The sequence below is a fragment of the Heterodontus francisci genome, unplaced genomic scaffold, assembly GCF_036365525.1.
Source record: "Heterodontus francisci isolate sHetFra1 unplaced genomic scaffold, sHetFra1.hap1 HAP1_SCAFFOLD_58, whole genome shotgun sequence".
NCBI lineage: Eukaryota > Metazoa > Chordata > Chondrichthyes > Heterodontiformes > Heterodontidae > Heterodontus > Heterodontus francisci.
The window spans coordinates 8755003-8827091 of record NW_027142006.1 but is presented as its reverse complement, the minus strand read 5'-3'; the positions used below and the strand labels follow the sequence as shown (position 1 = coordinate 8827091).

Below are 72089 nucleotides of genomic sequence, written 5' to 3'. Positions count from 1 at the left end.
CCCGAGCCCACTTCTGATTGGTCACCCTCTTCCCATTCGTATGTCTTAACCAATCGCAGAGCTTCGAATTGGAAAATGCAGCAAATCATTGGCTCAAATTGTCGACCTGACAAAGTTTGAATTCGAAAAAGCCGCCAATTTCAGTATCGGAAAGAAGCGATTACTGGAAAATCTATCCAAAGCTGATCGTTTTATATATATATATATATATATATACATGTATGACCATTAAAAAACATTTATATTCCGCTTTTATCAGCAAATTCCTGGCACCATTTTAAAGCTGTTCGTAAAATAGCGCCAGGAAATTGTGCTGATAAAAGCGGAATAAAAAACAAGATTTTGGATGGTTATGTCCATATTTTATGAACAGCTTTAATCTGTAATATTATTGGTTACTCATCTGTAACTGCCGGCAAAATGTAACGGGACAAATAACTCAAATTCGGTGTGGAAGTAATAAATTGGACAGGGTTTCGGGGGACAGTGAGAAGTCACTGAAATAGTTGCTTGAACATTGTAAATAAATCTGATTCGGTCCTGTTACTGACATTCTGGAATCAGACAGTAATCAGCCCTTTCACAGAGACTGTCGGTGGCTCTGAAAAGAGCCTTTGGTTTATTCGATGATATTTTGGCCGCTTTACTTTTTCTGGGAGCTCTGAGCGCCGGTTTTCTTGGGCAACAGCACGGCCTGGATATTAGGCAGCACCCCGCCCTGAGCGATGGTCACCCCTCCCAGCAGCATGTTGAGCTCCTCGTCGTTGCGGACGGCCAGCTGCAGGTGCCTGGGGATGATGCGGGTCTTCTTGTTGTCCCGGGCCGCGTTACCGGCGAGTTCGAGGATTTCAGCGGTCAGATACTCGAGCACAGCAGCCAGATAGACCGGGGCTCCAGCACCCACACGCTCAGCATAGTTGCCCTTTCTCAGGAGCCTGTGAACACGGCCCACCGGGAACTGCAGTCCAGCCCGGGAGGAGCGAGACTTGGCCTTGGCCCGAGCTTTGCCGCCGGTCTTTCCTCTTCCAGACATTTTCACAAATTCTTTCACGAAGAATGGATATTTTCCACTGCATTTACTGTACTTACAGACTGAAAACTCTCCTCATTGGTCGGTACTTAATTCACCTTATTTGCCTATATTCATCACCAATCAGGTCACTGACAACAGAAGAGGGCGGGATTTACCCACCACAACCTCAGAAACAGAATTTGTCAATTTCAAAAAGCCCGCCAATTTCATTTTCGGAAAGGAGCGGATTAAAATAAATGTCATCCTTCGTCAAAGATTTAAAATCCCTTCTCTTTATTTTCTTTCATTCAACTCCTTTCGTCACCAATCAGAGACGCGGGTTTTAAATGTTGTTTAAATTGTGGATCTTCCCACAATCGCTTTCAAACTGTCCCGGGAGGTACTAAATCCCTGTTCACAGCATTTCCCTGAAGCGAAACGTTCAGTTTATCTTCAATCAGAGCCCAGTGTCCTTCTCTGAAAAGAGGGAGCCGGATCGAATCCTCAAACTGCCCTTAATCTGCTCTCTAATGATCCCATTCCGGGCTGTTACACTGCGGAGAGTTACTGTTAATAAAATGATGAATCAGTTCACATTTCAGGAATAGAGTGAAGGAACGGAGGTCTGACTCTTCCCGCTGAAAGCAGCTGTTAAAGCGGTCATTCAGGGGCTGTGCAAAATAAATAACAGCTTAAAGCAAAAAAGGAAAGGCGAATGAGCGCATTATGGGTTCATGGGACAGGAGACACAAACACAGTATATTATACATTATCTTAAAGTGATTTAATAGAGATGTTCGGATGCAGCTTTTTCAGAGAGATTGTGGGTGGCTCTTCAAAGAGCCGTTGTGTTTGGGATGTTTTTCAGTCCATTGTGCAGTTTTACTTGGAGCTGGTGTACTTGGTCACCGCCTTTGTCCCTTCCGACACGGCGTGCTTGGCCAGCTCCCCGGGCAGCAGCAGGCGCACGGCGGTCTGGATCTCCCGGGAGCTGATGGTGCTGCGCTTGTTGTAATGGGCCAGGCGGGAAGCCTCACCCGCGATGCGCTCGAAAATATCGTTCACAAACGAGTTCATGATGCTCATGGCCTTGGAGGAGATGCCGGTGTCGGGGTGAACCTGCTTCATCACTTTGTAGATGTAGATGGAGTAACTCTCCTTCCTCGACTTTCTCCGCTTCTTGCCGCCCTTTGCTGACGGTTTATTTAAGGTTTTCTTGGCGCCCTTCTTAGGAGCTGCTTTCTTCTTCTCTTCAACCATCTTCAGATTCAATTTCAGACACAGAAATAAACCAAACCCCTTCCGAGTGCGGATTAAATAGACAATCCCACAGCTCTATGCAAATGAGGGATGGGGGAAAATAAAGATTGTGATTGGGTGACTGGCAGTGATGTCACAAAGGTTTCATATTGTAATTCTCTAATTGGTCTCTTTCGCCATCCAATCAGATTAAACATTTGCAACCAATCACAAACACCCTTCCTGCAATCAGGAAGTATATTTCCCAAAGACTGTCTCCAACCCCAGTTTCTGTTGAAAGAGCCGCTTCTTATGTAAAGCTCCCTGGAAATGTCCTGGCTGTTGTTGGGAAGACACATATTGGCTGATTCTGTGTCCTTGTGTCTCTGCTATTGCATGTGAGCGTGCAATTAATTTCATTTATTTTTTCTCTGATCCTGTGTTTGAGCGTGTTGTGTAATTCGGTAGCTCTCAGTCTCTGGTGCAGTAGGGATTCATTCTGTATATTACAGACTCTGGTACTGTGAGTGTGACATCCATTCTGTATCTGTCTGTCTCTGGTACTGTGTTTGAGTGTGAGGAGATGAGGTGGAATGTTGCAGGGAGGAAGATGGAAAAGAGCTTTGGTGCGATGACACAGCCTTGCTTGAGCCCAGTTTACATTGGGATTAGGTCAGTGCTAGGTCCGTTGCCAATGATTACATGTCATGCAGTCGGCAGACGATGGTGCCGAATTTCTCCGGGCAGCCAAATTTGAAGAAGATGTTCCATAATCCCTCCCAGTTTGGAGAGTTGAAGGCCTTTGTCAGGTCAGAGAAGGCCATGTAGAAAGGTTGCTGCTGCTCCCTACATTTTTCTTGGGAATGTCTTGCTGTGAATATTATGTTTACTGTGCCTCTTGATTGACAGAATCCACATTGTGATTCCAGTAGGAGCTCTTCAGCCATGGGGAGGAGGCGGTTGAGAAGGACTCTTGTGATGACCTTCCCTGTGACGGACAGCAGGGCTGCCCCTCTGTAGTTACTACAGTCGGGGTTGTCACCTTTTTTGAAGATGGTCACAATTACGGCATCTCGGAAATCCCTGACATGCTCTCTTCCTTCCACATGAGAGACGTGAGACGATGTATTTGTGTCAAGAGTGCTTCTCTGCTGTATTTTCGAATTTTGGTGGGAATTCCATCTATGCCGGTGGCCTTATTTTTTTTTTAGCTGTCAATCTCTGTCAGTCTGGGATTGTGCTGACGTCATGGTGGGTAGCATGCTGTGGAATGTAGTCAAGGGCACTCACATCAAAGACGGCATCGCAATTGAGGAGATATTCAAAGTGCTCCTTCCAATGAGTGCTGACTGCCTCTCTGTCCTTGATCAGTGTCACTCCATTTTTTGCTCTCAGTGGGGTAGGTCCTTTGATACTTGGGCCGTGAATGATCTTGACAGTGCCGAAGAAGCCACATATGTCGTGGCTTTCAGCAAGTTTTTGTAGTTCCAGCGTTCTTTCAGCCCACCAGCTGTTGTGTCAGTCGATCTACTCTATAGTACGAGTTGGAAACTATTGAACTGACTTTGCCTCCAGTCCAGAAGCAAGGCCATTCCAACATCTGTCATCTAGCTGCAATACGCTGACAACGCCTGCGGGTGCGCACACCCAGTGACCAAGCTTCAAACCCTGATCGATGCATTCATTGAGGCATATGAAAGAATTGGCCTTAAGCTAAATGTCTGGAAGACAAAGGTCCTCTGCCAGCCTGCTCCCCGACACTGCCCCTCTATATCAAGATCCATGGCGAACCACTGGACGATGTGATCACTGCTCATCCCTAGCGAGCATTGTCTCATCAAGGGCAGCCATCGACAACAGGGCAGCACAGTGGTGCAGTGGTTAGCACTGCAGCCTCACAGCTCCAGCGACCCGGGTTCAATTCTGGGTACTGCCTGTGTGGGGTTTGCAAGTTCTCCCTGTGTCTGCGTGGGTTTCCTCCGGGTGCTCCGGTTTCCTCCCACATGCCAAAGACTTGCAGGTTGATAGGTAAATTGGCCATTATAAAAATTGCCCCGAGTAGAGGTAGGTGGCAGGGAAATGTGGGGATGTGGTAGGAATGTGGAATTAGTGCAGGATTAGTATAAATGGGTGGTTGATGGTTGGCACAGACTCGGTGGGCCGAAGGGCCTGTTTTAGTGCTGTATCTCTAAACTAAAGACAATCCAACATCCCAGGAATCAGCCCAGTGAACTTTCTCTGAACTGATTCCAATGCATGTGTACCCCTCCTTAAATAAGGAGACCAAAACTGTGTGGAGTCCTTTAGTTGGGATGTCACTAATGCCCTGTACAGTTATAGCAAAACTTCCCTACTTTTATACTCCATTCCCCTTGCTAAAAATGCCAATATTCCATTTGCCTTCCGAATTACTTGCCTTAGCTGCATGCTAACGTTTTTGTAATTCATGTACTTGGACACCCAGATCCCTCGGTACAGCAGCATTATGCAGTCTCTCTGATGTAAGTAATATTCTGCTTTTCTATTCTTCCTGCCAAAGTAGACAATCTCACATTTTCCCGTATTATACCCCATCTGCCAAATTTTTGCCCACTGACTTAACCCATCTATATCTCTTTGCAGACACTTTGTGGCCTCCTCACAACTTGCTTTCCTACCTATCTTTGTACCGTCCATAAATTTGGCAACAAAACACTCAGTGCCTTCATGCAATTATTAATATAGGCCATAAATAGTTGAGGCACCAGCACTGATCCCTGTGACACTCCATTAGTTACAGTTTGCCCATCTGAAAATGCCCCATTTATCCCCACTCTCTGTTTCCTGTGAGTTAGCCAATTCTATATCCATGTGTGTGTAGTTTTCAGATTGTGTCTGTCAGTGTCTGGTACTCTGAGTTTTGGACTCTTTCACAATCTCTCAGTGCGACTATTTGTGTGTTAGGTTCCTTTAGATGACTCAGGCTGAGATACTGTGAGTGTAGTAATCAACCTATACAGTGGCGCAGTGGTTAGCACCGCAGCCTCACAGCTCCAGGGACCCGGGTTCGATTCCGGGTACTGCCTGTGTGGAGTTTGCAAGTTCTCCCTGTGTCTGCGTGGGTTTTCTCCAGGTGCTCTGGTTTCCTGCCAAAAGACTTGCAGGTTGGTAGGTAAATTGGCCATTAGAAATTGTCGCTAGTATAGGTAGGTGGTAGGGAAAGGTGGGGATGTTTGGTAGGAATATGGGATTAGTGTAGGATTAGTATAAATGGGTGGTTGATGTTCGGCACAGACTCGGTGGGCCGAAGGGCCTGTTTCAGTGCTGTATCTCTAATCTAAAAAAAAAACCTTTCAGCATCTGGCACTTAGCATGTGTTTCAGGCGATAGAGGTCGAGGTCAAGGAGGACCTCCATGAGGTGAAGATTCAGGAGGCCTCACTCTTTGCCACAGAGGCCTCCAAAATCATCTTCCGGTCCAGAGTCCACTCCATTGAACAGGATGAGATGTGTTTGCACTACCTCTTCCAAAAGCTTCACACAGCTTCATCAGAAGCCTGAAGGAAGAGGATGGCTCGGTAACGTCTTCGCAGTCCGACATACTAAGAATTAGCAAATCCTTTTATGCCGGGCTGTCTGACGCGAAGCACACAGACAGCAGAGCTTCCTGTGATCTATCACAGCTGTCTTAGATGATAGCATGAGGGAGAGACTGGACATGCCGCTAACTCTGGACAAGCTGACAAAGGCCGTCAAGTCCTTTGAGACGAGTAAAACTCCCGGAAGCGATGCCTTACTGGTTGAGTTGTATTCGGCCCTGTGGGACTGGATCGGCCCAGACCTGCTGGAAGTATACGAGAGTATGCTCCTGGCCGGCAGCATGTCAGAATCCATGAGGAAAGGCATCATCACCCTCATCTCCAAGCGGAAGGGGGAGAGGGCAGGAATCAGAAATTGGCAGCCCATCTCACTACTTAATTTTGACTACAAGATGCTGTCCAAAGTCATAGCCAGTCGAGTCAAGTCTGCTCTGGAGTTGGTGATTCACCCTGATCAGACCTGTACTGTACCCGGCAGGAAGATCTCTGATAGTCTCGCGTAACTCAGGGATACGATCGCCTATGTACGGGACAGGAGGGTGTACACCTGCCTCATCAGCCTGGACCAGGAGAAGGCTTGTGACAGGATATCGCACACCTTCATAATGGATGTGCTTTCCAAAATGGGGTTTGGGGAGGGAATCTGCAATTGGATCAAACTGCACTTCACAAATATCAGTAGCGCTGTCTCAATCAATGGGTGGGAATCAGAAAGTTTTCCGATCCAATCTGGAGTCAGACAGGGCTGTCCTCTCTCCCCGGTCTTGTTTGTTTGCTGTTTGAACCCTTTGCTAAGTATATTAGGAAGGATGTGAACATAAGAGGGGTGACAATCCCAGGCAGCAGAGCCACTCAGGTTAAAACCTCCCTGTACATGGATGACGTCGTCGTCTTCTGCTTGGACCCGCTGTCTGTGTGCATCTGCAACCAGTTCGAACTGGCCTCAGGGGCCAGAGTTAACCAGGGCAAGAGCGAGGCCATGTTCTTTGGGAACTGGGCTGACCAATTCTTTGTCCCCTTCACCATTAGGTCACAGTACCTGAAGATGCTGGGGATATGGTTCGGAAGGGCTGGGGCGTGCACCAAAACCTGGGAGGAGTGAGTAGCCAGGGTACAACATAAGCTGAGCATGTGGGAGCAGCGATCTCTCTCCAATATGGGTAAGAACCTGGTCATCAGATGCGAGGTGCTCACGTTGTTGCTGTATGTGGCGCAGGTCTAGCCCATACCCCACTCCTGCGCTCTGGTGGTCACCCAAGTCATTTTCCACTTCATCTGGGGATGCAAAATGGACCGGGTCCGGAGGGACACGATGTTCAAACCTCTGGATAAGGGCGGGAAAAATGTACCCAACGTTGCCCTCATCCTGATGACTACCATCGTGTGCGGCGGCATCGAGCTGTGTGTAGATCCCCAGTACGCAAACACCAAGTGTCACTATGTGCTGAGGTTCTATCTGTACCCGATGTTGAGAAGGATGGACTTCGTCACATTGCCGCGGAACGCTCCATCCTGTTGGGCCGTGCCGTACCACCTATCCTTCGTGGGAAAATTTCTGCAGAAAAACACCTTTGACCACCAACCCATCAGGCAGTGGTCTGCATGGAATGTCCACAAGGCCCTACGGGAAAAGGAGATGGTGGATCCTGTTGGATGGTTCCCCAAGCAGACTGCCAAAGTCATTAGACAGAATGCCTCATCACCAGAACTTTCAAACAAGCACCAAGGTGTAGCTTGGCTGGTGGTGAGAAGAGCCCTCCCCGTCAGATCCTTCCTGCACGCCCGAAGTCTCACACCCTTCGCACAATGCCCTTGAGGTGGCTGCGGTGGGGAAGAGACGGTTGCCCACCTCCTTCTGGAATGTGTCTTTGCAAAGCAGGTGCGAAAAGAGATGCAGTGGTTTTTGTCGAGGTTCATCCCAAGCAGCTCTGTAACACAGGAGTCTGTGCTGTATTGGCTGTTCCCAGGGACATACACAGAGATAAACATCAACTGCTGCTGGAGGACTATCAATTTGGTCTGCCCCACGAAACTTGCTGGTCTTCCAGCACAAAGAGTTGTCCACGACCGAATGTTGCAGACTGGCACATTCCAAGGTCCAAGACTACGTGCTGAGGGACGTACTAAAGCTTGGGGCAGCCGCAGCAAAGGCTCAATGGGGAAACACCACTGTGTAAGGTCCCCCCACCAAGCTGAACTGCAGGGCTGGATCCATAGAAAACCCCTCGAACTTTATCGGGAAAATATTTGTTTGCTGTAAAATGTACATGGTACGTAAAATGAAATGGAAGGGTTGTGAGGCAATTCACTCCTGTATTGAAGGAAACTGATCTCCTTTGCACTCTTTGTATTGTCTGACTCGATGATGTTTGGAACTGTTCTGTATTGTTTTTTCTTACAGACTTTTATGAATAAAGTATATTTTGGAAATAAAAAAAGTCAGGAAGAGGAAAGACCAGCGGGAAAGCTCAGTCCAAGGCCAAGTCTCACTCCTCCCGGGCTGGACTGGAGTTCCCAGTGGGCCGTGTACACAGGCTCCTGAGAAAGGGCAACTATGCTGAGCCTGTGGGTGCTGGCTGCTGTGCTCGAGTATCTAACCACTGAAATCCTCGAGCTGGCCGGTAACGCGGCCCGGGACAACAAGAAGATCCGCCTCATCCCCCGACACCTGCAACTGACCGTCCGCGACAACGCGGAGCTCAACAAGCTGCTGGGAGGGGTGACCATTGCACAGGGCGGGGTGCTGGCTAATATCCAGGCCGTGCTGCTGCCCAAAAAAACCAGCGCTCAGAGCTCCCAGAAAAAGTAAAGCGGCCAAAATGTCATCTAATAAGCCAAAGGCTCTTTTCTGAGCCACCCACAGTCTCTGTGAAAGGGCTGATTACTGTCTAATTCCAAAACATTTGTAACAGGAATGGCAACTATTTAAAATGTTTAAGCAACTATTTCAGTGACTTCTCACTGTCTCCCTGAAGCCTGTGTGAAGGGGAATTACCAATTGTCCATAATTTATTAATTCCAAAGGATGTAGGTGCTTTGGAGAGGGTGCAGAGGAGGTTCACCAGGATGTTGCCTGGTATGGAGGGCGCTAGCTATGAAGAGAGGTTGAGTAGATTAGGATTATTTTCATTCGAAAGACGGAGGTTGAGGGGGGACCTGATTGAGGTGTACAAAATCGTGACATGTATAGACAGGGTGGATAGCAAGAAGCTTTTTCCCAGAGTGGGGGATTCAATTACTCGGGGTCACGAGTTCAAAGTGAGAGGGGAAAGGTTTAGGGGGGATATGCGTGGAAAGTTCTTTACGCAGAGGGTGGTGGGTGCCTGGAACGCGTTGCCAGCGGAGGTGGTAGACGCGGGCACGATAGCGTTTTTTAAGATGTATCTAGACAGATACATGAATGGGCAGGAAGCAAAGAGATACAGACCCTTAGAAAATAGGCGACATGTTAAGAAAGAGGATCTGGATCGGCGCAGCCTTGGAGGGCCGAAGGGCCTGTTCCTGTTCTGTAATTTTCTTTGTTCTTCGTTCTTTGTTCCACACGGAGTTTGAGTTACTTGTCCCATTATAGATTGCTGAACAGAGTTGTTTCCCGCCAGTTCGAACAGTTGACAACAATTGACAAATTAAATCTGCTTGTGAAATAGCGCCCGGAATTTGTGACAGTAAAAGTGGAATATGGAAACAGGTTTTTAACTTGTTACTGGACTTTTTTTTATTATTTCCAAAATATGCATTATTCATAAAAATCTGTAAAAAGTACATGACTAAACAGTTCTAAACAGCACCAAGTCGAAAATTACAAACAGTGCAAAGGAGGTCAGTTTCCTTCATTGCAGGAGTGAGCTGCCTCACAACCCTTCCATTTCATTTTCCATGCCATATACATTTTACAGCAAACGAAAATTTTCCTGATACATTTCGAGGGGTTTTCCATCGACCCAGCCCATCCGTTCAACTTGGTGGGGGGACCTTACACAGTGGTCTTTTCCCATTGAACATTTGCTGCGGCTGCCCCAAGCTTTAGTGCGTCCCTCAGCACATCGTCCTGGACCTTGGAATGTGCCAGTCTGCAACATTCGGTCGTGGACAACTCTTTGTGCTGGAAGACCAGCATGTTTCGGGCAGAACAACGGGTGTCTTTCACCGAATTGATAGTCCTCCAGCAGCAGTTGATGTTTATCTCAGTGTGCGTCCCTGGGAACAGCCCGTAGAGCACAGACTCCTGTGTTACAGAGCTGCTTGAGATGAAGTTCGACAAAAACCACTGCATCTCTTTCCACACCTGCTTTGCAAAGACAAATTCCAGAAGGAGGTGGGCAACCATCTCTTCCCCACCACAGTCACCTCGAGGGTGTTGTGCAGAGGGGGTGAGACTTCGGGTGTGCAGGAAGGATCTGACTGGGAGGGCTCTTCTCACCACCAGCCAAGCTTCATCTTGGTGCTTGTTTGAAGGTTCTGGTGATGAGGCATTCCGCCAAATGACTTCGGTGGTCTGCTTGGGGAAGAGGATCCGCCATCTCCTTTTCCTGTAGGGCCTTGAGGACATTCTGTGCAGACCACTGGCTGATGGACCGGTGGTCAAAGGTGTTTTTCCGCAGAAACCGCTCGACGAAGGATAGGTGGAACGACACAGTCCAACTGGATGGAGCATTCCGCGGCAATGTGACAAGGCTTCGCAACACCGGGGACAGATAGAACCTCAGCACGTGGTGACACTTGGAGTTTGCGTCTACACACAGCTTGATGCAGCCACACACGAAGGTAGTCATCAGGATGAGGGTGATGTTGGGTACATTTTTCCCACCCTTATCCAGAGGTTTGAGCATCGTGTCCCTCCGGACCCGGTCCATTTTGGATCCCCAGATGAAGCGGAAAATGGCTCGGATGACCGCCACAGCGCCGGAGTGGGGTTTGGGCCAGACCTGCGCCATGAACAGCAACAACGTGAGCGCCTTGCACCTGATGACCAGGTTCTTACCCACATTGGAGAGAGATCGCTTCTCCCACATGCTCAGCTTGTGTTGTACCTTGGCTGCTCGCTCTTCCCAGATTTTGGTGCACACCCCGGCCCTTCTGAACCATATTCCCAGCACCTTCAGGTAGTCTGAGCTGACGGTGAAGGGGACAAAGGATCGGTAAGCCCTGTTCCCAAAGAACATGGCCTCTCTCTTGCCGTGGTTAACTTTGGCTCCCGAGGTCAGTTTCAACTGGTCGCAGATGCTCATCAGTCTGCACACAGACAGCGGGTCCGAGCAGAAGACCGCGACGTCATCCATGTAGAGGGAGGTTTTAACCCGAGTGCCTCCTCTGCCTGGAATTGTCACCCCTCTTCTGCTCACATTCTTCCTAATAGACTCAACAAATGGTTCAATACAGCAAACAAACAAGACAGGGGAGAGAGGATAGCCCTGTCTGACTCCAGATTGGATCGGGAAACTTTCCGATTCCCACCCATTGATTGAGACTGCGCCACTGATGTTTGTGTAGGGCAGTTTGATCCAATTGCAGATTCCCTCCGCAAACGCCATTTTGGAAACACGTCCATCATGTATGTGTGTGATATTCTGTCAAAAACCTTCTCCTGGTCCAGGCTGATGAGGCAGGTGTCCACCCTCCTGTCCCGTACATAGGCGATTGTATCCCTGAGTAGTGCGAGACTATCGGAGATCTTCCTGCCAGGCGCAGTACAGGTCTGATCAGGGTGGATCACCAACTCCAGAGCAGACTTGACTCGACTGGCTATGACTTTGGACAGAATCTTGTCGTCAACATTAAGCAGTGAGATGGGCTGCCAATTTCCAATTTCTGCCCTCTCCCCGTTCCGCTTGTCAATGAGGGTGATGATGCCTTTCCTCATGGATTCTGATATGCTGCCGGCCAGGAGCATACTCTCGTATACTTCCAGCTGGTCCAGGCAAACCCAGTCCCACAGGACACAATACAGCTCAACCGGTAAGCCATCACTTCCGGGAGTTTTATTCGTCTCGAAGGACTTGACGGCCTTTGTTAGCTCATCCCGAGTTAGCGGCTTGTCCAGTCTCTCCCTCCTGCTGTCATCTAAGACCTCTGTGATAGATGACAGGAAGGACTGGGAGGCTCTTCTGTCTGTGGGCTTCGCGTCATACAGCCCAGCATAAAAGGATTTGCTGATCCTTAGTATGTCGGACTGCGAAGATGTTACCGAGCCATCTTATTCCTTCTGGCTGCTGATAACAGAGCTCTCTCTGTGTACCTTTTGGAAGAAGTAATGCAAGCACATCTCATCCTGCTCAATCGGGTGGACTCTGGACCGGAAGATGATATTGGAGGTCTCCGTGGCAAAGAGCGAGGCCTGCTTTCTCTTCACCTCTTGGAGGTCCTCCTTGACCTCAACCCCCATCGACTGTAGCCGGAGCAGATTTTGCATACTTTTCTGGAGTCAGGACATTTCCCTCTGTCTCTCTCTCGCTCTCTGAACACCTTTTGAGGAGAAAGAACCTCTTGATGTTCTCCTTGATCGCGTCCCACCTGTGAACTGGAGACTCAGGAGGGGTTTCACGGTTCTCCAACCTTTGTAATCCCTTTTAAGTTCCTCAACGTTCTCTGGGTTTAGCAGTGTAGCATTGAGCTTCCACGTCCCTCTGCCAACCCGCTAGTCGTCCTGTAAGTGACAGTCGGCCATTACGAGGCAGTGGTTCGACAAGAACACCGGCTTGACGTCAATGGATCTGACCGTGACGGCATGGGCCACAAACAGGAAGTCAATCCTGGAATGGGCAGACCCGTCCAATCTTGAACATGTCTATCTACGCTGCACTCCGTCTGCAGGTTTGCTGAATACGTCGTGCAGTTTTGCATCTTTTACTGTTTCTATTAGGAATCTGGACATAGCGTCCAGTTTGCTGTCGTCTCTGCCAGATCGCCCAGCTGCATCGATGATGCAGTTGAAGTCACCGCCGAGGATGACTGGCCTGCACGTTGCCAGCAGCAATGGTTGATGGCAAATGTTCATCCTGGAGTTGAGTTACTAGTGGTGTACCGCAAGGTTCTGTTTTGGGGCCACTGCTGTTTGTCATTTTTATAAATGACCTGGATGAGGGTGTAGAAGGGTGGGTTAGTAAATTTGCGGATGACACGAAGTCGGTGGAGTTGTGGATATTGTCGAAGGGTGTTGTAGGGTACAGAGGGACATAGATAGGCTGCAGAGCTGGGCTGAGAGATGGCAAATGGAGTTTAATGCGGAGAAGTGTGAGGTGATTCACTTTGGAAGAAGTAACAGCAATGCAGAGTACTGGGCTAATGGGAAGATTCTTGGTAGTGTAGATGTACAGAGAGATCTTGGTGTCCAGGTACATAAATCCCTGAAGGTTGCTATCCAGGTTAATAGGGCTGTTAAGAAGGCATATGGTGTGTTCGCTTTTATTAGTAGGGGGATCGAGTTTCGGAGCCACGAGGTCATGATGCAGCTGTACAAAATTCTGGTGAGGCCGCACCTTGAGTATTGCGTGCAGTTCTGGTCACCGCATTATCGGAAGGATGTGGAAGCTTTGGAAAGGGTGCAGAGGAGATTTACTAGGATGTTGCCTGGTATGGAAGGAAGGTCTTACGAGGAAAGGCTGAGGGACTTGGGGTTGTTTTCGTTAGAGAGAAGGAGGAGGAGAGGTGACTTAATAGAGACATCCAAGATAATCAGAGGGTTAGATAGGGTGGATATTGAAAGTCTTTTTCCTCGGATGATGATGGCAAACACGAGGGGACATAGCTTTAAGTTGAGGGGTGAAAGATATAGGACAGATGTCAGAGGTAGTTTCTTTACGCAGAGAGTAGTAGGGGCGTGGAACGCCCTGTCTGCAACAATAGTAGACTCGCCAACTTTAAGGGCATTTAAGTGGTCATTGGATAGACATATGGATGAAAATGGAATAGTGTAGGTCAGATGGTCGGCGCAACATCGAGGGCCAAAGGGCCTGTACTGCGCTGTAATGTTCTAGTTCTAATTCTAATTCTAATTCTAAAGACGGTCAACCGTTCGCTGCATTGAAACGGGGCGTACATGCTGATCAACCAGAGCGAAGCATTGTTGTACATTACATCTGCGATGAGGAGGCGACTGCCCACCACCTCCTTAACTTCGGAGATGCTGAAGTTACCTCCCCGCAGCAGAAGACCCAGGCCGGAGGAATGGCAATCATTACCCCCTGACCAGATCGATGGCCCGTGGGACCACCATTGCGACCACTGCCTGTCGGTGCTGAGATGTGGTATTCCACACTCCTGCAGAAACAGGGGGTCGGCTTTGACCTTGGCGAGGTAATCCATCGCATAGTGGATTTAATGCTGCGCACATTAATTGAAGCAATCCTTATACCCATTTTTTTAAAGTTAGTTGCTGCTTCCCATACCATTTGTCCTTGCTAGTCCCAGTCCTTCAGGATGTTCCTGTATACCCATAGTGTACGCAAGCTGTTTCACACTCGTTGGGCTCAGAAACCCCTCCTGGTTTTTCATGCAGGGTTTCTTCCACTGAGGTGACATCGGTGGGGGGGCGGGGGTCTTGTTGGCAGCAGGGATTGGGCTGTTCTCTGCTGTTCCCCTCTGTTCCTCCTCGAAAACATCACTGCTGCCGGCTTCCCAGAGCTGAAGTGCGCCAGACGTGTCTTTGCTCTCAGTGTCCCAGAGCTGGGATGTGTTGCCCATGTCGCTAGGTGTGGCGCTTTGGGTTTGGGGCTTGACAGGCCCATCACAGCTTCCAGTGCCCGGGGGCTGGGGGGTTTTATCTTCCAGCTCCTTTTGAGTTCTGCCGCTTCTTTTGAAGGTGCTGTCGCTCCGGCACTTCCTCATCCAGTGAAGAGGAGCTGCTGTAGTCTGTCTCAGACGGTAGCCTCCTCTTGCCACTGGTTTGGGTGGTGGCCTGTTCCGCTTTTGGATGTCTTTTCTTTGTGGTTTTCCTTTGGACAAACTGCCACTGATCTGTTTGTCCATCTGCTGCCTCCTCCTCCATTGATTCTGTCTGTGGAGGAGGGGTTTCCGGGTGCAGGTTAGGTGCCGGGTTGCTGGTTTCAGTTGCCTTCCCTTTCTTCTCCTTCTCAGGTAGAAGTTCCTCACTGCAGAGAAGGTTGCTTGTCTCCTTTCCAACACCGGACGCCTTCGTCGAACCTTCTCCCGGCCTTTCCTTGGACCTTGCCGCCTGAGCATAACTGAGGCAGCGTTTGGGGCAGGTTTTGTAGAGATGGCCTGCCGCACCGCACAGGTTGCAACACTTACTCTGCTTACAGTCCTTGGTCTGATGGCCTTCCTTCTTGCAGTTCTTGCAGACAACCGTGCTGCAGTTAGCTGCCACGTGACCAGATTTGCCACAGGTGCTACAAACTTTGGGCTGCCCAGCGTAGACCAAGAAGCCTCGACTTCCCCTGATAGCGAAGCTGGAGGGAGGGTGGATGATGGCTCCATTGGCATCGACCGTCAAGGTCACCTTGACTTGCCGCTTATTGGTCCAAATCCCAAAGGGGTCTTTGACATCAGTGCTGGCCACCTCGATGTACCTGGCGAGAAAGGTGAGTACATCCACCACAGGAACATGGGGGTTGGAGAGGTGAATTGTCACCACCCGGTCATGTTGTGACGGAAGCGTGAAGAGCGACTCCACTGGGAGGATCGACAGCGGCGCCCGGTCCCCTTTCTCCTTGAACGCCTTCAGGAACTTGATGCACCCCGCCACATTCTTGAATGTCATGTCGATATACCCACTGCTGGGGAAATCCTGCAGGCAGAAGATGTGCCTAGCTTGAAATCCACAGCAATCGATGAGGATTTTCTTGATGAAGAAGGTGCGATCGACCAGTGCATCTCCTTCCTTGTCCTTCACCACCACCCGAATGGTGTTCCGCACTCCCTGGCCTGAAGCTCAAAGATTGGTTATAGCCATTTTACTCAAAGCCTACCCAGGATCAAAAGCCACTGATCATGGTTTCTCCTCTGCCAAGTAAGTACTGATAAGAACAGATACTACACTTGATCTTAGCCAAAAGGCTGAGAAGCTCCACCACTGGCGGTCCTGCCTTCAGTTGCCTGGACCCCAAGCTACTGGACATAGATTTTCCAGGAATTCGCTTCTTCACTGCACTGAAATTGGAGGCTTTTTCGATTTAAAATATTCTGTCAGGTCGACAATTTAAGCCAATGCTTGGCTGCATTTTCTAATTCAAGGCTCTGCGATTGGTTAAGACATGTGAATAAGAAGAGGGTGACCAATCAGAAGTGGGTTCGGGTAAGCATGGGCTCAAACTGTGTGAATTCCAGGTCCCTGAATGACTGAGCTGAAACTCTGTCCAAAGTCATAGCCAGTCGAGTCAAGTCTGCTCTGGAGTTGGTGATTCACCCTGACCAGACCTGTACTGTACCCGGCAGGAAGATCTCTGATAGTCTCGTGCTACTCAGGGATACGATCGCCTATGTACGGGACAGGAGGGTGGACACCTGCCTCATCAGCCTGGACCAGGAGAAGGCTTTTGACAGGAAATCGCACACCTACATGATGGACGTTCTTTCCAAAATGGGGTTCAGGGAAGGGAATCTGCAATTGGATCAAACTGCTCTACACGAACATCAGTAGCGCAGTCTCAATCAATGGGTGGGAATCGGAAAGTTTCCTGATCCAATCTGGAGTCAGACAGGGCTGTCCTCTCTCCCCTGTCTTGTTTGTTTGCTGTGTTGAACCCTTTGCTGAGTCTATTAGGAAGGATGCGAGCATGAGAGGGGGTGACAATCCCAGGCAGCAGAGGCACTCAGGTGTGGTGGTCACCCGAGCCATTTTCCGCTTCATCTGGGGATCAACAATGGACTGGGTCCGGAGGGACACGATGTTCAAATCTCTGGTCAAGGGCGGGAAAAATGTACCCAACGTTGCCCTCATCCTGATGACCACCTTCGTGTGCGGCTGCATCAAGCAGTGTGTAGACCTCCAGTATGCAAACTGCAAGTGTCACTCCGTGCTGAGGTTCTATATGTTCCCAGTGTTGCGAAGGATGGGCCTGGTCACATTGCCGCGGAACGCTCCATGTAGTTGGACCGTGCTGTACCACCTATCCTTCGTGGAGCAGTTTCTGCGGGAAAACACCTTTGACCACTGATCCATCAGGCAGTGGTCTGCACGGAATGTTCTCAAGGCCCTACGGGAAAAGGAGATGGGGTATCCTGTCGGATGGTTCCCCGAGCAGACTACCAAAGTCATTTGGCAGAATGCCTCATCACCAGAACTTTCAAACAAGCACCAAGATGTAGTTTGGCTGGTGGTGAGAAGAGCCTTCCCCGTCAGATCCTTCCTGCACGCCCGAAGACTCGCCCCCTCCGCGCAATGCCCCCACGGTGGCTGTGGTGGGGAAGAGACGGTTGCCCACCTCCTCCTGGAATATGTCTTTGCAAAGCAGGTGTGGAAAGAGATGCATTGTTTTATGTCGAGGTTTATCCCAAGCAGCTCTGTAACACAGGAGTCTGTGCTCTACGGGCTGTTCCCAGGGACACACACCGAGACAGACATCAACTGCTGTTGGAGGACTATCAATTCGGTGAAAGACGCCCTTTGGTCTGCCCGAAACTTGCTGTCTTCCAGCGCAAGGAGTTGTCCACCACCGAATGTTGCAGACTGGCACATTCCAAGGACCAGGACTACGTGCTGAGGGATGCACTAAAGCTTGGGGTAGCCGCAGCAAAGGCTCAATGAGGAAAGACCACTGTGTAAGGTCCCCCCACCAGGCTGAACTGAGGGGCTGGATCCATGGGAAACTCCTCGAACTGTATCGGGAAAATGTTCATTTGCTGTAAATGTAAAACTGTAATTGGCATGACAAATGTGAAATGGAAGGGTTGTGAAGCAACTCATGATTGTGTTGAAGGAAACTGATCTCCCTTGCAATGTTTGTATTTTTTGGTGCTGTTTGAAACTGTTTGGCAATGTAATTTTTACAGATTTTTATGAATAAAGTATATTTTGGAAATTGGTCAGTTTCACAAACCCTGTCAGTTTCAGTGCAGGAAACACCGTCTCGGGGGAAATAACATCACAAGTGGGTCTGGTTCCAGTGACCGATTTAACGACTGCTGCAAAACTCCCGGATTCCCTCATTGCAGCGAAATCATTTTGAAATTATTTGAAAACAATGAGTGATTCTGGAGGAGTGATGTGGCTTTTCACTGAGGGCATGTGTCGACTGGGGAAATAACTAAGTGTGGAGCCTCGGGCACTGTTTACACAGCCCGTTTTGAAAATCAAATCCACTGCACATCCTTGCTGCAAATGAAATGTCAAACTCGGGGATTCCAGTTTTATACCCGAACACAGCACAGATTTATTCCAGTCAGTTCTGAACAGCCTATCCCATCTCCCGTTTCCAGGTCACTGCTCTCTCTGTGAGGCGGTGGGTGGCTCTTCGAAGAGCCTTTGTTGTGTGTTTGTGGGAAAGGGGCTGGTTTCTCAGCCGCCGAATCCGCAGAGAGTGCGGCCCTGCCGTTTCAGAGCGTACACCACATCCATGGCAGTGACCGTCTTGCGCTTGGCGTGCTCAGTGTAGGTGACCGCATCCCTGATCACATTCTCCAGGAAACCTTTCAACACCCCGCGAGTCTCCTCATAGATCAAACCCGAGATCCGCTTGACCCTGCCACGGCGAGCCAGGCGGAGGATTGCTGGTTTGGTGATGCCCTGGATATTATCACGAAGCACTGTGCGGTGCCGCTTTGCTCTGCCTTTGCCAGGTCCCTTGCATCCTTCACCTCTGCCAGACACTTTTTCCCAAAAGTATACTCCATTCATAAAAATCTGTTTAAAAAAAGCTTTACAAAACAGTCCAAAACAGCACCAAGTTGACATTCCAAAAGCGCAAAGGAAATCAGTTTTCTTCGATACAGGAGTGAGTTGCCTCACAACCCTTCCATTCCATTTTACATGCCATGTACATTTTACAGCAGACCCATGTTGGTGTCGACAGTCAGAGGGGTTTCCCATGGGTCCAGCCCTTTAGTTCACTCTGGTGGGAAGACCTTACACAGTGTTCTTTCCCCATTGAGCCTTTGCAGCGGCCATGATCCACAACATGACTGATTACTGCTGCAACTCCATATTTTGAAGCTAGCTTCAGTTCACCATTTGTGTGGTAATGAATGTGTAGTGTGTCACTGATCGAGCTTCTCTTACATGCATCATTAGCATCTTGTGTTTCAGACCATTTCCATTTCACATCTTTCTTCAACAACTTATGTAGTGGAGCTAACACCATTGCATGCTCAGGCAGAAATTGTGAGTAGTATTGGACCATGCCGAGAAAAGATCTAAGCTCAGACACATCTTTTTGTCTTTGGGGCTTTGACCATAGCCTCTATCTTCTCTTTCACTGGCTGGAGTTCTTTTCATTGATTTTCAGGCCAAGGTACACCACATGAAAAAACATGCTTCCAGTCTAACTTCAGCTTTCAAAGCCAGTCTTTCCCCATTATTATTGGTTTGTTGACATATCTCACTACCTTGTAGGGGAGAGGCTGGCATAGCAGTAATGTCACTGAACTGATAATCTCACGACTCAGACTAATGCCCTGGGGATATGGGTTTAAATCCCACCATGGCAGCTGGTGGAATTCAGATTCAATTCATTAATGAATAATATAAAATCTGAGTAGTGGTGCCATGCAACTATAATTGATTTTCATTAAAACCCATCTGGTTCACTCATACCCTTTACAGAAGGCAATCTGCTGTGCTTACCTGGTCTGGCCTGTATGTGATGCTGGCCCACAACAATGTGGTTTACTCTCACCTGTCCTCTGAAATGACCGAGCAAGCAATTCAGTTGTCAAGGGCAATTAGGAATGGGCAATAAATGCTGGCCTTGCCAGTGATGCCCGCCTCCCATGAAATAATGAATAAAAAACAGGTATCTTGAGGGGCCTGCCCTTATGTTGCACATTACACTCCATTTGCCAACACATTGCTAACACCTCACCAGAGTAGGTTTTCAATTGAGCTGTGCTCTCAGTTAGAGGTACATCACTGACTTTGCTCCCATACATTTCTCTATTCATGATGTAGCAATCCATGGTCGTAGCAATTTGCTATTTATTTACCAACAACATTGTACAAAAGTCTGCGTCATTTGAGTGATTGCTAGTGGCATAAATGCTGTAAAGCCCTTGCTCCTCTTTGGTTAGGCACTCTGGATTCACTTCAAGATTGTGAACTCCACCCTTATAACATCACTGTTTTCCATTACGACTGGAATTAGTTCCCTTTCCTTCTTTGGCCTCTGCTTGACAATTAAAACATTTTGCGTTTCTGTACTGACATGATTGTGCTGTGTGGTTGCCCTTATGGTGATAACAACACTAAACTGCTATCATTGGCACTCTTCTGGCTATGTCTGTCCACTTTAGACTTGGCTGAAGCACTTTAACAGTGGACAGAAGCCTGTACTAGTTACCAGCATGGGATAAAATTCCCTAACATTCTTTGATGCCATCTCCATGGAAACAGCAATCTTACACACGATCTCAAATGTAAGATTTTGTGTGTTTAGTAACTTTGATTGGATTCTTTTGTTCACAAATCCACACACAAATATGTCTCAAAATGCATGGTCTAAGAATGTGCCAAAGTTGCAACGGAATAAAAATTCTTCAGTGCCACAATATACTCACCAATTGCTTCACTACTTTTCTGATTTCTGGTTCCAAATTTATAGCATTCTGCTATCTCTAGTGGCTTAGGATTGAAATGTTCCTCCACGTTGGTGATTTTGTTTTGACTGGCACATATTTTGCTTTGTTCAGAGCAGGAAGCTTTGTCAGCATGCCAGACACTTCCAGGCCAATTTCCACAAGCAAAATTGTTTTCCTTTGCTCAGGAATTGCCTTATTCTGAGTCTTGACCGCCTCACCTACCAGTCCCAAAATATTCTTAACTCTAAGAACATGCCCATTCTTTCAATACAGGAACGGAATGTTGCTCAAAGCCTCTCATTAGTTGCCAGCTTTCAGCTGTATCACATGGGTACAGCCAAATTTCCTCAATGAGCACTAAGACCCTGCGGTATCCTATTCAACTCAGGAGACAGTCTGAGGCTCAGGCTGCCCACAACCCAGCTAAATTCTCCACTATCCGAGCAACTAAGTCACCAGGCTGATCTTGTTTACTGCAGTCCCTGCTGCTGTTTTCTGCCTATATTTACAGACTTTATCTTCCCCTAGTTGCCATTTTCTCTAATATTTTCAGGTGGGTCCAGCAGAGGAAATGGACACCAAATATGGCCAGTTCAAATAAGTGTTTATTCACGCCATTACATCATCACGTCATTACATTATTAGCATAATATACAAATGCACTACATATGTGAATCACGTCCTGATCACTTTTACTAGATATGTGTCTGAATAAGTGGAAACCCCTCACAATCAACACTGTCACCTTTCAGTGTTTTGTGGAGAAATTTCACGGCGTGACTTATGTGATTCCCTCATTTAATGTGTTTGTACAAATTTCAGAAAAATATGGAGATGCAAATAACTTACGAGAAATCGTCTAAACATATCTTCATGTCTGGCACTCACTCGCAAAGAACTGCAAACTCACAGACTCAGAAAGAACCCGGAGATGGAAATCAATGTTCAGCACAGCTAGAAAGATCTGCACTAATCTATAGCTCAAAAAACTCAAACACTTTATTTTGACCCTTTGATTTAGTTGGTCGAAGCACCTCTTTAATGAACAGATCAATCCTGGATTCAAATCCCCTTTAAGCCTGACTGTAACTTGGTTTTCCAACTACTTTATTGAGCAGCACAATAAGACAGGACAGTAACAAAAGCAAAATACTGCAGATGCTGGAAATCTGAAATGAAAACAGAAAGTGCTGGAAATACTCAGCGGGTCTGGTGGCATCTGTGGACAGAGAAGCAGAGTTAACCTTTCAGGACTGTGACATTTTATCAGAACTGCTGAAATGTTAACTCTGCTCCTCTCTGCACAGATGCTACCAGACCTGCTGAATATTTCCAGAATAAAAACAGAAAGTGCTGGAAATATTCAGCAGGTCTGGTAGCATCTGTGCAGAGAGGAGCAGAGTTAACATTTCAGCAGTTCTGATAAAATGTCACAGTCCTGAAAGGTTAACGCTGCTTCTCTGTCCACAGATGCCACCAGACCCGCTGAGTATTTCCAGCACTTTCTGTTTTTATTTAAAACAGGACTCTATCTGTCTTTGCTGAGCGAAGGATTTCGGAATGGATGTTTGACGATTGTCCCTTCTTGCACAGAAATTCACTGCAAATACTATAAAGGTACCTCAGTCAACCACACCTCCTTTGAGAGAAATTTGTTCATCATTGCATTTGATCTGGAAACCACTCTTGACATTAATCTCACTGAATCAGAGTGTGACGGATTGCATCTGTCAGTGTGTTCATGTCACTATGTGCTGCTTTCTACTGAGTCTGGGACACGATGCAAGGTGGAGGATTTGTCCGAGTTTTGGATTATATTGTCAGTTGAGAATGATAAAAACTGAAAGGAAGCAAATAAGAAATCCTTGTCCCCAGATTTGAGAATCTGTAGATCTGCTTTGGGAAAGTGAATCAGAGCAGAATGAAGGGTGAACTGTCTGATTGCCCAGAAGTGGTGAAAACACAGCTCAGTCAGCACGTTCTAATAAATAGGAGATACTGGAACGGCTGGCTGTACTTCATGTTGATAAGTCATGAGGACTGGATGAGATGGAACCAAGACTGCTGAGAGCTGTAAGGGTGGAAATTGCCAGAATCTTCTGATTTTTATTTTTTGGATTGACAGCTGCCAGCCATTTGTTTGTCGCAGGACACAATAACGGACTAAAGTGAATCTGCACCGAGCAAATATTAACGTCCCACATCTGCAGGTTTCTTCCAAAACATCGGGAATTTCAGCCTCAATCCTCGGACCTTTGATGTCCTGTTCCACTGATATTTTGTGCCCTGATTAAAATTGATCCTGGGAAGTCTGTCCTCTGAGCGGCCTGGCACTCCGAGTTCCTCTGCAGACATCCGGTTGCTGTTGGTAGACCAAAAGAGTCCTAAAACCCGAGAAGAAACCTCTCCCAGAGCCCTCCTAGTGTGTCTCCATTAGACCATGCAGCCACTACCTGTATAATGGATAGCAATGGTGAGGAGTATGAGTTATTTCAGTGCCTGCGTTTTGTGGAAATAGAGGATTAAAGATTTAAAATAATTAAAATCACTGAATAGATCCTCTGTGAGCAGGACTCAAACCAAACTGGGATAAGTCCAGTGGATTTCAATGTTGAAATCTTTAACCACTGGACCATGGCAGCTGAAATCACACCCCTTTTATACAGACCGAGAATCATCCTACACTGATCCACTTCTGTTCATTTTTGTGTCTAGTTTTAGTTTAGAGATACAGCACTGAAACAGGCCCTTCGGCCCACCGAGTCTGTGCCGACCATCAACCAACCATTTATACTAATCCTACACGAATCCCACATTCCAATAACATCCCCACCGGTCCCTTTATATTTCCCTACCACCTACCTATACTAGGGGCAATTTATGATGGCCAATTAACCTATCAACCTGCAAGTCTTTGGCATGTGGGAGGAAACCGGAGCACCCGGAGGAAACCCACGCAGACACAGGGAGAACTTGCAAACTCCGCACAGGCAGTACCCAGAATCGAACCCGGGTCGCTGGAGCTGTGAGGCTGCAGTGCTAACCACTGCGCAACTGTGCCTGGGACAAAAAAGTTCTGTGTAGCTGTCAATCAAAAAATGGTTGGAAGGAACTTCATTTATTCAAATACCAGCAGCCGCCAGTTGTCAATCAACTCAATCCCTTCAGCAATAGAGAGGGAGAAAGAGAGAGACTGTTAGAGAACTTCCTGCATTCAGTCCTGACCCTGTCACACTCAGCAGCTTCTCACCCAGACCCCACTCTCATCAACACTGAACATTGTTACTGAGACCCTTCAAATACTGTTTATAAAATGAATAAAGGTTCAAAGTTTATGACAGCTGGATTGAATGGAACCAAGTTTAATAAACTTTTCACTCTGACTTGATAACCACATTAGACAGTCCTTCAATTGGTAGCAAAGTTATCAGCTGTAAGAATGTTTTTACTGAGTTGAATAATTTCTGTGTGAGGAATGTTCCAGCATCATAAATGAATCCATTTGCAAATTGTTGATGGAAAGTGAGTGGTTTTATTGAAGAGGGTTTAAAGGAGGATGAGAGAATCGTGTGTGACAATGAAGTGGAATCAATGCAAGTAAAAACTGGAATGAAGGGGGTGGGGATCTCCTGGTCACATGGACTGATTGCAGAATTTTATAAAGATTTCTTTCATAGAGATTTTAACTCCATTTTATTTTTGTTATTTTTTTTCATGGGATGTAAGCATCGCTGGCAAGACCATCATTTATTGCCCATCCCTAATTGCCCTGGTTTTGGTGAGCTGCCTACTTGAACCACTGCAGTCCATATGTTATAGGTACACACACAGTGCTATTAGGGAGGGAGTTCCAGGATTTTGATATGCCCTAGGGAAGGGACGGCAAAATAGTTCCAAGTCAGGATGTGGATTGGAGGGGAGGTTGCTGATTGTAGTGTTCCCATGTGTCTGCTGCTCTTGTCCTTCTAAGGAATCAGGGGGATATCTCTCCGCTGGTTAGAGTCATACCTAGCAAAAAGGAAGATGGTTGTGGTTGTTGGAGGTCAATCATCTGAGCTCCAGGAGATCACTGCAGGAGTTCCTCAGGGTAGTGTCCTAGGCCCAACCATCTTCAGCTGCTTCATCAATAATCTTCTTCAATCATAAGGTCAGAAGTGGGGATTTTCGCTGATAATTGCACAGTGTTCAGCACCATTCGTGACTCCTCAGATACTGAAGCAGTCTGTGTAGAAATGCAACAAGTGCTCGACAGTATCCAGGACTTATCCAATGACCACCTTCAACAAGAGAGAATCTAAGCATCTCCCTTGACATTCAATGGCATTACCATTGCCGAATCCCCCACTATCAACATCCTAGGGGCTACCATTGACCAGAAATTGAACTGGAGTAGCCACAAAATACTGTGGCTACAAGAGCAGGTCACAGGCTAGTAATCCTGCAATGAGTAAGTCTCCTCCTGACTCCCCAAAGCCTGTCCACCATCTACAAGGCACAAGTCAGGAACGTGATGAAACACTCTCCACTTGTCTGGATGGATGCAGCTCCAAGAACACGCAAGAAGCTTGATACCATGCAGGACAAAGCAGCCCACTTGATTGGCACCCCATCCACAAACATTCACACCCTCCACCAGCGCGCACAGTGGCAGCAGTGTGCACCATCTACAAGATGCACTGCAGCAACACACCGAGGCTCCTTAGACAGCACTTTCCAAACCCACAACCGATACCAATTAGAAGTACAAGGGCAGCAAATGCATGGGAACACCACCACCAGCAAGTTCCCCTCCAAGTCACACACTATCCTGATGTGGAACTATATTGTCGTTCCTTCACTGTCACTGGGTCAAAGCCCTGGAACTCCCTTCCTAACGGCATTGTGTGTGTACCTACCTCACATGGACTGCAGCGGTTCAAGAAGGCAACTCACCACCACCTTCTCCAGGGCAATTAGGGATGGGCAATAAATGCTGGCCTAGCCAGCAACACCCACATCCCATGAATGATTTTTTAAAAATGGTGGTCGAGTTCACGTGTTTGGAAGGTGCTGTCTCGGATTGTAAACACTGCTGCCACTGTACACCAGTGGTGGAAGGAGTGAATATTTAAGGTGGTGGACGGGGTGTTGATCAAGGGAGCTACTTTGTCCTGGATGGGGTCGAGCTTCCAGAGTGAAGTTAGAGCTGAACTCAGCTAGGCAAGTGGAGAGTATTCTATTACACACCTCACTTGTGCCATGTAGATGGTGGACAGGGTTTGGTGAATCAGGAGCTGTGTTACTCAGAGAATAACATAAAAGGTGTTGCCATGGTTACCCACATGGGTCCTAGTTATGCCTGTCTTTTTGTGGTGTATGTCAAACATTCCTTTTTCCTGTCCTACTCAGGGCCCCACCCCCCAGCTCTTTTTCCGGTAGAATGATGACTGTGTCAGTGTCATTTCCTGCTCCCGCCCGGAACTGGAAAACTTCATCAACTTTGTTTCCAATTTCCACCCTTCCCTCACCTTCACATGATCTATCTCCGACACTTCCCTTCCCTTTGTGACTTCTCTGTCTCCATCTCTGAATTTAAGGCTGTCCGCTAATATTCTTTCTAAGCCCACCGACTCCCACAGTTACCTTGACTACACTTTCTCACACCCTGCTTCCTGTAAGGACTCCATTCCATTCTCCCAGTTTCCCCATCTCTGACACATCATTTCTGATGATGCAACCTTCGACAACAGCAGTTCTGATATGTCTTCCTTTTTCCTCAACCGAGGATTCCCCCACACTGTGGTTGACAGGGCCCTCAACCGTGTCTGACCCATTTCCTGCACTTCTGCCCTCATCCCTTCCCCTCCCTCCCAGAACTGCAACCAAGTTCCACCCGACCTGCCTGCACATCCAAAGGATCATCCTCCACTATTTCTGCCACCTCCAGCATGATGCCATTATCAAACACATCTTCCCCTCCACTGCCCTGTCAGCATTCCCCTTCCCATGGCCTCTTCCCATATAATCGCAGGAGGCATAGATCCTGCCCTTTTACCTCCTCTCTCCTCACCATCCAAGGCCCCAAGCACTCCTTCCAGGTGAAGCAGCGATTTACTTGTACTTCTTTCAATTTAGTCTTCTGTATTCGCTGCTCACAATGCGGCACCTCTACATTGGGGAGACCAAACGCAGATTGGGTGACTGCTTTGCGGAACATCTCTGGACAATCTGTAAGCATGAACCCAAGCTTCAGGTTGCTTGCCACTTCACTTCACCACACTGTTCTCATACCCACATTTCTGTCCTCGGTCTGCTGCAGTGTTCCAGTGAAGCAAGCTCCAGGAACAGAACCTCATTTTCTGATTAGACACTCAAAAGCCTTCCGGACTGAACATTAAGTAAAATAATTTCAGAGCATGGCTGGATCTTTTTTATTATTTTATTTTATTTTGATTGATAATTTTTTGTTACCATGTTCCTGCCTGAATCTTGGTTTTTCAAGTTTGTGCTTTTGGAGAGAGCTGTTCATTATTCTGTCATTAACACTGTCTGTACACTAATGTTTTGCCCTTCACTGCACCATTAGCACTCTCCCTTTGTCTTTGCTGCATGACCTGCTTGTCAGTTAATCTCTCCTGCCCTAACACTTTTTGTTGAATTCCAAGATATATTTTATTCATAAAAATCTGTAAAAAATACATTACAAAAATACAAACAATGCAAAGGAGATCAGTTTCCTTCAATACTGGAGTGAATTGCCTCACCACCCTTCCATTTCATTTTACATTTTATAGCAAACAAAAATTTTCCGGATACAGTTCAAGGGGTTTTCCATGGATCCAGCCCCTCCGTTCAGCTTGGTGGGGGGACCTTACACATTGGTCTTTCCCCATTGAGTCTTTGCTGCGGCTGCCCCAAGCTTTAGTGCGTTCCTCAGCACGTAGTCCTGGACCTTGGAATGTGCCAGTCTGCAACATTCGGTGGTGGACAACTCTTTGCGCTGGAAGACCAGCAAGTTTTGTGCAGACCAAAGGGCGTCTTTTACCAAATTGATAGTCTTCCAGCAGCAGCTGATGTTTATCTCGGTGCGCGTCTCTGGGAACAGCCCGTAGAGCACAGACTCTTGTGTTACAGAGCTGCTTGGGATGAATCTCAACAAAATCCACTGCATCTCTTTCCACACCTGCTTTGCAAAGACACATTCCAGGAGGAGGTGGGCAACCGTCTCCTGCCTGAACACACACCTTCCTTTTTGTTCTCTTCCCCACCTCCACCTACCCTCCCCACCCCTCCGCCATCCCCACTTCACTTACTTAAAACTTATTACATTGAGTGTGGAACAAATTCCATCAATCTTTTGTACTGTATGAGATTAAGCTTGTCACACTTTCTGGTACATTATATGACAGCAAATTTAATTCTAAATCTATCTCTGTTGTACTGTATCTGAGTGTGAGATTATTTGATGTCAGTCTATGGAACTAAATGTGATTGTGTGATTCATTCTGTCTGTCAATCATGAGTATTGTATGTGAATGTGTGGCAGCTTCTGTATCTATCTGCTACTGTGGGTGAATGTGGATATTATTCTGTATCTGTCAGTGTCTGGAACTAAATGTGAGTGTGAGATTCATTCTGTATGCACCAGTCTTACAGTCAGAATGTGATTGTTTGATTCATTCTCTATGTGTCAGTCTAAGGTATTATGTATGTGTGTGGTTTTAATTAAGTGTCTGTCACTTTATGTGAGCTTGGGTCTCATTGTATATTTGTCAGTCTCTGGTTCTTTCTGTGAGAGTGAGATTAATTCTCTATCTGCTGGTCTCTGAAATTAATTGATTTTGTGACTCACTATGTGTCTGTCAGTCTCTGCTAGTGTATGTGAGTGATATCTGTTATGCATATATTATTTTCTGGTACTGGAAGTGAATGTTGGATTTATTCTTTAGCTGTTAGTCTCTGGTACAACGTATGAGTGTGGGTCCCATTCAGTATTAGTCAATTTCTGGTACAGTCTGCATGTGCACATCCAGAGCTCATTCTGCATTTGGCAGTCTCTGGTACTTAATGTGTGTTACAATTCATTTTTTATGTGTCTGTTTCTGGGACAGTCAGTTAAAGTGGAATTAATTTTGTATCTCTCAGCTACTGGTATTGTCTACAAGTGTGGTACATTCTGTATCTATGAGACTCTGGTGCAGGATTCCTCTGTACCGGTACTTAATATGTATTTCAGGGATGGTATTGAGAACTATTTGTTTAACGCCATAATGTATCACAATTTGCCTCATTTTAACTGTGTGTTTTATTGAGTTGTGGTATGAGAGTTTTAGGAACATAGGAGCAGGACACCCAGCATGCTCTGCCATTCAATAGGATCAGGACTGATCAACCACTTCAATGCCTTTTTTCCCACACTATCCTCATATCCCCTTATGTCATTTGTATTTACAAATCTGTCAATCTCTGCTTTAAACATACTCAATGACTGAGCTTCCACAGTTCTCTGGGGTAAAGAATTCCTAATGTTTAACAACCCTCTGAGTAAAGAAATTTCTCCTCATCTCTGTTTGTTTTGGACGAGTATTTAGTCTGTAACTCTGAACACATTTGTGAATGATGACATATATTTCAAACTCACAAATGGTGTGCTCAGTATAATTAGAATCATTGAATTGATACTCTATCTTTCATTACAGCTCTGACAGAGATTATTGGATTGGTATGTAATGTGTAGTGCAGTCTGCACTAATTGGCATAATACTGTAACTTTCCTTTTGATACTGTATGAGATGTTTGTACTACATTGTAATCTGTCTCTCAGTCTGCACTCTGGTCTACATTCTTAGGATTCATTCTGTACCTTTCCATCAGCTGCTCTACCTCATATTTAATTTGTAGCTTAGGCTGCACTTTTGTGAGATTGATCCGGTGCCTTTCAATCTGATAGTGTGTGTGATTTTGAACTGAGATCAATGGACCTACCTTTCAGCAGTACTGAGTTGGGCTGAATTGGAAACAACTTCTGCCTCTCAGGCATTGTTTGATTGTCTGCTGGGAGAGTGGAGTGTGGTGGTGCGTGGGGGGAGGGTTGCGTGGGGAGGGGGGAGCGTAATGCAGTATCTTACACATTCAATGTCTCTTGATCATCTCCATTGACAACCCCATCTGGCTAATTGAATCAGGGAGCACTCCCACTGTCTTGTTTAGTCTTTTAGAATGCAAATGTGCAGCCATATTTTCAGCCATTGTTGTGGTCTTTTTAAACAAGGTATTTGAAGTCCATAACAGTTCATACGACAAAATTAATATGTCTCGTTTTTGACAGGTGTGGTTTTCGGCATAACATGAATGTAATATTTCAATTAATAATCATTATGACCAACCACAAAGGATGATCAGTAATACAAAGAGTGTCAGTGTCTGATTCCACTGCAGCACTCAGCTTCTGCTGATCAGGTTTTCTTTGGTAGTTTTACAACAAGTTAGTGACATCCAGGAACAACCCAACATCTGCACTGCTCCATGAATGGGAATACCTGCTGGAGCAGGGATGTATGCATAAGTCAGGATTTTATTTCCACCTGGCAATATTATGTAAGAACATAATAACTAGGTGCAGGATTAGGCCATTCCACCAATTGAGCCTGCTCCACCATTCAATAAAATCATGGCAGATCTAATCATGGCCTCAACTTCACTATCCTGCCTGCCCCTATAACCCTTCATTCCCTTGTAGATCAAAAGTCAGTCTAACTCAGCCTTAAATATATTCAATGACCAGTCTCCACCATCCTCTTGGGTAGAGAATTCCAAAGAATAGCAGCCCTTTGAGAGAAGATATTCCTCCTCAACTACATCGAAAATGAGACCCCTTATTTTGAAACTGTTCCCCCGAGTTCTTGATTCCCTCATGAGGGGAAACATCATCTCAGTAAATACCCTGTCAAGCCCCCTCAGAATCTTATGTATTTCAATAAGATTGACTCTCATTCTTCTAAACTCCAATGAGTGCACCACAACCAGGTCAACCTTTCCACATAACACAACACCTTCATCCCAGAAATCAACCTAGTGGTTCTTGCCTGAACGACCTCCAATGCAAATATATCTCTCCATAAATAAGGAGACCAAAACTGCATGCAACACTCAAGGTGTGGTCGAACCAACAACTTGAACATTTCTACCCCATCCCCCTTGGAATAAAGGCCAACATTCCATTTGCCTTCCTAATTACTTGCTGTACTTTCATGCTAACATTTTGTGATTCATATACAAGGACCCCCTGATTCTCTGTACCACAGCATTCTGCAGTCTCTCTCTATTTAAATAATATTCTGCTTTTCTTCACATCATACCAAAGTGGATAACCTCACATTTTCCCACATTATACTTCATTGCCAAATTTTTGTCCACACACTTAACCTGCCTTTATCCCTTTGCAAACTCATTGTGGCCTCCTCACAACTTTCCCACCTATATTTGTATCACCAGCAAATTTGGTTACAATACACTCGATCCCTTCATCTAAGCCAGTAATTATAGATTGTAAGTGGTTGAGACCCCAACACCGATCCCTGTGGCACACCATTAGTTAGTTTGCCAAACTGAAAAATGACCCATTGAACCCAATTCCCTGTTTCTTGTTAGGTAGCCAATCCTCTATCCATGCTAATATATTACACCTGAACACCATGAGCTCTTATCTTGTGTCTTTTACATGGCACTTTATCGAACACCTTTTAAACTCCAAATAAACAACATCTACTGATATAAAAACAGGAAATGCTGGAAATACTCAGCAGGTCTGGCAGCATCTGTGGAGAGAGAAGCAGAGTTAACGTTTCGGGTCAGTGACACGTCTTTGGAACTGGCAAATATTAGAAATGTCAAAGGTTCTAAGCAAGTAAAGCGGGGGTGGGGCAAGAGATAAGAAAGGAGAAGGTGTAGATAGGACAAGGTCACAGAGAATAACTGACCAGAAGGTCATGGAGCAAAGGCAAACAATATGTTAATGATGTGTTGAAAGCCAAAGCATTATTACAGATAGGGTGTTAACGGACTGAAAATTGAATAGCAGCAAGTACAGACATAAAAAAAAACAGTGGGTAAGCCAATTGAACAGACTAAGATGAAATAAAATAAACATACAAAAAAATGTAAAAAGAAAAAATAACTAAAAATGAAAGTAAAATGGGGGGCTGTCATGCAATGAAATTATTGAACTCAATGTTCAGTCCGGCAGGCTGTAGTGTGCCTAATTGGTAAATGAGATGCTGTTCCTCGAGCTTTCGTTGATGTTCACCGGAACACTGCAGCAAGCCCATGATAGAGATGTGAGCATGAGAGCAAGGGGGAGTGTTGAAATGGCAAGCGACCGGAAGCTCAGGGTCCTGCTTGCGGACTGAGCGGAGGTGTTTCGCAAAGCGGTCATCCAGTCTGCGTTTGGTCTCCCCAATGTAGAGGAGACCACATTGTGAGCAGCAAATACAGTATACTACGTTGAAAGAAGTACAAATAAGTTGCTGCTTAACCTGAAAGGAGTGTTTGGGGCCTGGGATAGTGAGGAGAGAGGAGGTAAATGGGCAGGTATTACACCTCCTGCGATTGCAGAGGAAGGTGCCATGGGAAGGGGACGAGGTGGTGGGGGTAATGGAGAAGTGGACCAGGGTGTGGCGGAGGGAAAGATCCCTTCAGAATGCTGACAGGGGAAGGGAGGGGAAGATGCGTTCGGTCGTGGCATCATGCTGGAGGTGGCGGAAATGGCGGAGGATGATCCTTTGGATATGGAGGCTGATGGGGTGGAAAGTGAGGACAAGGGGAACCCTGTCACGGTTCTGGGAGGAAGGGGAAGGGGTGAGGATAGAGGTGCGGGAAATGGGCCCGACACGGTTGAGGGCCCTGTCAACCACGGTGGGGGGAATCCTCTGTTGAGGAAAAAGGAAGACATATCAGAAGTGCTGTCATGGAAGGTAGCATCATCAGAGCAGATCACTACATCTACTGGTTCCCCTTCATATACCCTGCTTGTTACATCCTCAAAAATAATTTTGTCAAATATGATTTCTTTTTCATAAATCCATGTTGACTCTGCATGATTGTACATTAATTTTCTGAATGTTCTGCTACCACTTACTTAATCATGGATTTCAGCATTTTCCCAATGACAGACATTAGGCTAGCAGGCCTATCATTACCTGCTTTTTGAATAGGGGTTTCACATTTGCGGTTTTAATATCCACTGGGACTGTTCCAGAATCTCGGGAATTTAAGATTACAACCAATGCATCCACTGTAGCCATTTCTTTTAAACTCTAGGATGCAGGCCATCAGGTCCAGGGGATCTGTCAGTCTTTAGTCCCATTAGTTTTCCAACTACATTTTTTCTAGCGATAGGGATTGTTTCAAGTTCCTTCTCTTACTCTGCACTCACTCTGTTCCATGAGCAGATTCTCAGTGAGAAGCGGCGCTCAGATCACCGGAGGTAAAAAAGAACAGAATTCAAACTGTCTAAATGAAAAACAGACCAGAATTGACCCAGATACTGTCATTATTAAATTAATTAATCAGCGCCAAACCACTTATCATTAATGCACCAGGAGGGTCTCCGAATTTATGAAATTGAAGGTGGCAGCATTTATTAAATTGTTGATGGACACCCTGTAGTTCAGTTCTTCATTTAACTGGGGGTGGGTGGGTACAGGGGGATGTGTGAGGAGAGAAACAGAGCGCAATCCAGAGAGGGAACGGAAAACACACCTGGACAGATGTGAAACAGGTCAATCCACTGTTACAATAACTCCATCACTGACTCCCTCCTGACAGTAACCAGCCCTTTCACAGAGACTGTCGGTGGCTCTGAAAAGAGCCTTTGGGTTATTGGATGACATTTTGGCCGCTTTACTTTTTCTGGGAGCTCTGAGCGCTGGTTTTCTTGGGCAGCAGCACGGCCTGGATATTAGGCAGCACCCCGCCCTGAGTGATGGTCACTCCTCCCAGAAGCTTGTTGAGCTCCTCGTCATTGCGGACCGCCAGCTGCAGGTGTCTGGGGATGATGCGGCTCTTCTTGTTGTCCCGGGCCGCATTACCGGCCAGCTCGCCGATTTCAGCGGTCAGATACTCGAGCACAGCAGCCAGATAGACCGGGGCTCCGGCACCCACACGCTCAGCATAGTTACCCTTTCTCAGGAGCCTGTGAACACGACCCACCGGGAACTGCATTCCAGCCTGGGAGGAGCGAGACTTGGCCTTGGCCCGAGCTTTCCCGCTGGTCTTTCCTCTTCCAGACCTTTTTTTTTATTTCCAAAATATACTTTATTCATCAAAATCTGGAAAAAAAAATACATTACCGGACAGTTTCAAACAGCATCAAGTCAAAAAATACAAACAGTGCAAAGGAGGTCAGTTTCCTTCAATAAAGGAGTGAGTTGCCTCACAACCATTTCATTTGTCATGCCAGATACATTTTTACATTTTATAGCACACAAATATTTTCCAGATAAAGTTCGAGGGGTTTTCCATGGATCCAGCCCCTCCATTCAGCTTGATGAGGGGAACTTACACAGTGGTCTTTCCCCATTGAGCCTTTGCTGCGGCTGCCCCAAGCTTTAGTGCGTCCCTCAGCACATAGTCCTGGACCATGGAATGTGCCAGTCTGCAACATTCGGTCATGGACAACACTTTGTGCTGGAAGACCAGCAAGTTTCGGGCAGACCAAAGGGCGTCTTTCACCGAATTGATAGTCCTCCAGCAGTAGTTGATGTTTATCTCGGTGTGCGTCCCTGGGAACAGCCCATAGAGCACAGATTCCTGTGTTGCAGAGCTGCTTGGGATGAACCTCGACAAAAACCACTGCATCTCTCTCCACACCTGCTTTGCAAAGACACATTCCAGAAGGAGGTGGGCAACCGTCTCTTTCTCACCACAGCCACCTCGAGGGCATTGTGCGGAGGGGGTGAGACTTCAGGCGTGCAGGAAGGATCTGACGGGGAGGGCTCTTCTCACCACGAGCCAAGCTACATCTTGGTGCTTGTTTGAAAGTTCTGGTGATGAGGCGTTCTGCCAAATGATTTTGGCGGTCTGCTCGGGGAACCATCCGACCGGATCCACCATCTACGTTTCCCGTAGGGCCTTGAGGACATTCCGTGCAGACCACTGCCTGATGGATTGGTGGTCAAAGGTGTTTTCCGCAGAAACCTTCCCACGCAGGATAGGTGGTACGGCACGGTCCAACTGGATGGAGCGTTCCGCGGCAATGTGACCAGGTCCATCCTTCTCAACATCGGGTACAGATAGAACCTCAGCACGTAATGACACTTGGTGTTTGCGTACTGAGCAGAAGACGGCAACGTCATCCATGTATGAGAAAAGCTCGAGTAGACTATGCTAGAATTCCCCAGAATGTAGAAGAATGACAAGTAATCGTACTGACAAATAAAAATCTTAAGTGGTTTGACACAAAGGCTCATAGTCTCAGTCTGAAGGGCTCAGTCATTCAGGACTGAGAAGAGATTTTTTTTCACTCTAATGGTTGTTAATCTTTGGAATTCTCTTCCCCAGAGAGCTGTGGATGCTCAATCATTGCGTATATTCAAGAGAGAGATTAATAGGTTTTTGGACACTTAGGTGATCAAGGGATCAGCCCTAATCTTATCGAATGGCAGAGCTATTTCGAAGGGCCGAGTGGCCTAATCCTCCTTCTTATGCAAAGTTCCATTCTGTAAGAAATGGGACCTTTAATAACTGGTTCTTCTCATAATAATGTCGAATGCTTATAGCAATATATTATAGCGGCACATTGGCGCAGTGGTTAGCACTGCAGCCTCACAGCTGCAGCGACCCCGGTTCGATTCTGGGTACTGCCTGTACGGAGTTTGCAAGTTCTCCCTGCGACCATGTGGATTTTCGCTGGGTGCTCCGGTTTCCACCCACAGCCAAAGACTTTCAGGTTGATAGGTAAATTGGCCATTATAAATTGCCCCTAGTATAGGTGTGGGGATGTGGTAGGAATATAGGATTAGTATAAATGGGTAGTTGATGGTCAGCACAGACTCAGTGGGCCGAAGGGCCTGCTTCAGTGCTGTATCTCTAAATAAATAAAAGTAGCAGACAGAGCATGAGGCCACCCATAGAAAAGCAGTTCTTAGCAGCGAGGGTCAGCACTGGTATAAACAAAGATAGGGGCTGAGGAGTATGCTGTTCCTGAGGTGGTCATAATAGAAGCCACTGGACACCATAGACATTCCTGAACTGATAGATGGAGTCTTCTTGCACTTTGTGTACCCTGTTATCAGTACAAGTGTCTAGTGAAAGCTAAAAATGGGCTCCAGTATAAGATATACTGAAAGATGACCTTGAGCAAAAGTGATGGACAAAGTTGGGGGGGGGGGGGTGTGGCCACCCTGATACTTCAGTTACCTGTCCTGTATTCATTGGTTAGAAGTGTTTGAACAAATGATTGACATAGGGTACCAGTCCCGAGAAATAAAGTATATAAACAGGTGCTCGACAGGGAAATAGTCAGTCTTATTCAGACAGGAGAGCTTCCCAAAGCTCGGCTTCAGCTGAGTGTTAGACTTTGGCCTAACACTTTGGTTGGCTGAAGAAGACTGAGGACACCAACACCAACACCTCGCCTGCTTCATCGTCAGGGAGACTGTCAACACTGTTCTTCCCCACTGTATGATCCGGATCTGTAATCCATTCAATCTGTTATGGGTCGTACCTCTAATTCATCTATTTAGCTTACGCATCATCATATTTAAACTGTTCATATTTAAACTGATACTTCTTAATATTACATTAAACTGTTGCTTCTTAATAAACTATTTTAAAATCACATTATGAGCTCGGTCCCCTTCTTTGTGTGTCTGTGAAGACCGAACCAAAATCTTACAATTCCTTCCCAGGGAATATTTCATTCTTCAAAAAGAGAAACTTGCTGGAAATCTGAATAACAGAAGATTCTGGAAACACTCAGCAGTTCCAGCAGTATCTATGGAGAGAGGAAGGCAGGAGCAACGTTTCAGGTCTATAGAAGGGTCACAGAACTGGACCATTAACCTGAGCTTCTCTTCTCCACAGTTGTTTCTGGACTGGCTGAGTGTTTTCAGTATTTTAGTTTTTTTTTGTATTTCATCCCTTTCCCTTTTGACTGTTTGCTGTGAAACTTTCAGCGTTGTGCTCAGTTCTTTGTGTAGTTATGTTTTCTTTGTTTGAAGTGATGTAAATAGTATCCTAAAATATCAGACAGAAATACTGCTCAATTTAGTGTAAAATATAACAGGGCACATTTACAAATATCTAATCAATTAAGGCAATTTTTAAAAATAAGAATCAATTACCTTTATTTTCAATATAAAAATATGAAGCAATATGAGTGCAGCACTTACAGACAAAATCTATTACCTCACATTACCTGCATCTTTAACCTTGACAGACTGTGTAAATTTCTTCTCCTATGTTACAGTTCTCACTTTCAGCTAGCAAATGTCAGCAATCTGTGATGCAGTGCAGTTTACAGATCAGACCGTCAGTCACAACATGCAATGATTGTTCAGCTTATGTTGGACAGGTGGAACTTAGAAATATTGGGAATGGAGACAAAGAACAAAGAACAAAGAAAATTACAGAACAGGAACAGGCCCTTCGGCCCTCCAAGCCTGCGCCGATCCAGATCCTCTTTCTTAACATGTCGCCTATTTTCTAAGGGTCTGTATCTCTTTGCTTCCTGCCCATTCATGTATCTGTCTAGATACATCTTAAAAGACGCTATCGTGCCCGCGTCTACCACTTCCGCTGGCAACGTGTTCCAGGCACCCACCACCCTCTGCGTAAAGAACTTTCCACGCATATCCCCCCTAAACTTTTCCCTCTCACTTTGAACTCGTGACCCCTAGTAATTGAATCCCCCACTCTGGGAAAAAGCTTCTTGCTATCAACCCTGTCTATACCTCTCATGATTTTGTACACCTCAATCAGGTCCCCCCTCAACCTCCGTCTTTCTAATGAAAATAATCCTAATCTACTCAACCTCTCTTCATAGCTAGCGCCCTCCATACCAGGCAACATCCTGGTGAACCTCCTCTGCATCCTCTCCAAAGCATCTACATCCTTTTGGTAATGTGGCGACCAGAACTGCATGCAGTATTCCAAATGTGGCCGAACCAAAGTCTTATACAACTGTAACATGACCTGCCAACTCTTGTACTCAATACCCCGTCCGATGAAGGAAAGCATGCCGTGTGCGTTCTTGACCACTCTTTTGACCTGCGCTGCCACCTTCAAGGAACAATGGACCTGAACACCCAAATCTCTCTGGACATCAATTTTCCCCAGGACTTTTCCATTTACTGTATAGTGCACTCTTGAATTGGATCTTCCAAAATGCATCACCTCGCATTTGCCCTGATTGAACTCCATCTGCCATTTCCCTGCCCAACTTTCCAATCTATCTACAATCTGCTGTATTCTCTGACAGTCCCCTTCACTATCTGCTACTCCACCAATCTTAGTGTCGTCTGCAAACTTGCTAGTCAGACCACCTATACTTTCCTCCAAATCATTTATGTATATCACAAACAACAGCGGTCCCAGCACGGATCCCTGTGGAACACCACTGGTCACACTTCTCCATTTTGAGAAACTCCCTTCCACTACTACTCTCTGTCTCCTGTTGCCCAGCCAGTTCTTTATCCATCTGGCTAGTACACCTTGGACCCCATGCGACTTCACTTTCTCCATCAGCCTACCATGGGGAACCTTATCAAACGCCTTACTGAAGTCCATGTATATGACATCTACAGCCCTTCCCTCATCAATCAACTTTGTCACTTCCTCAAAGAATTCTATTAAGTTGGTAAGACATGACCTTCCCTGCACAAAACCATGTTGCCTTTCACTGATAAGCCCATTTTCTTCCAAATGGGAATAGATCCTATCCCTCAGTATCTTCTCCAGCAGCTTCCCTACCACTGACATCAGGCTCCCAGGTCTATAATTACCTGGATTTTCCCTGCTACCCTTCTTAAACAAGGGGACAACATTAGCAATTCTCCAGTCCTCCGGGACATCATCCGTGTTTAAGGATGCTGCAAAGATATCTGTTAAGGCCCCAGCTATTTCCTCTCTCGCTTCCCTCAGAAACCTGGGATAGATCCCATCCGGACCTGGGGACTTGTCCACCTTAATGCCTTTTAGAATACCCAACACTTCCTCCCTCCTTATGCCGACTTGACCTAGAGTAATCAAACATCTGTCCCTAACCTCAACATCCGTCATGTCCCTCTCCTCGGTGAATACCGATGCAAAGTACTCATTTAAAATCTCACCCATTTTCTCTGACTCCACGCAAAGCTTTCTTCCTTTGTCCTTGAGTGGGCCAATCCTTTCTCTAGTTACCCTCTTGCTCCTTAGATATGAATAAAAAGCTTTGGGATTTTCCTTAACCCTGTTTGCCAAAGATATTTCATGACCCCTTTTAGCCCTCTTAATTCCTCGTTTCAGATTGGTCCTACATTCCCGATATTCTTCCAAAGCTTCGTCTTTCTTCAGCAGCATAGACCTTATGTATGCTTCCTTTTCCCTCTTAGCTCGTCTCACAATTTCACCTGTCATCCATGGTTCCCTAATCTTGCCATTTCTACCCCTCATTTTCACAGGAACATGTCTCTCCTGCACACTAATCAACCTCTCTTTAAAGGCCTCCCACATATCAAATGTGGATTTACCTTCAAACAGCTGCTCCCAATCTACATTCCCCAGCTCCTGCCGAATTTTGGTATAGTTGGCCTTCCCCCAATTTAGCACTCTTCCTTTAGGACCACTCTCGTCTTTGTCCATGAGTATTCTAAAACTTATGGAATTGTGATCACTATTCCCAAAGTAGTCCCCTACTAAAACTTCAACCACCTGGCCGGGCTCATTCCCCAACACCAGGTCCAGTATGGCCCCTTCCCGAGTTGGACTATTTACATACTGCTCGAGAAAACCCTCCTGGATGCTCCTTACAAATTCTGCTCCATCTAGACCTCTAACACTAAGTGAATCCCAGTCAATGTTGGGAAAATTAAAATCTCCTATCACCACCACCCTGTTGCTCCTACATCTTTCCATAATCTGTTTACATATTTGTACCTCTATCTCACGCTCGCTGTTGGGAGGCCTATAGTACAGCCCCAACATTCTTACCGCACCCTTCCTATTTCTGAGTTCTGCCCATATTGCCTCACTGCTCGAGTCCTCCATAGTGCCCTCCTTCAGCACAAGCTGTGATATCCTCTTTGACCAGTAATGCAACTCCTCCACCCCTTTTACCTCCCTCTCTATCCCTCCTGAAGCATCGATATCCTGGGATATTTAGTTGCCAATCGTGCCCTTCCCTCAACCAAGTCTCAGTAATAGCAATAACATCATTCTCCCAGGTACTAATCCAAGCCCTAAGTTCATCTGCCGTACCTACTACACTTCTTGCATTAAAACAAATACACCTCAGACCACCAGTCCCTTTGCGTACATCATCTGCTCCCTGCCTACTCTTTCCCTTTGTCACGCTGACTTCATTATCTGGTTCCTTACAGGCTTTAGTTACTACCTCCTTACTGTCCACTGACCTCCTCATTTGGTTCCCATCCCCCTGCCACATTAGTTTAAACCCTCCCCAACAGCGTTAGCAAAAGCACCCCGAAGGACATTGATTCCAGTCCGGCCCAGGTGTAGACCGTCCAATTTGTAATAGTCCCACCTCCCCCAGAACCGGTCCCAATGTCCCAAAAATCTGAACCCCTCACTCCTGCACCATCTCTCAAGCCACGCATTCATCCTGACTATTCTTTCATTTCTACTCTGACTATCACGTGGCACTGGTAGCAATCCTGAGATTACTACCTCTGAGGTCCTACAGATAGCCATTATTGCACTGAGTTTGTCCAAACATTAATTGTACCATTGTGCCACATCAGCCAGCCTGTTGTCCCGTACATGAGAATGCGAATCATTCTTTATATGCGGCTAACTGTCAGTCTTGGTTACTGAGTGGGAGTATGGGATTCATGCTCCAGTCAGTCATATTCTAGTCCTATATGTGACTGATTCATACTGTGCTAATAGGTCTCTGTTGCTGTATGTGACTTTATGATCCAGTCTGTATCTGTCAGTACTGTGTGTTGGTGTAGACTCATTCTGTATCTCAGTCTCATGTATGCTATTTGAGTGTGCGATTCATTCTGTATCTTTAAGTTACTGGTACAGTATGTGAGTGTAGGAATATTGTTGTAATTCTCAGCCACTGTAACTTTTTGAATCTGGGACTCATTCAGTATCAGTCTCTCGTCCTGTGTATGAGTGTGGCTTTCATTCAGTATCTGTCAATCTCTGGTGTGGCCTGTGCATGTGGGTTTCATTCAGTATCGGTCAGTCTCTGGTACTGCCTGTGAATGTGGGTTTCATTCAGTATCTGTCAGTCTCTGGTACTGCCTGTGAATGTGGGTTTCATTCAGTATCTGTCAGTCTCTGGTACTGCCTGTGAATGTGGGTTTCATTCAGTATCTGTCAGTCTCTGGTACTGCCTGTGAATGTGGGTGTTTTCAGTATCTGTCAGTCTCTGGTACTGCCTGTGAGTGTGGGTTTCGTTCAGTATCTGTCAGTCTCTGCTGCAGCCTGTGAGTGTGGGTTTCATTCAGTATCTGTCAGTCTCTGCTACAGCCTGTGAGTGTGGGTTTCATTCAGTATCTGTCAGTCTCTGGTACTGCCTGTGAATGTGGGTTTTGTTCAGTATCTGTCAGTCCATGGTACTGCCTGTGAATGTGGGTTTCATTCAGTATCTGTCAGTCTCTGGTACTGCCTGTGAATGTGGGTTTCATTCAGTATCTGTCAGTCTCTGGTACTGCCTGTGAATGTGGGTTTTGTTCAGTATCTGTCAGTCTCTGGTACTGCCTGTGAGTGTGGGTTTTTTCAGTATCTGTCAGTCTCTGGTACTGCCTGTGAGTGTGGGTTTCGTTCAGTATCTGTAAGTCTCTGGGATTCTGTTTATGGGATATAGTCCGCAACCATTAATCTCTGGGATGTCTTGCTGTTCGGAATTCATTCTACACAGAATTACATAGAATTTACAGCAAAGAGACAGGCTATTGTGCCCAAGATTTTGCATTTCCACATGAGCCTCCTCCAACTCTACTTCATCTAATCTGATCAGCAAACCCCTCAAATCTTTTCTGCCTCATATAATCATTTAACTTGCTGTTAAATGTCGCAATGTTCATGAACTCAACTGCTGCATGTGGTGGCATGTTACAGATTCTAACCACGGTCAAAGCAGGGTGAAGAAGTTTCTCCTGAATTATTTATTTGATTTATTACTGACTATTTCCTATTCACAACTTTTCCCACAAGTGTGAAAAATCTCTAGCTCTACCCTATCAAATCCTTTCATAGCCAATGCTTCTATTAGCCTGAACACTGAGCCTCCTTCTTTCCAGAGAAAGGAGCTCAGGCTTATTCAATAATGTGGAACATGTAGTTCTGTTGCAGTCATGGAATAAATATTGTATCTCAGTCTGAAACTGTATGCGATTTTAGATTGGTATGTAATGTGGAGCTCAGGCTGCAATCAATAATTGAGACAGTATCTTTCACTCTAACACTATAGATTTTTGGAGTGCTATGTTATCTGTACTTCAGCCGGTTCCAATGGAATAGATAATGTTATCTCTAAGTCTGATAATGCTTGTTTATTAATTCACAGGATGTTAGTGTCACTGGCAAGGTCAGCATTTATTGCCCATCCCTAATTACACTTTCAAGACAGCTGAGTGGTTTGCTGGGCCATTTCAGAGGACAGTTAAGATTCAATCACATTGCTGTGGGCCTGGAATCACTTATACTTCAGACTGGGTCAGAATGGCAGATTTCCTTCTCTCAAGGACATTCATGAATCTGATGGATTTTTTGACAGCAATCCAGTAGCTCCAGGGTCACCAGTGCTGAGACTGGATTTTTTTTATTCCAGATTTATTTAATTAACTGAATTTAAATTACCCAGCTGCTGTAGTGGAATTTAAACTCATGTGTCTGAATCATTAGTCGAGACTTCTGGATTAATCCTGTACCACAACCACTAAAACCTCCATACCTCTGTTAGATTAGATTTTTTACTGGTTTGTAATGTGGAGCTCAGTCTACACAAATGAAATTGATACTCTATTTCATTCTGATACTGTATATGTTTTTATGGCTGGTAAATAATGTGTAATTCAGTCTACTGTATTTTTCAATTCTTCAGTTTGGGTGAGTTCTGTACTGACATCTAATTTACACCACAGTTTACAATTTACAAGCATTGCACAATCGGATACTGTGGGCTGGATTTTACAGACCCCCACCCGACATTGCCTTTCATGATGGGGGAGGGGGGGCAGCAGAAAATGCCTCCGGGAGAGGCTGGGAGGGTCCAGCCCGCCGATATTGCCGGTGGCAGCGAGGCCTCATGGCAGCACCCCATTTCCCGCCGCTCAGCGACCAGACCTCCATTTGCATATTCAAATATATGTAAATGAATGCACTAATTATATTTACGTCCCCACCTGAGTTACTGCTCCCATCGTCAGTCTGGTGGCTGGCCTTCGGATCCCTGTCCCGGGAAACGAGGCACACACTCATGGGCAGGGGGAAGGAGGTAAGTTTCTTAGTGCAGGAGGGAGGGGGAACATGGTCAAAGTAACATATTGGTGTAGGGGATGGTGGGAAGGGTTTGAGGTTAAAGTTTATGCACTTTGGGTGGGGGGGCACGGAAGGTCAGGTGGACAAGGTAAGTGTTTTTGGGGAGAGAGGGCAAGTCATTAATTTAATTGATACTGGGGGTGGGAGAGAGACAGAAGAAATGTCTTTGTTTATTTTCATGTCCTTGCGGTTTAAATATTTAAATTTAAAGATAGGGCTCAAAGCCCTTTAAAAATGGTATCAGCGCCTGCGCACAGGCGGCTGACGCCATTGCAAGGGATGGTCAGCTCGCCCCCTACATGTGATCGGCGGGAGGTGGCCCACCCCGGCTATTTAAATGAGCCACCACGCTTAGGATCGCGGTGACTCCACGACGTGTGGCCCGCACGAGCGGACCACCATTGTTTTCACCGGCCGTCGATTTCGGCAGCAGGCTTATAAAATTCAGCCCTGTGTGTGATTTTTGGACTGGCAATGTTTAGCTCAATCTGTACTAATGGAACTGATACTGTATTTCAGTTTGATATTGTATGTGTTGTTAGAATGGTATGTAATATTTAGTAATTTTTCATGGTGTGGGTGAGTTTTGAACTGGTATCTAATTTGTGTCTCAGGTTACGCGATTTTTCAGCCCTTTTAAATATTTTACTGTAATGAATGTTGAACTTGTATGTAACTTGTATCTCAGGGTACACTATTGGGATGGTTAATCATCTTTTATAATCAATAGGCGTGAGCTTTGGGTATGGTATTTAATTAAAAACTCAGGGTACATCATTAGGTCAGATTCTGTGCCATTCAGTCAATACTGTGTGCCAGTTCTATCTGATATTTAATTGATAGCTAAGTCTGCATTATATTTAGATTGACACATTGCATTTCAATCTGCCAGTGGGTTTGATTATGACCTGGGATTGATGTATCGACCTGTTAGTGGTACTGAGTTGGGGTGAAACACAAACAATTTATTTCTCTCCCGCTTTGTTTGATTGTTGGATTGAAAATATGACTCTGGAACTCGGGATCAATGTGAGCCTGACTACTTCTGCAGTCTGAGACTGGGGAACTGATGAACTGTCTATCCCTCTGTCCTCTGAGTGATAATGTACCTACTGTGTGTGAGAGGAGCTGGCTGCACTGTTCCTTGTGCCTCGAGTGCAGCAACCATCACATTCATCACAATACCTTCAAATATTTGCCTGTTGGAAGAAAAATATATCTTATAACTCAAGAACAGGTGAGGTGCAAAATATCAAAGTGATCAATTTAATTTCTCAATTAATATTCATTAAGAACACACACAATTGAAAACCAGTGTCAGTATCAGCCTCCACTGAAGTACTGAAGCTCCCAGCTCCTGCATCACAAGTGTTCTGGGCAGATCCATCCTGACAAAACACTGCATTGGGATCATCCCAACTGCTCTATGCTCTACACATATTTCCAGCCATCCTGCTTCATATAAATGAATAACAGAAAAATAAAGCCCTATATGTATAGTCCTCTATTCCTTTCACCCCATACATCTGTTCAGCGTCCCCTTCAGTGCACCGACCGATACTATTCGCCTCAACCTCTCCCTGTGGTAGCATGTTCCAGATTCTAAGCACTCACTACATAAACACATTTTTCATTAATTCCTCATTTCTTTTAAATTTTAAATTTCTCGCCCTTTTTTCCCACAAGTGGAAACATGTCTCCATCTACCCTATCAAACCCCCTTCACTATTTCCTCATATTGCAAGGTTTCTTTAACCCTGACAGACTTTGGGAGTTTCTGCCACTCTATTGAAATTCTTGCTTCCAGCCAGTAGATGTCACCTCACTCCAATACAGTGAAGTTTACAAATCTGCGAGGGACACAACAGGAAATAATTGTTCACATTATAGTGAATGTGTGGGATTTAGAAATACTAGGAGTGGAGATGAGCTATTAATGCATTTTATTTAAGCAATCATTGGTTTTGATGTTGTCATAAATCTGTCAGCTTGTTGTCTTGCCTGTGAAAGTGAAAGTCATTTTTTAAATCTGTCAGTCTCTGGTACTGACCGTCAGTGAAATTCATTACCTATCTGTCATTCACTGGTGCAGTGTGTGAGTGTGGAATTAACACTGTATTTGTCATTTTCTGGTAATGCATGTGTGAGTGTGGAAAACACTTTGTATCTGTCAGAGCTGTTATACATGAGTCTGGGATTCATTCTGTGTCTGATACTTGGTGTGTTTGGTGGGGGGGAGGAGTTTTCTTTCTGTAACTGTGGTCTCTCATTCTGTGTGTGAGTGTGGAATTTATTCAGTCTCTGTTTTCTGATACATTGTGTCTGAGTATGGGATTAATTCAGTGTTTGTGAGGTTGTGGTAGTGTCTGAGTGTGGACTTCATTCTCCATCTGTCAATCTCTGGCACTGTATGTGAGTATGGGATTCATTCTGCAGCTGTCAATTTCTGGAACAGTATGTGAGTGTGTTTGTCAGTCTCTAACACTGTCAGTGAATGTGGTATTTTTTCTATATCTTTGAATCTTTGGTATTATGTCTGAGTGTGCGCATCTGTATGCCAGGCTCTGTTCCTGTGTGTCCATGATGGATTAATAAAAATATGACAGTCTCTGATACTCTATGTGAGTATAAGTTTCTTTCTTCATCCATCTGCCTTGGGCACTCTATAAAGATGTTGATATCCTTCCTTATCCATCACTCACTGAAACTAAATAGGATTAATTCTGTTTCAGTCAATAACTGAAACTAAATGTCACTGGTAATTACTGAATGTCAGTTACTCTCTGGTATTGCATCTGAATGCAGGTCTCACTCATTCGTGCCAGTGCCTGGTACTGTGTGTGAATATGATATTAATTCCATACCTGTTAACACCTGGAGTTGAATGGAAGTGTAAAATTCAGCTTGTATCTGTCAATCTCTGGTACTGTGTGAGAGTTATAGAGAGATACAGCACTGAAACAGGCCCTTCAGCCCACTGAGTCTGTGCCAACCATCAGCCACCCATTTCTACTAATCCAACATTAATCCCATATTCCCTCCCACATCTCCACCTTCCCTCAATTCTCCTACCACCTACCTACCTACACGAGGGGCAAGTTACAATGGCCAATTTACCTATCAACCTGTAAGTCGTTGGCTGTGGGAAGAAACTAGAGCACCCGGCGGAAACCCACAGTCACAGGGAGAACTTGCAAATTCCGCACAGGCAGTACCCAGAACGGAACCCAGGTCGCTGGAGCTGTGAAGCTGCGGTACTAACCGCTGCACCACTGTGCCACCCTGTGGGATACATCCTCTGTCTGCCATTCTCAGGTATGGTAAGCAACTGAAATTATTCTGCATCTCTCAGTGCCGAGGGCTGAATGAGAATAAGTCCCACACTCACAATCACTCCATCTCTTGTATTCATTTAGACTCATTCTATACTTGGATAACATTGGTGCTGTATGTGAGAGTGGGATTAATTCTGTATCTGTCAGTTTGAGGGATGATATATGAGTGTGGGATTCATTTTGTCTGTGTGAGACTCTGGTATTCTGTATGATTACATTCTGTAAATCTTAGTCCCTGATTCTGTGCATAAGTGTGCAACTCATTCTGTCTCCATCAGTCTTTGTTTCTGGTCATGTAATAGTGACTCCTCTGTAACACTCACCAATGTATGAGTGTGGGATTCATTCGGTAGCTCTCCATCTCTGGAACTGTTTGAGACTTATTCTGCATCGATCAGTCAGTTGTACAATACATGCTTGTGGGATTCATTCTGTACCTGTCAGTCCATGGCACTGTGTATGAGTGCGGGATTCATTCTGCATCTGTCAACCTCTGGTACTGTATGTGAGCACAGGATTTATTTTATAGTTGCCACTCACTAGCATTATGTATCAGTGTGGGATTTATTCTGTATCTGTTAATCTGTTAACATGTAGGATTTGTTGTGTAGCTCTCTGTTTGGAGTGCTGTATATGAATGTGGGATTCATTCAGTTGCTCTCAGTATCTGGTGTTCCATGTGAGTTTGGGATGCATTCTGTATCGGTCAGGTATGGTGTTGGAAAGGATATGTTTCACACCTTAATGTTCCATAAATGTATTCTGACTTGTATCTAATTGAAAGGTGGATCAACTGAAGTTAATAGCTGTTGGTTTTAATCAGATATTGTGAGAGAGTTTTGGTCTAGTATTCAATCAGTATCACTGTGAACACAATTTGAGAATGGCAATATATTTTACAATCTGATTGATGGCCTGGTATGTGAGGTCAGCTTCATTCAACTCGTAACAATGGAATTAATATTGCGTCTTCCAGTCTGACCCTTTGTCAGTTTTGTGGAGTGGTGAGTAACAAGTAGCTCAGTCTGCAGTCTGGGTACATTATTGAGATTAATTCTGTACCTTGCAATCAGGTACTGTTTGTCTGTTCTATCTTTGTTATTTTTTTATTTTTATTTAGAGATACAGCACTGAAACAGGCCCTTCGGCCCACCGAGTCTGTGCCGACCAACAACCACCCATTTATACTAACCCTACACTAACCCCATATTCTCTACCACATCCCCACTATTCTCCTACCACATACCTACCACCTACCTACACTAGGGGCAATTTACAATGGCCAATTTGCCTATCAACCTGCAAGTCTTTTGGAGGTGGGAGGAAACCGGAGCACCCAGAGGAAACGCACGCAGACACAGGGAGAACTTGCAAACTCCACACAGGCAGTACCAAGAATCGAACCCGGGTCGCTGGAGCTGTGAGGCTGCGGTGCTAACCACTGCACCACTGACATTGAATTTGTAGTTGAGGTTGCACTCTTATGAGAGTGACACAGTGCCTTGCAATCTGATAGTGGGTGTGATTTTGGACTGGGATTGATGTATCTACCTGTCAGTGGGACTGAGTTGGGGCGAAATGGAAACAACTTCAGTCTTTCCTGCTCTGTGTGACTGTTGGATTGAATGAATGTCTCTGGAACTTGAGATCAGTGCCAGTCTGACTACTTCTGTTGTTGGTGGAACTGATGTCTCTTCTCTCTGAGAGTGATACTGTACTTACTATGTGTGGATTGGCTGCACTTCCCCATGAGTCGAGGAATCACTACATTTATTCCACTTCCTTCAAGTATTTGCCTGTAGGAAGAAAAGGTATTTATAGTTGACTTTGTTGCAGTTAGATACAACTGAGAGGCTTGCTAGGCCATTTCACAGGGCATTTAAGAGTCAAATTTATTGCTGTGGGTCTGGAGTCACATGTAGGCCGGACCAAGTAAGGAGAGCAGATTTCCTTCCCAGAAGGAAAATAGTGAACCAGATGGGTTTTTACAACAACCAACAATGGTTTCATGGCCATCATAAAACGAGCTTCATTTAATTCCAGATTTATTAAATAAATTCAACATTTTGCCATGGTGGAATTTGAACCCATGTCCCCAGAACAAGGCCCTGGGTTTCTGAGGTACTCGCCCAGTGACAATACCACTGCATCACTGCCTCCCCAATCAAAATCCTGGAACTCGCTTTCTAAGAGCACTGTTGGTGTACCTAACCCACATGGACTGCAGCTGTTCAAGAAGGCAGCTCACCACCACCTTCTCAAGGACAATTAGGGATGGGCAATAAATGTTGGCCTAGCCAGCGATGCCCACGTCACATGAACGAATAAAAAAAATCAGGAAGATGTGTGGTAGAAGATACAAATGTGATTAAAACAATGTTTCAATTAATAATCATTGTGAACAATCACAAAGGAAACCCAGCAACACAAACAGAGTCAGTGTCTGATTCCACTGCAGTCCTGCAGCCCCCAGCTACTGCATACCAGAGGCTTTGGCCATTTTACAACAATTAAATGACATCCAGAAACAATCCACTGGGCCATGAATGGGACTGACCGACGGAACAGGGACTTTTACACAGGTCAGATTTCCAGTTCTCGCTCCTATGGTCGAAGCGAAACCAAACAGCCGCTGTTTAAAATGTGTCCTTCACACTTCTCACCTGGTGCCTATAATAGATTCTCTTTGTGTAAATCCCCACATCCTGACTGTCCGCTTCTGTTTCCACACTTCACTGTCCAATAACAATAAACTGTGGGATCAGGCTGGATCGCTCTTTGCGCTGGCACGGTCACGATGGGCCGAATGGCCTCATTCTGTGTCGGAAATTTTCCATGTTTCTGTTAGCGGAATTGTTGCAGAAATCTGCGCCTGCACTCCCCTCCCCCAGCACTGCCTGTGAGCGGAAGAAGATGCTTTAAAACAGCCGCCAATGAAGAGATCCCGGTACCGGGGGAAGGCAGCAAACAGCAGCCTCCTTCCAGCAGCACATCGCTTTGGGAGCGTGTCCGCAGATGGACTCAGAGATCAGCATCGAGTCCGGGGCAAGTTCAGGGGGAGGTGGGGGCTGTTTGTAAGAGACGGAGTGGAGCGAGAACTGGTCCCGGAACATGGAGTGAGTGGGGGAAGGGAGAGACTATTCTCGGGCTGTGTGTGGACAAGGGGAGGGAGACAGAATGGGAAGAAACTGTTATTGTAGTGGAGTGAAACACTGACAATATTTGTGTGGCTGGGGTTCCTTTGCGGGTATCCATAATGATTATTATTTGAGGGATTAAATTAATTAAAACTCTATCTCCTATTTCACCTTGATTTGAATTAAAAAACATACTTTTGTTCCAACAGGCAAATAATTGAAGAAACCAGAGTAAATGTCATTTTTCCTCCACCCAAGTTACAAGGAAGAGTGTCACCAGCTCCTTCTCACACACAGTACGTACATTATCGCTCACAGAGCGCAGAGAGACAGACAGATCATCAGTTCCACAGTCTCAGACAGCAGAAATAGTTCCAGAGACACATTTTCAATGTATCAATCAAACAGAACAGGAGAGACAGACGTTGTTTCCATGTCACCCCAACTCAGTACCACTGACAGGTAGATACATACATCCCAGTCCAAATTCACACCCACTATCAAATTATCAGTGTGTCAATCCCACAACACTGCAACCTCAGCTACAAATTAAATACACATAGAACTGGGTACATGGTTTCCGTTTCAAAGTTACAGAATTAGCCTCAATAATGTACTCTGAGATTCAAGTTAATACCCGCCCAATATTAACACATTATGGGTTTATAAGTTGCAGTATTAATTCCCATAGTGTATGCTGACATATACATTAGATACTAGTCCAAATTTCAGGTGCAGAATCAGATTGAGAGATTCCGTAAAATAGAATGTCTTTCCTGGATGTCAAGTGATATAGAGGATTGGATAAGGAAAAAAAAGGAGGCTTATGGCAGATTCAGAGTGCTGAAAACAGTGGAGGCACGAGAGGAGTATGGAAAGTGTAGGGCAGTACTTTAAAAAAGTAATTAGGAGAGCAAAGTGGGGTGATGAGAAAACACTGGCGGGCAAGATAAAGGAAAATCCCAAGGCATTTTATAAGTATATTATTTATTTTTTAAATTTTATTTAGAGATACAGCACTGAAACAGGCCCTTCAGCCCACCGAGTCTGCGCCGATCAACAAGCACCCATTTGTACTAATCCTACATTAACCCCATATTCTCTACCACATCCCCACCATTCTCCTACCACTTACCTACACTAGGGGCAATTTACAATGACCAATTTACCTATCAACCTGCAAGTCTTTGGAGCTGGGAGGAAACCGGAGCATCCAGCAGAAACCCACACAGACACAGGGAGAACTTGCAAACTCTGCACAGGCAGTAACCAGAACTGAACACAGGTTGACTGAAGCTGTGAGGCTGCAGTGCTAACTACTGCGCCACTGTGCCGCAAGAGGGTAACTAGGGAAAGAGTAGGGACCATTAGGGACCAAAGTGGCAATCTGCATGTGGAGCCGGAGGACATAAGTGAGGTTTTAAATGATTACTTTTCATCTGTGTTCACTATGGAGAAGGACGATGTAGGTATAGAGATCAGGGAGGGGGATTGTGATAAACTTCAACAAATTAGCACTGAAAGGGAAGAAGTATTAGCTGTTTTAGCGGGCTTAAAAGTGGATAAATCCACAGGGCCAGATGAGATGTTATGTGAGGCAAGGGAGGAGATAGCAGGGGCTCTGACACAAATTTTCAAATCCTCTCTGGCCACAGGAGCGGTACCAGAGGACTGGAGGAAAGTTACTGTGGTACCTTTATTCAAGAATTGTAGCAGGGATAAACCAGGTAATTACAGGCTGGTGAGTCTAACATCAGTGGTAGTGAAACTATTGGGAAAAATTCTGAGGGACAGGATTAATCTCCACTTGGAGAGGCAGGGATTAATCAGGGATAGTCAGCATGGCTTTGTCAGGGGGAGATTATGTCTAACTAACTTGATTGAATTTTTCGAGGAGGTGACTAGATGTGTAGATGAGGGTAAAGCAGTTGATGTAGTCTACATGGACTTCAGTAAGGCTTTTGATAAAGTCCCGCATGGGAGATTGGTTAAGAAGGTAAGAGCCCATGGGATCCAGGGCAATTTGGCAAATTGGATCCAAAATTGGCAGGAGGCAGAGGGTGATGGTCAAGGGTTGTTTTTGCGAGTGGAAGCCTGTGACCAGTGGTGTATCACAGGGATCGGTGCTGGGATCCTTGCTGTTTGTAGTGTACATTAACGACTTAGACATGAATATAGGAGGTATGATCAGTAAGTTCGCAGATGACACTAAAATTGGTAGGGGTCGTAAATAGTGAGGAGGAAATACTTCAATTACAGGACGATATAGATGGGCAGAGCAGTGGCAAATGGAAGTTAATCCTGAGAAGTGCAAGATGATGCATTTTGTGAGGACTAACAAAGCAAGGGAATATACAATGGATGGTAGGACCCTAGGAAGAACAGAGGGCCAGAGGGACCTTGGTGTACTTGTCCATAGATCACTGAAGGCAGGAGCACAGTTAGATAAGGTGATTAGGAAGGCATATGGGACACTTGCCTTTATTAGCCAAGGCATAGAATGTAAGAGCAGGGAGGTTATGTTGGAGCTGTATAAAATGTTAGTTAGGCCACAGCTGGAGTACTGTGTACAGTTCTGGGCACCACACTGCAGGTAGGATGTGATTGCACTGGAGAGGGTGCAAAGGAGATTCACCAGGATGTTGCCTGGGCTGGAGCATTTCAGCTGTGAAGAGAAACTGGATAGGCTAGGATTGTTTTCTTTAGAGCATGAAGGCTGAGGGGGGACCTGATTGAGGTATACAAAATTATGAGGGGCATTGATAGGTTAGATAGGAAGAAACCTTTTTCCTTAGCAGAGGGGTCAATAACCAGGGGCCATAGATTTAAGGTAAGGGGAAGGAGGTTTAGAGGGAATTTGAGGAAAACATTTTTCACCCAGATGGTGGTTGGAATCAGGAACACACTGCCTGAAGGGGTGGTAGAAGCAGGAACCCTCACAACGTTTAAGAAGTCTTTAGATGAGCACTTGAAATGCCATAGCATACAAGGCTATGGACCAAGTGCTGGAAAATGGGATTAGAATAGATAGGTGCTTGATGGCCAGCACAAACACGATGGGCTGAAGGGCCTGTTTCTGTGCTGCATAACCCTATGACTCTATAACCTGAGATACAAACTCAGTTTCCACTTTAAAACTCCCCCGGACTGTGAAACTAAAAGATAAAATAGCAATTCAATTTGTATTGACTGTGCTTTGGATCACATTCCAGCCTTCATACAGTATGAGACTGGAAGATACTGTAGCAGTTCCATTCGTGCAGACTCAGCTCTACATTACAGGCAAGTCCAAGATTCTCACTCAGAGTCAGACTGAATGGCACTGATCAAATTGATTAGTACAGCCTGAGTTACACTTGCACACCAATCCTGTATCAGATTGAAGGATACATTATCTTTCACTGTTGTGTTCACAGTGACAGATATTTAATAGTAGGCAAAATCTTACACACTTTGTCTGCTTAAAACCTACTCCATCAATGGCCTGTTGTTGTGCTGAAATTTGTATGTAGAATGAATCCAGACTTGCAAACAGTCCCAGAGACTGAAGGTTACATAATGAATCCCACATTAACATGAAGTAGCAAAGACTGACAGATAGTGATTCTGAAATACATGTCCAGTATTAGATGCTGAAAGATACAGACTGACTATTATACTCACTCACAGTACCTGAGCCTTAGTGATACTCAATCTCTCACATGCTAATAGTACTACTGACCGATTCAGAAAGAGTACCAGACACTCACGTAGAGTTCCAGACACTCACGTAGAGTACCGGACACTCACGTAGAGTACCGGACACTCACGTAGAGCAGCAGACACTCACATAGAGTACCAGACACATGCATAGAGCACCAGACACTCAGATAGAGTACAAGACACATGCATAGAGCACCAGACACTCACATAGAACAGCAGACACTCACATAGAGTACAAGACACTCACATAGAGTACCAGACACTCACATCGAGCAGCAGACACTCACATAGAGTACAAGACACATGCATAGAGCACCAGACACTCACATAGAGCAGCAGACACTCACATATAGTACCAGACACTGACATAGAGCACCAGACACTCACAAAGAGCAGCAGACACTCACATAGAGCAGCAGACACTCACATAGAGTACCAGACACTGACATAGAGCATCAGACACTCACATAGAGCAGCAGACACTCACATGGAGTACCAGACACTGACAGAGAGCAGCTGACATTGAGACACACACACACACACACACTACCAGAGACTGACGGATATAGAATGAATCCCACATTTATATACAATACTAGTGGCTGAAAAAATACCAAATGAATCCAACAATCACATACAGACCACTGACAGAATGTATCCTACACTCATATTCAATACCAGAGACTGACAGGTTCAGAATGTATCTCACACAGTAACAATGAGTAACAGAGACAAAATGAATCCTACATTCACAAACTATACTGGAGACTGGCAGGTAATAATGAATCTCACTCTCACTTACAGGACAACAGGCTGATGGATTTAGCACAACATTACAGCTATTGTTTGTATAACAAAAGGTAATCACAGATATTTTCATACCTCGGCTGGATTTTTTGCAGGAGGCGGGGCTCCTGGTGCCAGGCCTAAAAGGTGGGGGGAGACCTGCCTCTGCATTTTTTCAGCACCACTGCCCCTCGAGCGATTCTGAATCTTTTGTTGTCAAAGTTTAAGGAGCCGGGATCCGTGTCCTATTAAAAACTTTAATAGGAACCGGGATCCCATCCCCAAGAGCTGCCGGTCGTTTACAGGGCTGGCAGTTCAGCAGTATCGGCAGCTCCACTGGGAGTAGTGGCCATTGCCAGTACTGCAGAGGCCTCAGACCCAGGCCCAGCACTGGATCTTGGCAAAGTGGCAGTGAGGCGGGTTTGCTGGGGCCAGTCCGGAAGGCCCCAGCGAGGGGTGGGGTGGGCGTTTGGTTTGGGGGTGTGTTGTCCCTGGGGATACAGTTGTTCCCAGTGGGGCTCCTCTGTCGGCCACAGATTATCCACGAAGGAGGGACCACCCCCGCCATCCCGCAGGGAGGCCATTGAGTAGGAAGGTTGTTGTCAGACGATTCCGCCTCCAGGAGAATCTGAACCAGGATTCCCGACGTCGGGTTCCATGGTGGTGGGTAATTCTGCCCTGATTCTTCGCCTCCTCACCCCCCACCACAAAATCCGCCATCAGGATGAGAACAAAAACCAGCCCCTAGTGTTTGTAAACCTACCCGTCCACCAGAATATGAACAATTCTTGTCTGTTGCGTTTTTCTTTGATCTGCAAACTTCGTTGCACCGCAGTGTGGTGATATCTAGTGGCCGGGAGTGAGAACTGCAACAGAGTGGCAGAAATTCATAGGATCTGTCAGTGTTGCAGAAACAGGGCAATATGAGGAATTAGGAAGTGGATTGATAGGGTAGACATGGAGATGTTTCCACTTGTGGAGGTTTCCAAAGTGAGGGGCCAAAAATATAAAACAGTCATTAGAGCGGCACAGTGGCGCAGTGGTGAGCACCGCAGCCTCACAGCTCCAGCGACCCGGGTTCAATTCTGGGTACTGCCTGTGTGGAGTTTGCAAGTTCTCCCTGTGTCTGCGTGGGTTTTCTCCGGGTGCTCCGGTTTCCTGCCAAAAGACTTGCAGGTTGGTAGGTAAATTGGCCATTATAAATTGCCCCTAGTATAGGTAGGTGGTAGGGAAATATAGGGACAGGTGGAGATGTGGTAGGAATATGGGATTAGTGTAGGATTAGTATAAATGGGTGGTTGATGGTCGGCACAGTCTCGGTGGGCCGAAGGGCCTGTTTCAGTGCTGTATCTCTAAAACTAAACTAAAACTAAAAACTAAATCAAAAATAAACAGGAGAACGTATTTTCCCTGAGAACGTTTAACATTTGGAAGCTGCTATCACCTAGAGCAGTTATGGCGAAGTGCAGAGAGGGGTTTAAGGAAAAGCTCGATAAGTGTCTGAGGTAGAAAGGATTTCAGGGAGATGCAGATAGTGAGAATTGATGTAGAATGGGTGGAGGGAGAACCATCAAGCAATTGGGACAAATGGCCCCTGTCAGTAGAATGAATCCAGACACACAAAATGTCCCAGAGACATAATGAATCCCACACCCATACAGTGTACCAGAGACACAACGATACAGAATGAATCTTGCATGCACACATATCATCAGAGATTGACAGGTACAGCCTGAATCCTACACACATCCATTATCCAAGCATAAGAGATACAGAATGATTTCCACACTCAGATACAGTATTAGAGATAGACAGATACAAAACCAATTGTCAGCACACATACAGTGTCAATGACCAATTCAGAATGAGTTCCAAACTCACAAACTGTACCAGAGACTGAGAGAAACAAAATCAATTCCACACTCACATGCACTACCAGATACAAAATGAATCCTATACCTACACACAGTACCACTGACACATTCAAAATTATCTCCAATACTATCCACAGGTCCAGAGACAGACAGATACGGACTAAATAGTATGCTCAAATACACTAACAGAGATTGACAGGTACAGCCTGTATCCTACACACACAGTACCAGAGCCTGTCAGATACAGATGAAATACTGCATACATATACAGTGCCAGAACTGAGAGATACAGAATGAATCCAATACTCACACATAGCGCCAGAGATTGACAGATATTGAAATAATCCCACACTCACATAAAGCAGTGGAGACAGAACAAGACAGACTGAATTCTACACTCCATACAGTACCACTGACTGACTGAGATAGAATGAATTCCAAACTCACACACGCTATTAGAGACTAAGAGATGTATGATGATTCCCACACTCATAGAGAATATTGAATCATACCTTGCAACCAATGTTCCAGACTCTTCCATCACCATCCATGGGTATGTCATAGAGTCATAGAGTTATATAGAAACAGGCCCTTCGGCCCATTCTGTCCGTGCTGGCCATAAAACACCCAACTATTCTAATCCCATATTCCTGCACTTGGCCCACAGCCCTGTATGCTATGGCGTTTCAAGTGGTCATCTAAATACCTCTTAAATGTTGTGAGGGTTCCTGCCTCCACCACCTCTTCAGGCATTGCGTTCCAGATTCCAACCACCCTCTGGGTGAAAAAATGTTTCCTCAAATCTCCCCTAAACCTCCTGCCCCTGACCCTAAATCTATGCCCCCTGGTTCTTGACCCCTCCGCTAAGGGAAAAAGTTTCCTCCTATCTAACTTATCAATGCCCCTCATAATCTGGTACACCTCAATCATGTCCCCCCTCAGCCTTCTCTGCTCTAAGGAAAACAACCCTAGCCTTTTCAGTCTCTCTTCATAGCTGAAATGCTCCAGCCCAGACAACATCCTGGTGAATCTCCTCTGCACCCTCTCCAGTGCAATCACATCCTTCCTATAGTGTGGTGACCAGAACTGTACACAGTACTCCAGCTGAGGCCTAACTAGCATTTTATACTGCTCCATCATAATCTCCCTGCTCTTATATTCTATGCCTCGGCTAATAAAGGCAAGTATCCCATATGCCTTCCTAACTACCTTATCTACCTGTGCTGCTGCCTTCAGTGATCTATGGACAAGTACACCAAGGTCCCTCTGACTTTCTGTACTTCCTAGGGGCCTACCATCCATTGTGCATTCCCTTGCCTTGTTAGTCCTCCCAAAATGCATTACCTCACACTTTTCAGGATCAAATTCCATTTGCCACTGCTCTGCCCTTCTTACCAGCCCATCTATATCTCCCTGTAATCTAAGGATTTCCTCCTCACTATTTACAACACCACCAATTTTCATGTCATCTGCGAACTTACTGATCATGCCTCCTATATTCACATCTAAATCATTAATGTACACTACAAAGATCAAGGGTCCCAGCACCGATCCCTGTGGTACACCACTGGTCACAGGCTTCCAATCGCAAAAACAGCCCTCAACCATTACCATGTCCTGTGCTACCGGCAGGACAGATCCACCAGAGCTGGCGGCACAATTGTATACAGTCAGGATAGAGTTGCCCTGGGAGTCCTCAATGAAGTCTCATGGTGTCAGGTCAAACATGGGCAACAGAATTTGTTTATGTTTAGGTTTATGTTTAGAGATACAGCTCTGAAACAGGCCCTTCAGCCCACCGAGTCTGTGCCGACCATCAACCACCCATTTATACTAATCCTACACTAATCCCATATTCCTACCACATCCCCACCTGTCCCTATATCTCCCGACCACCTACCTATACTAGGGGCAATTGCGAATGGCCAATTTACCTCTCAACCTGCAAGTCTTTGGCATGTGGGAGGAAACCGGAGCACCCGGAGAAAACCCACGCAGAAACAGGGAGAACTTGCAAACTCCACACAGGCAGTACCCAGAATTGAACCCGGGTCGCTGGAGCTGTGAGGCTGCGGTGCTAACCACTGCGCCACTGTGCCGCCCATTTCCTGCTAATTACCCTCCCTCAGCTGGAGAACCAGTACTCCTCCATGTTGAACACCAACTGGAAGAAGCACTGAGGGTAGCAAGGGCACAGAATGTACTCTGGGTGGGCGACTTGAAGGACATATCTGCCAGACTGGAACAATGCAGGTGGAGAACCAACAAGAGGGGAAAATCCTACTTGACCTTGTCCTCACCAATCTACCTGTTGCAGACACATCTGTCCATGACAGCACTGGTAAGCATGACCACCACACAGTGGTTGTGGAGATAAAGTCCCATCTTCACACTGAGGACTCCCTCCATCGTGTAGTGTGGTACTACCAACATGCGAAATGTGATAGATTCAGAACAGATCTAGCAGCTCAAAACTGGACATCCATGAGGGACTGTGGACCATCAGCAGCAGCAGATTGGTATTCAAACACAATCTGTAACCTCTGGCCAGGCATATTCCTCTCTCTACCATTACCATCAAGCCATGGAATCAACCCTGGTTCAATGAAGAGTGAAGGAGAGCATGCCGGGAGCAGCATCAGGCCTACATAAAGATGAGGTGCCAGCCTGATGAAGCTACAACACAGGGCTACATACATGCTAAGTAGCAGAAGCAAAATGTGTTAGACAGATCTAAGCCATCCCACAGCCAATGGATCAGATCGAAGCTCTTCAGTCCTGCAACAGACAGTTGTGAATGGTGGTGGACAATGAAAGAACTAACCAGTGGAGGAGGCTCCACAACCATTTCCATCCACAATGATGTGGGAGTCAAGCACATCATTGCAATATACAACGCTGCTCATTTACACCATCTTTAGCCAGAGGTGCTGAGTGGATGATCCTCCTCCTGAGATCCCCAGGAGTCACAAATGCCAGTCTTCAGCCAATTGTGATATGAAGAAACAGCTGAAAGGACTGGATACCGAAAAGGTTATTGACCCTGCCAACAATCTGGCTGTAGTACTGAAGACTTGTGTTCCAGAACTAGCCGTACCCCTAGCCATGGTGTTCCAGTATAACTACAACACTGGTAACAGGCAATGTAAAGTACTATTGACAAAATCAGAATGTGACCCAAACTCTCACACAGTATCTGATAGTGACAGATACAGATTTAATACCACACACATAAACAGTACCAGAGACTGACAGATACAAACTGAATCCAACACGCATAAACTGTGCCAGACACTGACAGATACAGACTGAATCCAACACACATAAACTGTACCAGAAACTGACAGATACAGACTGAATCCAACACACATAAATTGTACCACAGACCAACATATACAGACTGAATCCAACGCACATAAACCGTACCAGAGACTGACAGATACAGACTGAATCCAACACACATAAACCGTACCAGAGACTGACAGATACAGACTGAATCCAACACACATAAACTGTACCAGAGACCAACATATACAGACTGAATCCAACACACATAAACTGTACCAGAGACTGACAGATACAGACTGAATCCAACACGCATAAACTGTGCCAGAGACTGACAGATACAGACTGATTCCAACACACATAAACCGTACCAGAAACTGAGATATACAGACTGAGTCCAACACGCATAAACTGTACCAGAGACCAACATATACAGACTCAATCCAACACAAATAAACTGTACCAGAGACTGACATATACAGACTGAATCCAACACACATAAACTGTACCAGAGACCAACATAAACAGACTCAATCCAACACGCATAAACTGTACCAGAGACTGACAGATACAGACTGAATCCAACACACATAAACTGTACCAGAGACTGACAGATACAGACTGAATCCAACACACATAACCCGTACCAGAGACTGACAGATACAGACTGAATCCAACACGCATAAACTGTACCAGAGACTGAGAGATACAGACAGAACCCAACACACATAAACTGTACCCGAGACTAAGAGATACAGACTGAATCCAACACGCATAAACTGTACCAGAGACTGAGAGATACAGACAGAACCCAACACACATAAACTGTACCAGAGACTGACAGATACTGACTGAATCCAACACGCATAAACTGTGCCAGACACTGACAGATACAGACTGAATCCAACACACATAAACCGTACCAGAGACTGACAGATACAGACTGAATCCAACACACATAAACCGTACCAGAGACTGACAGATACAGACTGAATCCAACACACATAAACTGTACCAGAGACCAACATATACAGACTGAATCCAACACACATAAACTGTACCAGAGACTGACAGATACAGACTGATTCCAACACACATAAACCGTACCAGAGACTGAGATATACAGACTGAGTCCAACAAGCATAAACTGTACCAGAGACCAACATATACAGACTCAATCCAACACGCATAAACTGTACCAGAGACTGACATATACAGACTGAATCCAACACACATAAACTGTACCAGAGACCAACATAAACAGACTCAATCCAACACGCATAAACTGTACCAGAGACTGACAGATACAGACTGAATCCAACACACATAAACTGTACCAGAGACTGACAGATACAGACTGAATCCAACACGCATAAACTGTACCAGAGACTGATAGATACAGACAGAACCCAACACACATAAACTGTACCAGAGACTGAGAGATACAGACTGAAATTAACACACATAAACTGTACCAGAGACTGAGAGATACAGACTGAATCCAACACACATAAACTGTACCAGAGACTGAGAGATACAGACTGAATCCAACAGGCATAAACCATAGCAGAGACTGAGAGATACAGACTGAACCCAACACACATAAACTGTACCAGAGACTGACAGATACAGACTGAATCCAACACACATAACCCGTACCAGAGACTGACAGATACAGACCGAATCCAACACACATAACCCGTACCAGAGACTGACAGATACAGACTGAATCCAACATGCATAAACTGTACCAGAGACTGACAGATACAGACAGAACCCAACACACATAACCCGTACGAGAGACTGACAGATACAGACTGAATCCAACATGCATAAACTGTACCAGAGACTGAGAGATACAGACTGAATCTAACACACATAAACTGTACCAGAGACTGAGAGATACAGACTGAATCCAACACGCATAAACTGTACCAGAGACTGAGAGATACAGACTGAATCCAACACACATAAACTGTACCAGAGACTGAGAGATACAGACTGAATCCAACAGGCATAAACCATAGCAGAGACTGAGAGATACAGACTGAACCCAACACACATAAAATGTACCAGAGACTGAGAGATACAGACTGAATCCAACACGCATAAACTGTACCAGAGACTGAGAGATACAGACTGAATCCAACACGCATAAACCATAGCAGAGACTGAGAGATACAGACTGAATCCAACACACATAAACTGTACCAGAGACTGAGAGATACAGACTGAATCCAACACGCATAAACTGTACCAGAGACTGAGAGATACAGACTGAGTCCAACACGCATAAACTGTACCAGAGACTGAGAGATACAGACTGAATCCAACACGCATAAACCATAGCATAGGCTGAGAGATGCAGACTGAACCCAACACACATAAACTGTACCAGAGACTGAGATATACAGACTGAATCCATCACACATAAACTGTACCAGAGGCTGACATACACAGACTGAATCCAACATGCATAAACTGTACCAGAGACTGAGAGATACAGACTGAATCCAACACACATAAACTGTACCAGAGAATGACATATACAGACTGAATCCAACAAGCATAAACTGTACCAGAGACTGAGAGATACAGACTGAATCCAACACGCATAAACTGTACCAGAGACTGAGAGATACAGACAGAACCCAACACACATAAACTGTACCAGAGACTGAGAGATACAGACTGAATCCAACACGCATAAACTGTACCAGAGACTGAGAGATACAGACTGAATCCAACACACATAAACTGTACCAGAGGCTGAGAGATACAGACTGAATCCATCACACATAAACTGTACCAGAGACTGACATATACAGACTGAATCCAACAAGCATAAACTGTACCAGAGACTGAGAGATACAGACTGAATCCAACACGCATAAACTGTACCAGAGACAGAGAGATACAGACTGAATCCAACACGCAGACTGAATCTCTCGCTGTCTCTTGCTGATTTGCTCAGTCCCTTTTTTTGTCCGCAGTATTTTGGTTTTAATTTACCTTTTTCTGTCAGTTCCTTTCTGAATGCTAATAGTGGTTTGCTGTTTTTCTGTGTGTTTTTCTCTTCCTGCCCCATTCTTGGTGATGTTACTCAGTGTCCTTATACCATTGTGCAGTGAGGGTGAGTCTGTCAGCGCGTGTGTTGCTGACTCTGGGATTCTTGAGCGAGCTGACTGCAAGACTATTATTTTAAAAAGATCAAGAAAAAAGACATCTCTTTCGCTAAGCACTAATATGTAGCTTGAATTCAATCGTTCCACAGCAGAGTAGCGCAGCGGAAGCATGCTGGGCCCTTAACCCAGAGGTCGATGGATGGAAACCATTCTCTGCTATTTATCTTTCATCGTAACGCAAACAACTCACTTTTAAAACATTGTGTTACCCACAATCGCATCACGCTTCTGAAAACACTGGAATGCCATCAGCTTTTTCCTTGTAACATTGTGTAGCCAGGCTGAGCCTCCCAACACCTGCTTTTCCGTAATAAAAACAGAAAATCTGGAAATACTCAGTGTGTCTGGCGGCATCTGTTAATAGATAATGTTTCAGGTTAACGTTCCGAAGAAGGGTCACTGACCCGAAACGTTAACTCTGCTTCTCTTTCCACAGATGCCGCCAGACCTGCTGAGTATTTCAAGCATCTTCTGTTTATGTTTCAGATTTCCAGCATCTGCAGTATTTTGCCTTTGTACATGCGTTGCTATGTCTGGGACTGTTTGAGTGCAATGCTATTGCTTTATAAACAGCGTTGAAACAAACATTTATCTCGCTAACACACAGCACGAATACACAGCTGGATATAAACAGCAGCCTGCAGCAGAGGGCGCAGTGGAAGTTTATTAACACAAATAATTCACCAACACAATATTTACTGCTACGCACAGTCACCTCGTCTTAACTCTTTATTTACATCAACTTCTTGCTTCCAATAAACACTTCAATTTGGAACATAGCTTCCAAAACACCTTTATTCACAAACCTGAACACAAGCTGCAAATGCTGCAAACACACACCAGCCCAGACTTTCCCCTTTCTGTCAACACATTCCTGCATCACTGCCTCTCCATCAACAGTTGCTGATAGAATCATACAATCATAGAATGGCGACAGCACAGAAGGAGGCCATTCGGCCTGTCGAACCGGTGCTGGCTCTCTGCTAGAGCAATTCACCTAGTCCCACGCCCCAGTCAGTTTAACATTGGTGGTGGGGAAACTTCGAGAACAAATAATTCAGGACAAAATTAATAGTCACATGGACAAATGCAGGTTCATTCAAGAAAGCCAGCATGAATTTCTTAAGGGAAAATCATGTTTAACTAACTTGCTGGAGTTTATTGATGAGGTAATAGAGAGGGTTCATGAGGGCAATGCAGTTGATGTGGTGTACATGGACTTTCAAAAGGTGTTTGATACAGTGCCACACAACAGACTTGTGAGCAAAATTATAGCTCATGGAACAAAAGGGAGGTAGCAACATGGATATGGAATTGGCTGAGTGACAGAAAGCAAAGAGTTGTGGTTAATGGATGTTTTTCGAGTTGGGAGAAGGTTTGTAGTGGAGTTCCCCACGGGTCAGTGTTGGGACCCTTGTTTTTCCTGATATATATTAATGATCTAGACCTAGGTGTACAGAGCAGAATTTCAAAGTTTATGGATGATATGAAACTTGGAAGCATTGTGAACTGTGTAGAACTTCAAAAGAGCAGACAGGTGACAGATGAGGTTCAATGTGGAGAAATGTGAGGTGATTTATTTTGGTAAGAAGAGCATGGAGAAACAATACAAAATAAAGGGCACAATTCTAAAGGAGTTTTGGAGCAGAGGAACCTATGTTTATATGGGCATAGGTCATTGAAGGTGGCAGGACAGGTTGAGAGAGTGGTTAATCAAGCATACAGTATCCTGGGCTTTATTAAGAGGGGCATAGAGTACAAGAGCAAGGAAGTTATGTTGAACTTGTATGAGACACCAGTTCGGCCTCAGCTGGAGTATTGCATCCATTTCTGGGTGCTGCACTTTAGGAAGGATGAGAAGACATTGGAGAGAGTACAGAAAAGATTCACGAGAATGGTTCCAGGAATGAGGAACTTCAGTTATGAAGATAGATTGGAGAAGTTGGGATGGTTTCCCTTGGAGGAGAGAAGGCTGAGAGGAGATTTGATAGAGGTATTCAAAATCATGAGGGGTCTGGACAGAGTAGATAGAGAGCAACTGTTCCCACTCATGAAAGGATCGAGAAGGAGAGGGCACAGATTTAATGTATTTGGTAAGAGAAGCAAAAGTGACATGAGGAAAAACTTTTCACACAGCGAGTGGTTAAGGTCTGGAATGCGCTGCCTCAGAAAGTGGTGGAGGCAGGTTCAATTGAAGCATTCAAAAGGGAATTAGACAGTTAAGTGAAAAGGAAGAATGTGCAGGGTTATGGGGAGAAAGCAGGAGAATGGGACTGAGGGAATTGCTCTTTCAGAGAGCCGGGGCAGACATGATGGGCCGAATGGCCTCCTCTGCACTGTAACAATTCTGTGATTCTGCGGTGAGCAGAGCAGACACACAAGCTCAATGACAGGACAGCTCGGCTGTCCCTGAGTTTCAGCTCCCGGCTCTTACATTTCCTCATCCACACTGTCTTTACTGTGGATGTTCAGGGGTTCCTTGTCGGATCTGAGGACTGTATCCATTCAACATTCTGAGCCAGGAGATCCACACACTCTCTGTTACCAAGATTTATGGGTTATTTATACCCCCAGCTCCCTCTGCTCCTGCACCTTCTTAGAATTGTTCCCTTTATTCTATATTGTCTCTCCATGTTCTTATTACCAAATGAATCACCTAATTTCTCTGCATTGAACTTCATCTGCCATCAGTCCACCAACTTGTCTATGTCCTTTTGAAGTTCTACACTATCCTCCTCACAGTTCACAATGCTTCCAAGTTTCGTATTATCCACAAACTTTGAAATTCTGCCCTGTACACCAAGGTCTCGGTCATTAATATATATCAGGAAAGGCAAGGGTCCCAACACTGATCCCTGGGGAATTCCACTACAAACCTTCCTCCAGCCCAAATAAACATCCATTGATCACTACTCTTTGTTTCCTGTCACTCAGCCAATTCCGTATCCATGTTGCTACTGTCCCTTTTATTCCATGAGTATCTAATGCTTTTTGAAAGTTCATGTACACATCAACAGCATTGTCCTCAATAACCCTCTCTGTTCCCTCCTCAAAAAACTCCAGAAAGTTAGTTAAACATAATTTTCCCTGAAGACATACGGTGCAACGTTGGCAATTCTCCAGTCCTGTGGCTCCACTCGCGAGTCTAAGACACTTCCGGGTCTCTTTAATTTCGAAGGAAAAGTTGAAAAGGGCTGTTCGGTTTTCCTCTGACAGAGAGCGTGTTTCACTCGGGTTAATATAACCCGGGACTTTTGCTGCTGAAATGAATTCTGCAAGGTCCCAGCAAACACACCGGCTCCCTCCTTTCTCCCCTCTTTCTATCGGATTGTTTTACCAGGAGGGGCTCAATAATAACAAAGCTCCTGCAGGGAATGACCGCAAATTGAGCATCTAAATGGGGCAAGTGGGCAGCGTTCTAGGTTCTAGGTTCCCCCTACCCCGCCCCTCCCTCCCTCCAGTCCAAGCCCCTCTTCACTTTCTTTGGGACTTTGATGAGGGTGAAATGGGGAAAGTTCCCATTGATGTTTGAATGCTGAATTGCTGCAGATCTCTGCGCAAGCGCGATGTAGCCCCGCCCCCAGTCGGACGTCACAATGAGGAGTGGAGCGCATGCGCATCCTTTCCCCAACCCAGTCTGTGAGGCCATTCACTCAATCAGGGGAAGATGCTTCAAATCAGCTGCTAATGGAGACTTCCCGGGCCCGGGGGAAGGGAACAAACAGCATCTACTTCCAGCAGCCACTGCTTTGGGAGCGTGTCCGCAGATGTGCTCAGAGATTAGCATTGAGTGGTGGGAAGTTGAGGGGGAGTCGGGGAGTGTTTGTAACAGACACTGTGGAGCAGGAGCTGCTCCCGGAACATGGAGTGAGCCGGGGACATGGGGAAGGGAGAGTTCATTCTCGGACAGTGTCTGTCCAGGCTCAGGGAGACACAATGGGAAGAAATCACTATTGAAAATCACTGACAATTTCACCACCCAAAGGAGAGGGAATGTTCCTGCTTTAGTTCCAGTCTCTCACTGTTTGTTGGATTGTGAACAGTGGGGGGAAAATAGCCGCAAAATAACGATGTGGACAGTTAGACAAAGAACATTTATTGCAGACACCAGGTGAGAAGTGTGAAAGGCACATTTTAAATAGTGGCTGCTTGTTTTCTGTTGAAATAGAAATGTGACTGTGTAAAGGTCACTGCTCTATCGGACAGTCCCAGTCATTGAGCAGTGCAGGGCTTGTGTTGTTTCTGAATGTCACAAACTTGTTGTAAAACCACTGCAAACACCTGGTAAACAGAAGCTGAATACTGCAGTACTGCAGTGGAGTCAGACACTGACACTGTTTGTGTTCCTGGTTTTCATTTTGTGATTGTTCATAATGATTATTATTGGGACGATTACATTGATCGCTTTTGTATCTTCTACCTCACCAATTCTTCAGGTATAAGAACAAGAAGTGCTGGAAATACTCAGCAGGTCTGGTAGCATCTGTGGAGAGAGAAGCAGAGTTAACGTTTCATGTCAGTGACCCTTTTTCAGAACTGGCAAATATTAGAAATGTAAAAGGTTATAAGCAAGTAAAGCAGGGGTGGGGCAAGAGATAACAAAAGACAAGGTGCAGATAGGAGAAGGTCACAGAATAGTTGACCAGAAAGTCGTGGAGCAAAGGCAAACAATATGTTAATGGTGTGTTGAAAGACAAAGCATTAGTACAGCGTGATGCCACTACCAAACGCATCTTCCCCTCCCTTCCCCTGTCAGCATTCTGAAGGGATCGCTCCCTCCGTGACACCCTGGTCCGCTCCTCCATTACCCCCACCACCTCATCCCCTTCCCAAGGCACCTTCCCCTGCAATCGCAGGAGGTGTAATACCTGCCCATTTACCTCCTCTCTCCTCACTATCCCAGGCCCCAAACACTCCTTTCAGATTAAGCAGCGATTTACTTGTACTTCTTTCAATGTAGTATACGGTATTCACTGCTCACAATATGCTCTCCTGTCCATTTAGGAGACCAAACGGAGACTGGGTGACCACTTTGCGGAACACCTGTGCTCAGTCCGCATGCAGGACCCTGAGCTTCCGGTTGTTTGCCATTTCAACACTCCCCCCCTGCTCTTATGCTCACATCTCTGTCCTGGGCTTGCTGCAGTGTTCCAGTGAACATCAACGCAAGCTCGAGGAACAGCATATCATTTACCAATTAGGCACACTACAGCCTGCCGGACTGAACATTGAGTTTAATCATTTCAGAGCATGACGGGCCCCCCATTTTACTTTTATTTTTAGTTTTTTTTTTCCTTTTTTAATATATGTTTTGTTTTTATTTTATTTCATAGTTTGTTCAGTTTGCTTACCCACTGTTTTTTTTTTCATGTTGGTACTTGTGGCTGTTCAATTTTCAGTCCGTTAACACCCTATCTGTACTAATGCTTTGTCTTTCCGCACACATTAACATATCATTTGCCTTTGCTCCATGACCTTCTGGTCAACTATTCTGTGACCTTCTCCTATCTGCACCTTGTCTTTTGTTATCTCTTGCCCCACCCCTGCTTTACTTGCTTGTAACCTTTTACATTTCTAATATTTGCTAGTTCTGAAGAAGGGTCACTGTCCTGAAATGTTAACTCTGCTTCTCTCTCCACAGATGCAGCCAGACCTGCTGAGTATTTCCAGCATTTTTTGTTTTTATTTCAGATTTCCAGCATCCGCAGTATTTTGCTTTTATGTTAAGGTTTAAGAGTTACTTTTCATTCCTGCAGGCAAATACATGAAGGAACCTGAATGGATGTGGTGATTCCTGGACACAAGGAAAAGTGCAGCGAGCTCGTTCCAACACACAGTAGGTACAGGATCACTCCCAAAGCACAGAGATACTGCCAGCTCATCAGTTCCACTGGAACAAACAAAAGAAGTAGTCAGACATACACTCATGCCAAAGTCGAGAGACACATTTTCAATCCAACAGTCAAACAACGGCAGGAGAGACAGAAGTTGTTTCCATTTCACTCCAATTCAGTACAGCTGACAGGTTGATACATCAATCACAGTCCAAAAACAAACCCACTATCAGATCTCAATAAACTCTGTCACCATGGCCACATTTTAAATATAAAATCTGAAATAGAACAGACAAAATTTAAAAGCAAAATACTGCAAATCTGAAATAAAAGCAAGAAATGGTGGAAATACTCAGCAGGTCTGGCAGCAGCTGTGGAGAGAGAAGCAGAGTTAACGTTTCAGGTCAGTGACCTTTCAGATGCTGCCAGACCTACTAAGTATTTCCAGCATTTCTTGTTTTTATTACAGACAAAATTTACCTGATTGAAAGGTACAGAATGAATGCACGGAGGCTTCAAGGGGATTCGGACAGGCTAAGTGAATGGGCAAGAACATAGCAGATGGAATATAATGTGAATAAGTTTGAAGTGATCCACTTTGGTAGAAAAAACAGAAGGGCAGAGTATTTCTTAAATGGTGAGAGGTTGGGAAGTGTCGATGTCCAAAGGGACCTGGGTGTCCTTGTTCATGAGTCACTAAAAGCTAGTGTGCAGGTGCAGCAAGCAATTAAGAGGCAAATGGTATGTTGGCCTTCATTGAAAGGGGATTTGAGTGCATGAGTAAAGATGTATTGCTTCAATTGTATGAAGCCTTGGTGAGACCGCACCTGCAGTATTCTGTACAATTTTGGTTTCTTTATCTAAAGAAGGATATACTTGTCATAGAGGGAGTGCAACGGAGGTTCACCAGACTCATGCCCTGGGATGGCGGGATTGTCTTATGATGAGAGACTGCAGAAACTGGGCCTGTGTTCTCTCGAGTTTCCAAGAATGAGAGGTGATCTCATTGAAACTTACAACATTCTCACAGGGCGTGACGGGGTAGATATAGTTAGGATGTTTCCTCTGGCTAGTGAGGCTGGAACAAAGGGACACAGTCTCAGAATAAGGGCAGGCCATTTGAGACTGAGATGAGCAGGAATTTCTTTGCTCAGAGAGTGGGAAATCTGTGGAATTCTCTATCCCAGAGGGCTGTGGAGGCTCAATCATTGAATATACTCAAGACAGAAATCGATAGATTTCTGAATACTAATGTTATCATACGTACGAACATCCGAATTAGGAGCAGGAGTGGGCCACTCGGTCCTTCGAGCCTGCTCCGCCATTCAATAAGTTCATGGCTGAACTGATTACTCCACATTTCCACCTACCCCCGATAACCTTTCATCCCCTCGCTTATCAGGAATCGATCTACCTCTGCCTTAAAAAATATGCAAAGAGTCTGCTTTCACCACTTTTTGAGCAAGAGAATTCCAAAGACTCACGACCCTCAGGGAAAAAATTTCTCCTTATCTCTGTCTTAAATGGACGACCCCTTAATTATAAACTGTGACCCCTGGTTCTAGATTCACAAGGGGAAACATCCTTTCCACATCCACCCTGTCAAGACCTCTCAGGATCTGATATGTTTCAATCAAGTCGTTTCTTACTCTTCTAAATTCCAGCTGATACAAGCCTAGCCAGTCCAGTCTTTCTTCATAAACCACCCCCCCCCACGCCCCCCATTCCAGGTATTAGTCTAGTAAACCTTCTCTGTACTGCCTCCAACTCATTTACATTCTTCCTTAAATAAGTAGACCAGTACTGTACTCAGTACTCCAGACATGGTCTCACCAATGCCCTGTATAGCTGCAGCATAACCTCCCTACTTCTGTTTTCAATTCCCCTTGCTTTAAACTATAACATTCTATTAGCTTTCCTAATGACGTGCTGTACCTGCATATTAACCTTTTGTGATTCATGCAGTAGGACACCCAGTTCCCTCGGCATCTCAGAGCTCTGCAATCTCTCACCATTTAGATAATCTGTTTCTTTTTTATTCTTCCAAAGTGGACAATTTCACACTTTCTCACATTATACTCCATTTGCCAGGTCTTTGCCCACTCACTTAACTTATCTATACCCCTTTGTATCCTCCTTATGTCCTCCTCACGAGTTACTTTCCGACCTATCTTTGTCTTCAGCAAATTTAGCAACCATTCCTTCAGTCCCTTCATCAAAGTCATTTCTATTAATTGTAAAATGTTGAGGCCCCATCACAGATCCCTGTGGCACACCACTCGTTACACCTTGCCAACCAGAAAATGACCCATTTTTATGCCTACTCTGTTTCCTGTTAGCTAGCCAATCTTCTGTCCATGCCAATATGTTACCCCCTGCACCATGAGCTTTTATTTTCTGTAATAACCTTTGATGTGGCACCTTATCAAATGCCTTCTGGAATCTAAGTGCAATACATCCATTGCTTCCCCTTTATCCACGGCACATGTAACTCCCACAAAGAACTCCAATAAATTGGTAAAACATGATTTCCCTTTCACAAAACCATATTGACTCTGCCTGATTACCTTCAATTTTTCTAAATGCCCTTTAAATGTCTTTAATAGCTTCTAACATTTTCCCTAAGAGAGATGTTGAGCTAACTGGCCTGCAGTTTCCTGCTTTCTGTCTCCTTCCCTTTTTGAATAAGGGAGTTATATTCACTATTTTCCAATCTAACAGAACTTTCCCCGAATCTAGGGTATTTTGGAAAATTAAAACTAACGCATCAACTATCTCAGTAGCCATTTCTTTTAAGACCCTTGGATGAAGTCCATCAGGACCCGGGGACTTGTCAGCCCACAGCTCCTACAATTTGTTCAATATCACTTGCCTGGTGATTGTAATTTTCTTGATTTCCTCTCTCCCTTCCATTTCTGACTTACGGCTAATACTGGGATGTTATTTGTATCTTCAATAGTGAAGATCGATGCAAAATATCTGTTCAATTTATCTGCCATCTCCTTATCCATGATTAATTCCCCAGACTCACTTTTTATCGGACCAACATTCACTTTATTAACTCTTTTTAAAATATCTATAGAAACTCTTACTATCTGTCTTTATATTTCGAGCTAGCTTTCTCTTGTCCTCTAATTTAACCTTCCTTATCAACCTTTTAGTCATTCTTTGAACAGTATATAAAAAACGGCAATCTTCTGACCTGTCTCCCATCTTTGTGCAATTGTAAGCTTTTTCTTTAAGTTTGATACTATATTTAACTGTTTTAGTTAAATATGGTTGGTGGGTCCCACCTTCAGAATTGTTCTTTCTCGTTGAAATGTATCTTTTCTGTGCATTCTGAAATATCCCCTTTAACGTCTGTCACTGCATCTCAATTGACTTATCCCTTAACCTGATATGCCAGTTCACTTTAGCTAGCTCTGCTTTCATGCTCTCATAATTGCCCTATTTAAGTTTAAAATACTGGTCTTGGACCCACTCTTCCCTCCCTCAAACTGAATGTAAAATTCATTCATATTATGATCGCTGCTACCTGGGGGTGCCTTAACTATGAGGTCATTAATTAATCCTATCACATTGCACAATGCCAGGTCTAGTATAGCCTGCTCTCTGGTTGGCTCCAGAATGTATTGTTCCAAGAAATTATCCCAAAAACATTCTGTGTACTCCTCATCGAAGCTACCTCTGCCCATCCGATTTTTCCAGTCTGTCTGTAGGTTAAAATCCCCCATAATTATTACTGT

At 45.3% G+C, this 72089-nt stretch overlaps 3 protein-coding genes and 1 pseudogene across 3 annotated transcripts; all 4 read right to left on the bottom strand.

Moving 5' to 3' along the window:
- Positions 1-643: 643 nt before the first annotated feature.
- Positions 644-1033, bottom strand: LOC137365863 (histone H2A-like). Its single transcript, XM_068028105.1, has one exon. The coding sequence runs from the start codon at positions 1031-1033 to the stop codon at positions 644-646; it is 390 nt and encodes a 129-aa protein (XP_067884206.1).
- An 861-nt stretch (positions 1034-1894) lies between these two features.
- LOC137365861 (histone H2B 1/2-like) lies at positions 1895-2263 on the bottom strand (the record flags this gene model as incomplete). Its single annotated transcript, XM_068028103.1, has 1 exon — positions 1895-2263. A coding segment is annotated over one exon (369 nt), but the record flags the coding sequence as incomplete, so codon positions are not given.
- A 13453-nt stretch (positions 2264-15716) lies between these two features.
- LOC137365913 (U2 spliceosomal RNA) lies at positions 15717-15851 on the bottom strand (annotated as a pseudogene).
- Positions 15852-22703: 6852 nt separating this feature from the next.
- On the bottom strand, positions 22704-33773 carry LOC137365876 (histone H2A-like; the record flags this gene model as incomplete). Its single annotated transcript, XM_068028119.1, has 3 exons — positions 22704-22875; positions 27048-27178; positions 33414-33773. Coding segments are annotated over 3 exons (663 nt in total), but the record flags the coding sequence as incomplete, so codon positions are not given.
- Between the last annotated feature and the right edge of the window lie 38316 nt (positions 33774-72089).

Bases quoted from the DNA above. Each gene is read 5' to 3' on its own strand.
- LOC137365863 (XM_068028105.1), bottom strand. From the start codon at position 1,033: ATGTCTGGAAGAGGAAAGACCGGCGGCAAAGCTCGGGCCAAGGCCAAG.